The sequence below is a fragment of the Sipha flava genome, unplaced genomic scaffold (genome assembly GCF_003268045.1).
Source record: "Sipha flava isolate LNK unplaced genomic scaffold, YSA_version1 45_pilon_pilon, whole genome shotgun sequence".
Classification (NCBI taxonomy): domain Eukaryota; kingdom Metazoa; phylum Arthropoda; class Insecta; order Hemiptera; family Aphididae; genus Sipha; species Sipha flava.
Genome location: NW_020273227.1, coordinates 1472001 through 1527789, shown reverse-complemented (window position 1 = coordinate 1527789; position 55789 = coordinate 1472001). Strand labels below are relative to the sequence as shown.

Here is a 55789-nt window from a genome sequence, read left to right as displayed (position 1 = left end):
GAGCGGTCCGTCACGTCGATGCCCTGCTACCCGCCCGCCGACCCACCCATCCCCACCGCGACGACGTGTGTCCGCCGTTTGACTTTCCTTTGTCCTTTATTATGTACGTGTGCGTGCTGCTGCTGCGATGGCGGCGCGTACGTGTCGGTGCGTGCACGCGGCGGTGGAACGGTACGGCGGTCGGTGGCGGCGTCCGAACAGCGCCTCGCTGTCTGCCCTTTCGGCCCCCCTTGCTCCTCCTCCCAAGCGGCGCTTCCCGCACTCGCGTCGTACCACGCGCGCGCACACGCTTGGTTGGTCGGTCGCCGGTAAACCAGAAAGGTCGCATATTTTCAGGTACACGGCGGCGGCCCGGGATCCGTACAGTGCCGGCGGGACGACCGTGTCGAGAAACCGGCAAGGAAATTTCGTCTTGCCCCCGATATAAATATTTTACGACGAGGAAAAAAAAATAACGAAATACCTATACGCACGCATTGGAACCGGTTGCCGTCGAATATTATAATATTATAATATTATGGCGACGACGGCGTGCGTGCTTGCTCCCGTTTTCGGGAGAGATTTTTTTTTTGAAAAAACAGATATCGTAATGATATCATTATTTTTCGGCCAAACTACAAACACGGAATTGTAAAACGTAAATCGTACACCGTTGTTGGACCGGTGAAAATCTGCAAACAATTCGGTTTCGTAAAACGCGTAGCGGACGTTATACGTTTGGTCGATTGCACGCACAACATTAAAACATTCGTATACGTGTACGTGCACGTGCGACACGGCGGCGAAATATTACGACGTCGTCGATGTGTCTCTCGGAACAAGGCTGAGCGCGCGCGGCGAACGTTGCCGCCGCCTCCGCCGCTGCTCAAAACAACAACACAAACAGTCCAACAAACAGCGTTTCCGTTATTGCGTAAAATGGAAAATATTACGCGCGAAAAATACAATAATTATTGCGTGCACGCGGGCGTCGCGTCACTGTATTGTGTACGAATCACGTCGAAATTATTTTGTTTCTTTTTCCGCGCGCCCGTTCGACATTTGTTATCGTCTCGTATTCAGACCCGACTCGAACGTTTACTTACACCTAGGCACGCTTAAGTTTTGCCGCCCCTTACACGTGAATACTACATCAAATATTATTTTCACATGAACAATACTAAAACGGTCTTAATTCCGAGTTCATTATATTTATTTATCTAAAGTTAACAATTGATTGGATTAATGCATTTGCAGACAAGTAAACCATTACTTATTTAAATAGTACAAAACAGTTTTATGAGACTTATTTTTTACTACACATAATTGGATACGAGTAAGTACTAGGAAATGTAATATTTTTTTTAAAAATTATCAATGGTTTAAATGCCGCCCTAAGCGTGGGTTTATGTCGCCTACCCCTTGAGCCGGTACTGGTCGTATTATTGTACGGACGGTCGTAACGACATCGCGTTGTACCAGCCGGTAACAGCGACACGGCGGTTTGCTTCCGCGGACTGTTCAATTAGACGTCGGTGCATGTATTCCGTACGTTTCCCGGAAAACGTCTCCGCATTTGTTCGTCCGTGCAACGCGCGTGTTGCGACGATATTTGTCAACATTGTACGATTCGGAAAACATTCGTTCCCGGAGTATACACGAGTCTTATTGCGTAAACACGCACGTCTCCGATTATTGCCTTACCCAGCGTATTCGGTAGTCGCAGTGAAAATTGGAAATATTATACATCACGGTCGTGTGTACACGAGAGTACGACGAACTGGACCGGACGGTCGAGAACCTTGTCCCGAATTTCACGTTTAGAATAATAAAATTATTTTTCGTTACATCGAGGATTTATTTATTGAATTTCGTTAACTTCGACCCGTTCAGTACCGAGAAAGAAGCTTTAAATGTGTAAGATTTAAAAAATGTCTACAAAAAAACTAGGCGGATCGTTCAGAATCACTTTGAAAAGAAGCAGAAGAAGTAGGAGTTCTCACTACATCAGCTAAATAATGCGATAAACCGTTCCCAATATAATGGAAAAAACATTTTTCACTTTCTTACGTCTTATAACAAATACATATAGGCATATATACTACATTCGAGTAGTCTAGAAAATACGAAGGAAAGTTATCGGGACAAATATTTAGGAAGGGGTAGTACTAAGGAATGTGTTCAGCGCCGAACAGGGAAGGTTATATTAAAAGATTTTGATCGATCCCCTCGTCGTTGTATATAGACGAACATTTTACAAAAATGTTAAAGAAGCTCCATTAAATTCTTCCGATCGCTACACTCGTAGTGTGCTCATCAACATAGCATTATTCTAAAAGGGCCACCTAGTTTTTTCGATAATTCGCCCGGTCCAAACACGATTCGACTGTATTCAATTCGATGTTGAACATATGAACCGAAACATGAACCGATGGTTTATTCTAATACGTTATTAGTTCGAAATCAATCAACACGCATAAAAATATTACGGTGCAGTGTTACGTCCGTATAGGATGTTGTGAAGTAAATTTTTTCTCAATTTCCCATCGAGATCTATAATTCCGTATGGGAAAAACGTACCACACGGGAAATATAAACACGTACAATACGGTTCGTACAATATACGCCGTGCACGGTGACACGCGATAATTCACGTAAGCACACACGTTGAACGCGCGGCCCGGGAGAGAACAAAACGAAACGCGTTTCTTTGGATTTCTTAAGACGCCGGACAGTTAGATCAACGGTCGGCGGCGGCGCGGGGAACGTCGTTTTCCTCGGGTACGGCGCGGCGGCGGTGGCGGCGGTCTCCGTCCCGAGACATTTCGACGCCTTTTCAATAGGCGGGAGGCGGGCGACGCGTGCACGTCTCGCGTACGTGCGGGCGACACGTCGTCGTTTCGGTTCCACCGGTGGAGGATGCGTTCCCGCACGTTGGATAGGTACGACCGAACGGACAGACGAAGAAGAATACGACGGCGGTGTGCCGCGACGGATCGTTATTATTACGCCGGGGCTGGTGAATGAAAAAGAAGAATTCATTATAGGCGCGCGCACACGCACGCGCACACGCGCCCCGTCCGTCCATTATTATTATTATTATTATTATTTTTACACGGCCCAAACGTGCGTGCCGTGGCAGTGCGTTTGTCGAGTAACGTCGGCGGCGGCGCGCAACAAACCTGTTCCAGAGAAAAATTCTTCTGAAAAATCTCGACGACCTCCCACCGGCGACTCCGAGCTCTTTTGTGCGCGTGAACGGAACGCGTCCATTCTATTGAAAACCATCTTCCGCCATTGTCACCTGGTACTTACATTATCACGGTTCCCATTCTTTGTCGGAATTTTATTATAACCGTTTTTTTTTTCATTTTCTTTTTCTTTTACTTCTCTTCCATGCACGCGCACGCACACGCACACCCGATCAAAGTTTAACGACACCTCCGACAACAATGTATCAATGGACATTTTTATTTTTTTTTTCGTTTTTTTTTTTTTTTTTAATTTTATCCGTAATCCGTTTTTTGCCATGTGTTTTTTTATCCCATATTCTTGGACACTTTCTACACGCGGAAAAAAAAAAAAAAACCGTACACAATACGAAACCATCGCCGCCGTTGCTGCTAGTGTTACGCGTGTAACAGTACGGCGGCGACGTCTGACGTACGCCTCTCTATGCGCATTCGAAATAATAGTATAATTATCTGCGGCGCATGTTAAGGACGCGGAGGTCCTGCCGATGTCGCGTGTGCTCGAAAAAGCTGTTGATCATTTGCGGCCTATCGACCGCGTGCGTACATGTTAAAATAAATGTCATGCCGCGCATTACGACGACCGAGCAGGACATTGCGTACACCCCCGATCGACTCTCGTCGTCAGCCATTCGCAGGCGTGTGCGTACATTACGTAAAGACGTACCTATTCACCCGGGGGCCGTCTATTTCCTGCACTATGAAATTATCGTGTGCATGTGCCGCGTATTTAAACGTGCACTGTGCGCATAGTTTTATGTTACAGGTGTCGCTAAAATTATACTCGCGCCCGACGCGATGCGCGCCAATACACGCGATACATCGTAAATAAAAATAAATAAAACACTGACCTTTAATTGCAGAACACATCTTATAACCGATTCGAAAAAAACTTGTTGCAGACTGGTCGTGCGTGGAACCTTCAATAGTGAATAGATTTATCTATCCACGTGTTTCCCGTTTAATTTCAATACATACATACATATAAAGGTAAAACGCGAACAATTGAAGACAATTCACACAAAAATCATCGTTTTGTACATCCAACCGACCAAAATCTGAATAGTTTAATAAATCTTTTTTTATCCTTTTATATCTGTCATGTATTTCCATGAATGTAACTTTTTCAATCTTAACTATATTTTCATGTTGAAACCCTATACTTATAAACACCTATTAAATTAAAAACAAATCATACGTAAATGTATGTAAACATGTATAGGTTAGGTATGACTGCATCAGTATTTATAGTGGAATGTTTCATCATGCGTGGTTACGGGTTGATCGTTGATGCTACATCGTACAACAACATATACATTATAATATTTATAATAGGAATTTAAGCCTCCTCGATATGCTGAATCACGTGCTTATAAGATCATGGACCGTATACAAATAAATAATAATTATAGAATAATATCTATATCTTATTTCAACAATATTTTAAGCAACTAAACGAAATTTAAAAAAGTATTTGAAATCGATTAATAAAAATGTAATCAATAATTTCAAAAATCTTAGGAGAACCTATAATATTTTCATTTTTTATACTTTTTATACAGAGTTCAAATAAAAAACAAATATCGTTTTAAAATTAGAATATTGATTTATTGACAAACACATGGATTTCGGAGATAAGAACCCAATATTATATAATTTCCGACTGCTAAATTGAAGCAAAAATTAAGACCACCAAAACATATTATTATAATTGACTTATCGTACGATTTCTAGCGTATTGAAAAATTATAGTCGATTAAAATCTCAAAACCATCGAGGTGCAGTGTAAAATCTAATAAAAAATATGTAGGTACACGACGTTGGCTTCAATGATACGATTCGAATGTAATAGACGTCATACGTTGACACCGTTCGAGCAACCGTCGAACTTTAACTTTATGACGAGGTCTACCTCCGGCACTCCTTGAATTCATGGGTAAATAATAAATCTGTCGTATTCGTTGTACGTCTATGCGCACGAACGGCGTAATCGCGTAAACATTTTTACCGCGTGCACACGTAGGTAAAAAAAAAAAAAAAAAAACAAACAAAAGCACTCGAAAGTGTTGCCGTGCACTCGTTGCATCGTCAACCGTTAGCCTAACCGTTGCAATAGCGTACGCGGACACTTAGAGGTTAGGTAGGTGCAGAGGCGGAACTAGGAATTTTCACGCCCGGGGAAAATGTTAAAATTACGCCCTATCATTGACCGACAATCAAATACTCTTCTCGAGAATTATTTTTCTAATTATAAAATTATACTTATCGAGTCTTAACCTAATACAAAGTTAAAAACATCAAATTAGTTGTTAACAATTACAAAAAACTATACAAATACAATTTTACGCCCGGGGATGAATCCCCGTCTTCCACACCCTTGTTCCGCCGCCGGGTAGGCGCACTTATCTCTAGCGCGCGAGCGTTTCCAACGACTCCCCCGCTGCTTTCCCGCCGAAGGCGTTTTTGAACGCGGCGGCGCGTTTCGTTTTTGCGTTTTTGCACGGTACTCGCCGCGCGCGCGATATACATAGGTACACTGTAACACGTACGTACGAAAAAAAAAAAATAAACGAACGTATGTGTTCTCGTACACGCACTCCGCTTTACGGTTTCACACGAATTAAACGAACGTTGACGTGAACGTTTTACCGATTTTCCCTTTAGCGCGGTCGTACTCGTTCGTTAACGCAACCGAGTCTTTTGCGCGCACAAACGCAAGCACGCGCGCGGCCGCGCACATTTGTACACGAGCACGACGCACGCACGTACGCGAATTGTTTTTACAAACGCGTTATGATAACACGCACACTCTACGACGGTTGTATGTAGGCCGTAAACCGTTACGCGCATTATCTTCGGGCCGCGAGGCGTCGGGCCGAAGAAAACCGTGATGAAATCGAGGACAATTTGCTCAGCTACTTACTTCCTAACCTCTATCGCAACGGTCGTTTTCATCCAACCGGTCAGACGTTGAGTAATACCATTCAAATCGGTCCCGCGCGAGGTACACGACCAGGAAAAATCTATATCGGACGGCAGGCGCGTGGCTATAGATATTTTTCAAAATGGGGTGGTGGGCGGGTGTTGTTCGAAATTATTCCTAATCAAATAATTACTTTACGTATACTTCATTGCACAAGCGTACGAAACACATTAGTACATTACGCATGGATATCTCTTCAAGCGTAATGTACTACTGTACGAGAAAGTATTTAAATATTTTTCGTATATGTTTAAAATTTCAAACGTACATTTTTGTCATACGTACTTATTTTAAATTGCGCATGATACGACACAAAACCACGGGTTTGGTTTATTAGACAGAACGGTGTGACGAGAAGCCGGATTATAATATTATTATTGCTATGAATATATTGCCTTATGATAAATATGTTTTCATTACGGTTTATGATGAATTTTTACTTTTACAAGACTTCAGTGTAACACGGTTATGTGTGATGAGGGGGTATTTCTACACCTGTAACACTCTCCCCCCACTGGCTTCGCGCCTGTCGGGTGGTGGGTTTATTCTCGGGAGATTACATCGTGTGAAAAGTACATACGTGTATAAAAGCCCGACGTTATTTTGAGTTGTTACGAATCTTGCCATTCCGTCCTAGATCATCTTTACCGAGCATTTATCGTAAAACATAACATTATGTAATTAGTTCTCATTATTTTAAAATCTTAATGTACGAAATATAATCGAACTATAATAACGATTAAATTATATTTCACCTTTACGTATTAATGTATTTTATTTATTTACAAGTACCGTAACAAACATGATGTATTAGACATTATTACTTTGGTTCGTCATCCAACGATTGACAAATATTTTCGTTTGATGTTTTCCGACTTTATGTTGATCAATATGGTTTGTCGATCGACGAAATATGTATTGAATCGAACCAGAGTATTACATAAACTCTGTACAGGGAAAATACTTTATTTTAAATTGTAATTCATTTTAGGTAACGCCTACTTATGATCTATGTCAGTATGTTTCTTGATATGATACGATAGTTCTTTAGTAAAGTGTTTAATTATTTCATAGAAAATAAAATTATGATAAATACTATTAAGAAGAGCATAAAATATAAGCCACTTACTAGAGGTAAAACAAATATTAGACGGCATTTTAACATCTAAAAGTTTTGATGGTTTATAGAAAAAAAAGTAAAAATAATCCATATTTTTTTATACAGTATTGTTGTAGCTTACAAAGAGTTATACGAACTTATTAAGGATTCTTTCGTAACAACAGAACATGGCGGAAACGTCAAATTTCGTGTAGTAATGGGAAATAAACACGAATTTTGTTTGTAATCTGTTATCGTCGCTATAGTTAATAAAACTTCGCGTGTAAATATTTTTATTCAAACTTACATTTCTGTTGGTTTTCTGTAGTTTATAATACGGAACCTTAAAGCTCTGTGTGTGTGTGTGTGTGTATTCATTTATGAGAAGTTTCGCTTTGACATGAATACAAGAATGTTTGTTTTGGATAGCCCGATTGGACGGATTCTACATATTTTAAGGGAAATCTCTCGAATCAATTTTAAGTTTGAGATTATGTATTTCAAAAATAAAAATTTAAGCAAAATACCAAATTAGTCAAATACTAAAAAAAATTAAGTATTTATCCGAAATTTTAGAATTTGAGAGAAACTTCTGTAATTTTATTGCTTTTCATAATACATTAATACATTTAAGTATGAACAATAAACAAAGAATTTGAAACAATGATATAAATTTAAAGAGCAATACCCAAAGGATGCAATTAGGTGAAGATAAAATATTTTAATTATATTGGTATCTTATAGTTTAATACTTATAGAGATAAAGTTATGTTTAAACAATTGGCATTGATAGCACTAAAAAAACAAAATGATAATTGGAATTCAAATTGAAAAATTGCTTGAACTAATATTAGTAGTCCAATTATGGAAGGAGATACATTATTAGAGGTTTAGCTTGGCAGCACATATGGCTCTGAATTTAATTCATAATTTAAATGTAATAAGGCAAAGAAGGTATTTCAAATAACAAATATTTATTTAAATACAACTGAATCATTTTTATATATCTACAATTAAGAATATTAAGAAGTATTACTTCTTAATAAATGAATCAAATTCATCTAAGTTTGAATTTGTGTATATAATATATAGATCATTGTTAAAATTTTAAAAACTTATTTTTATAGCACAAAAAATAGGTACAAATATTTAAAAATAAATGACATTTTTGTTCTGATAAGATAAAGCATTAGAGCACGAAGTATAAAAAAATATTTACATTTTATACGGTATTATACTATTGCAAAGAAACCAGAAAAATCACAAAATATAGGATATAAATAATTGAAAATTGACAATGTAAAGAGGATGGTCGAGTGAGTAATATTTTATATTACATTATGTTTTATAATTAAAAAAATATGACATACGAATTAATATGATTATATACCTGAGATTTAGAAGTTATACATTCCTACACGGAATCGTTATCTTGTGAAATATTAGTTTCTTGCAATTAAGGATAGTTAAGGAAATATAAATCTACATTTTCATTAAATAAATAAGTTGATGTTTTCAATATAAATTGTTTGTGCGCATTATTTCATGTAAAATACTATTAAACATTGGTTTTTTTTTGATCGTGACAAAAAAAAATATATTATTGTAGTTTTTATTATGGTTGTATATTATACTTAATTTGAATGAAAACGTGAAATAAAAAATTTTAGTTGTAAATACCTTCAATGTAAATTCATGATTCCGCTATGTATCAATATTAATTTTAGTAATTATATTGTTTTTTTTTAAGTTATAATTAAAAAAAAGTGACATACCAAGTATATCTTATTACTCACGAAAAACATGCTGTTGAAAAAAAAATTCTCGTGTTATACTACCATTTTAAAATTGTTATTTTTTAATACATAGTAAATAATTATTAATACTTTTTAAATTTTTTCTACTTGGCACTGTTTAATAAATATGTTTTTTCGTGATTAAAAATACTATTTTTTTTAGCTTTTTCATCGTATTTTAACTATTATATACTGTTCAAATTATGTTAAAAAACATATAGAAGTATAGATATAATAATAATAATAATGTTTTCAATATTTATTATTGATATTTGTTTTAACAAAGATGAAAACCGGATGGTAGTTTGTGTTTATCAATAAACCTTAATCAATTATTCACTTTTCATCATGCCGCCAAAGTCGGTCTAGATAAACGCAATATACAAGTTCGATTCGAATATCTGTCTTTTAATGTTTATTGATCAACCGGATGAATATAAACTAATGTGGTATAAAATTACAATATTTTACTTCCAATAACAAAATACCACATTCAAAAAAACTGCATTAATGAGTGCATAGGCGTAGGGTGATCAAATATATTGGGGGGGGGACTGCAAAAACAACAATAATAATAATAATAAAAAAACACTAAATTAAATGAAAATAAGACTACTAGATGAAATGAGCAAAAATAATACAAATAATTCTGGGGGGGCTAATATTCGCACTGGGGGGCTAAGCTCCCCCAAGCCCTCCTAGATACACCTATACATTGGTGACTAAGTGAATCTAATAGTTTAATATCAACACTTTTACTTTTCTTTACTCGTATTTACAAACTTTATATATTTTATTATGGTTTACAATTTTAATGTACGAATTTATTTTTCAAATGTTAATTTACCATTTATATATATAAAGGTAAATAAGTGAATACTATGAAAATATAAATTTTCCACCAGCTTCACATACATAAGATTGTAAGCATTTTATGTTTGTTAACATTGTACATTATTTTTTGGTCATTTATTTTTTGGTAAACCTATAGAAGTATTAAATATTGCATTCCTCTGTGTTATAATTATATCTTAATACCATTTATTAGAACTTTGGATATAGAAATGGACACTTTTAATTATTAGCCTTAAATTTTATTAACTGTAATGCCTGTTAAGTTCTCCTTCTCGCAGTCTACAGTAAGTTAATTATTAGTTATTATTAGACTATACGTCTGTAATATTGAGTTAGGGATTCAATGCATTTTAAATTGTTTTATCAATTGGCATATATATTAGTTTATGTACACTAACATAGTTATTATATTTTTTTTCAAAATCAGGTAAAATTTAAAAGGGATCAAGTTCCTAAAATTAATTTAGAAACAAATTACAGATTATAGTTGAGGTAGTCATAAATATATATCAATATATATATAGTACTATATATCTATAGTATCAAAAAGTAATTTTTACTATCAAAAATAGGAGTAAATTATGATCTTAAACCGTGAATTATTAATAAAACTTAAATATTCTCATAATACCATGAAATGAATGAAAAAAAATCTTACCAAAAAAGGGTATGTGTCTTCTATTTAAATAAAATAAACCATAACAAATCATTATGAACCGATTCTAACATATAATTGTATTTTAATATATTATAAAATGTCATATTAAAGATCAAAGCACAATATTCGAGCTTAAAATTAACAAGAAAGCAATAAAAAATCCTAGAGCCCAAGAAAACGTCACAATTTACAAGTTTCATAAGTTCAAACAGTATTTAGCCATTATTTTCATTTTCTAATTTTTAACATTTTATTAAACTATATATTTTCTTAATATTTAAGTAAGGTTTGATTTGTAGATTATACAAGTTAGAAGAAATACATTTTACATTGAAATCAAACCAAATTTGAGAGTATCACCAGCAGTTCCCGAGCTTCGAACTTTTGAGCATCGAGACGCCGTGCAAAAACATACAAGTATTCTTTTATATCATGTAGTTTTTTCATTTTAAATTAGCAACATATATTTATTGTTTAGATAATTAAACTGTAGAGTACCGAGAAAACATCCCAGTGCAACAACCCCTTACCCACCATCCTTGGCGTTAATTGAACCAACTATATATAATATTAACGTAAAACAAGTTTACGGGTATTGATATACATTTACGTGTTGTGGCCCTCACACGATAAGTAATACTGACAGTTTTTCAGAAATTTACAGTATTATTGATCTAGCTTACACAAATGTTGAAAGTAAAAAAAAAATACTGAATATTGACTACAATTTTTACTGGCCTTTTGAGGACTACACTGTCAGTGTTACTGATAGTGTGAGGGCCAATTATGGTATATCCATCATAAGACACCAACACCTGTGCGCACCACCTACGTCTTATACGCTATTATGGTACCCAGTGAAATAATATCAAGTATTTCCAATGTCGCATAACGTGTTAACCGATTCAAATACTAAACATCATTGCGTGCGTAGTTTGTACAGCACATAGGTTATTATTGCATATAATTAATAATAAATTCAAACAAATACAATTGACTGATCGTGAATATAGTTGTGTAGGTCGTGCAGGTAACTAAACGCGTAATAATATACGTTTAACATTTAACTGTAACTCGTAATAAACCACCAATTGACAATACTAATAATGATTACCAGATACCTAGTTCATTACTTTTTTTCAGAGAATTATTCACTAGACTATTATTGCACATGTTGATACGAATTACCAGTACTTACATTTATTTTCTTAAGTAAACATGAGTATTATATAATAATATTGGTTTAGTAAAAAAATGGTCGATAAAGGTTCATTTGATGATTTATTAAAAGTAGCATTAACGCAAGACTCGTCAAATTAAGCGTGGTAAATTCAAGCAATAATCCGTTTGCAAACGCATATGTACGAGTATATTATGTTTTTATTAATTTTTGCTTCAAGGATTTTTTTTTTACATTTGTTGAAGAGAGATAAAAGTTTTGCCTTTCTCCGTAAATATATTAGACAGGCCTTCAATTCTTGTTCACAGTCTACATATACTTGCTACAGTATACATCACATGGAATACATTATTGCAATTATTTAGCCTATAATTTCGTATTAAATATCAATAGAATTCTATCGGCGTACAACGTAACTAGTTATTCTATTGTTTTGCGCGCTTGTAATCTTGTCTTTGTTTTATTATCTCGGCGTGATGTGTCCTTATAGCTGCAATCTTCCTTTAGTGTGTTGTATGTGCGAGTGTGTGAGAGCGCGCGTGACATTAATATAGTTTTAAAACGCATTGCATAGGATTTTCATTTTTTTTTTTTTTTTACAGTCAACACATAAGTAAAGATTACGATTTAGCAAAAACTATGGTTTATTTTTATATCTAATGTATACTGTTAATATTTGAGCTTAATTATTTTTGTGGTGATATCGTGGGTTCATTATTTCAATAATATCATTAGTAAAAGATTCTACACAGTGATTTTTTTTTTTTTACGTTAAACATTGGAAAGTAGTAATTTCCAATCTCCATCAATCTGTGTTCATAAAAGTACAGTTTCTTATAAAATAATTTAAACATTTTTCTGAGCATTTTCGCAAAAGAAGTATAATTTTTATAATTAAAAATTGTATATATTTTTAAATTTTAAATTTCTTTAAATGGCAACATGTCTTTTCAATTTTATTTAAAAAATAACCGGATGAATGCAGACTGTATAAGTAATTATAAATTATTTAATATTGTTATATAATCTCGAGCAAAATGTGTGTATATGTGATGCAATTGGTAACAGTAACTCGTTCTTGTATTACATATGTCATATTACATACATTTTATATGGAGAAGTACGATATTTTCATTTTTAACGTAGGTAGGTATACTTTGAAATACATGGCTACTTTAACTTCACGTATATTGCTACATAGTGTCATGAAATGTACAGTATTCACTATACTAATAGGTGTAGGGCGCTATATCTATTAGTATTTATAATCATTAAAATTCAGACAAATATGCGCTAAAAAATCTTTAATATGCACAAGTGTATGTATTAATGTATTAAAATATGTATTGAAGAAAAAAAATACACTCGAAATTTAGCAAAAAAAAAAAAATAATTTTTGAATATTTAATTAAAATAATACAAAAAATTAAATTAAAATTATGTAATCCTACTGTAAATGCTTTTTTTTCTTCTTAATTTTTAAGGAACTTGCTAACCAAAATTATTTTGTAGGTAGTTTTCAATTATAAGAAAAAAAGAAGTAATAAGAATTAATATCAAAAATATATCCTAAATTGAATTTGCTTTCCTAAACGAACATTGCATTGTATGACAATTATTTTAGTTATATTTTCAAAAACCATTGATTGGCATTTGTCAATCAACAAATTTTTTTATTTTGAAAATTATCTTTCCACACCTACAAAAGTAATTGGTGCGTATTTAAAAAATATATAATTTAATTTAGAGATAAATCTTCGTCGGTTTAAATTGATTCACTTACACCATTTAAAAATTTTAAAATTTTAATATGCTGTCGTCTTTATTTTTTGATAATACTTTTCTAAATTTTTTATTAACAGATTTACCCTTTATATTATAATCCTACCTAATGAATATTTCAAAAATATCAAAAAAAAAATACAATAAAAAATATCGATATATGCACTAAAAGATAAAATATGCAGTTAAAACGTAAAATAAGCCATTAAAATACAAATAAATGGGTAAATATCGAAATATGAAAACATATGTTCTAAAAAAATGTAATTGTTTAAATCGTTATGATATAAAACAAATGTAGTGCTAACTTAGCATATCATACGATCAACCATAAAAAATATGCAAATGCATAGAAATCCGCATTCTACTAACAAGGAAAAATATGTTTGAAATAATGAAAACACATGATATTGTTGTTATAATAATTGTAGATACTTGATATTATAGTTAATCAATGATCATCATCATGGTTAATAACAGGTATACCTACCATCAGGCGAGTACATAAAAAAAATATTTTGGTGGGAGGTTTTAGGTTATATATTTTCATACTTGTATGATCTATATGCCACTTTTACTCTATAAAAACATATTTAATAATTTTCCTGAAATTTGGGGGGAGGAAGTTTAACCCCTAAAACCAACACTTGTGTACCCACCTGTCTACGATTCATCAATTTTTTACTGTGCTAATTATAAATAGGATAAACTAAAGTGAAACATTGCTATTGAATGGAAAAAGAAGTATTAGGAACGGGTGTATATCGATTCCGCCAATTTTGTATCGACCCTACCGGTTACTGTTTATAATATTTACGAATCGATTCCGCTGGCTACTGTTTATAATATCAAAACATTTTCATCAGATTTTTACTATACACATTTTCAAGGACGGACATTATATTTCATTCGTATACTTTTTACTACCAGACAAATGTAAAGACACATATGCACGACCGTTTGAATAAATTGTGGAAAAATGTTCAGAAAATAATTTATTATTCGCTCCACCAAAAATAGTTTCCGATTTCGAAGAGTCTATATATATTGGTGCAAAAACAATATGGCCTGAAATACAGATTCTTGAATGCAAATTTCATTTGACACAAAATTGGTGGAAACATATTCAGTCTTGGTTAATATATATTAAAATACACACACAATTATATTGTATTGAATTAAACAGTTACTATAATTTTATAAAATTTTGACATGTAATCAAATATTACAAGGGGAGGAGGGTGAAAAGCGTCCGGCGGAATCGATATGTAAATAATATAAACAGTAGCCGGTGGATAAACACAGTAAATCTCATTTAATTTACCAATTCAACGAATTTCTACAGGCAAAAAAAAAAATATCTTTAATAACGATGTACCATTAATCATAGGCGTTCTCACGGAGGAGGGGATATGGGGATAGATCCCCAATGTGCCTTTTTTTTTTTTTTTTAGGTAGAATGGATTTTGATGAATAACTATTAAGTGATATTGAATATTTTAATGAAAATTAAATAAATAAATATTTTTTTGACTCGTTACCATTTTCCAAGCGAATATGCAATTGGAATACAAATAACAGATTACAGACCACGGTAACAGATTAATATCTGTAATCTAATATTATATTAATGTAAAGTGTAAACAATAAATTAGTCTCACGATACCATAAACTATACAAGTGATAACATATTTGTGTTAATCAATTGTTTTTAGCTATTTGTATAGTGTATTGACGAGTTAAGACTAATGACTGTCTTGTATTTAAATTCATGATCAAAATGAAACGAAATAATTTAAGTACACTTAAGTTTTTTTTCAAAAAAAAAAGTTGGTTACTCCTACTAGAAATATTGATATAGAAAGGTGTAGGTAAATAGGCAAAGGTAAATTGTCTGAGCAGTCTAATGTAAATTATTGTATGTTGTTTTTATACAGGGGCTTGGCCCTTTTATTTTCGCCTTTTAATAAATTGCCATACCCCTCCCCCCTCCTAATAAAAAATAATAAGAATGCCTCTGCCGTTAGTAACCGTTTATATTGAAGATAAAAACAGAAGGTGAGTTTTTATAAGCATTTTTTGCGTGCTATTTTGATTTACCAATTTCAAGACTCGAATACTTTTGGTTTTAATCCGTTTTTCGACATTTTAAATTACGTTATTAGATCAATAGACGAAAATCGCCCAATAATTACTAACAGGAATTATATTTGTCACAACCAAGAATGGAGTTATCCTGTTCTCGCTTTGTACGTCAGATCAGTGGCGGAGCTACATATAGATAAAAGTGTGACTTCACACGGGCCTCGGCTTAAGAGGATCCTCAAACGATTTAACTAACTGGTAAGTAAACCATTGCATAATTAGTTATGGAGGTTCAGAATAATAGTAATCTAGCATGATTAATTGGTTATTAGATCTTAGTATAATATGAAGATAGGTAGGTATTTATGCATTTATTCGTTTTAAATAAAATATCATAGAAAAAAAATGAATTATAACTATATTAATGCAGAATAATAATTTTATCACTTAAATAAATTATCGGTTGTAACTTGTATCTTGCTGAAATTTAATTAGGTAGAATTAACCAATCAAATCCATTCTTTTAGAACATTATTTGCTTTTGAGCTCAAAATATTATCCAATGTTTTTGATATAATTGTTAGTCGTTGAAAATAACAATCTTATAACAAACTTCCCGAAATTACTAAAGGCATTTTATAAATTTCTCACTTTACCAGTAACTGTAGTCAATGCTGAGAGATCGTTTTCGAAGCTGAAGTCAATAAAAAGCTACCTCAGAAACACTATGTCTCAAACACGTCTAAGTGGTTTGGCCATGATATCAATTGAAAACGAACGTGCAAAAAAATCAAATATGTCGGCATTGATCAATATTTTGCATAAAACCAATGCAGAAAATAAATATTCACAACTTAATTTCAATGTTTACCTATTTATAAATATATTATTAATAATAATGTATAATATATAATATATGTATTAAAGAATAAAAATGTTACGTGAGAAAAACAACATGCTTAGTTTTTTTTTAAAATTCTGGCTTAGAAATTTGCCAAGAAAATTGTTTACATGGGCCTCCAAGAATCTAGTTCCGCCACCGCGTCAGACTGTTATTTTGTCTCGTCTGGAACAGTTGGCTGTATGACCAGTGCTGGCCCGACGGTTTTCGGGGCCCGATGCAGAATTTTGCGGGGCCCCATACAAATATATTAATTTATTAATTGTTTATAGAAATCTATGTTTTTTTTATATTATTATTAACTAAATATATACTATAACTGTATTTCGAACTGTCGTCGACGATAAACAATTTTTTCAAGTGCATACGAGTACAATACTTCAAAGCTATGCGTAATTGGTACCATTTTAATTTTCATCGATAACAACCCGTTTACTGAGAAGACCACACGACCACGTGGGTTGCGATTCGCGTATTGGGACTGTATTATTTTTATTTACAAATAAAATAATAATCGTAATATATAATTTGTGGGGCCCCAGGGGCGTATTTAGATATTTTTTTGGGGGGGGGGGGGGGCTGTGGTATTTTCTCCAACTGAAATTTCCCAATTCACAGCCTATTAAAAACAAAAGTTGGAAAATTAGTATACAACATTTACCTATAATAGCGAAAACAAGTAACTACTATACGACGTAAACCGATCACTGTGATCATCGGTCGTCGCCGTTACTTCTCGGAAATTTTTTAGCTCATAAGGGCTCTTATAAATATTGTACGGTGATTGAGACGCCACAATGCGTGTATATCAGTAAATCAATTCTAGGTAAAAGAAATCGAAATTACGATAATGCAGCAGTACCGTACGTAAAAATTAAGCAAATTGTACCGAACTCAATGGTATAATCGTTACGATCAAAATCGTCAGACATGAATAACTTGTTCGTTGTTACTAATAATTCTTTATAAAATTATATTGAACTTTTACGATTTACATCTGATAGGACACAATAAGCAAACTTAATAAACAATTCCTAGATTTCGGGGAAGGGGGCTGAAGCCCTCAGCCCCCCCCCATAAATATGCCCATGTGGGGCCTCAAACAAACGCGAGGCCCGGTGCGGTCGCACCGCTTACCCCTCCCCCCTAGGGCCGGCACTGTGTACAGCTTTCGCTGTACCTATAATACTAACAAGGTCGAGATGTGTTTGAAATAATGAAAACGCGTGATAATATTGTAGATTGTTATCAATCATTGATCGATGATTATCGTCAACGTGTGCGGTTATGATGGATTACGGATATATTACACGTATGATGAATACAGAACGACAGCGACGTGTCGTAGTCACAGAGTACAGCAAAAATACATCGAGAATAAATACGTAGTTATTGTATCAAGTTATTGGTCAAGAAATTAAGACGTAATTATATCATAAAATATAGTTTAACCTATTGTATGATTATAATTGTAGGTGTAGGTATACTGCAGAGAAACGCGTACGAATGCCAAAAGAAAAACATAGTAAACGCGTAATTAAATCGTGTGCCTACTGAGTACTTGCTGAGACAACGGCAAAACGGCTTTTGTTAAAGTCCGTACTTTGTACGCGTTTTATAAATCGATTGTGATAATAAAACAACTTCGTGGTGCGATTCAGTGAATATTGTAATCCGTTGGATTTTCTCGTTAATTTACATTATCAATGTACGTCCGTAGTAGTTATCGCGGAAAGTTGAACAGAGAACGAACGGGCGGAATTGTTTTCTTAATTTTCTCTCTCCATCTCATTCTTTTTACGCACTCGTATTATTTACGCCAATATGTATATGTGTATGTCAATATGTAGGGTCCACAGTGTTATCTATGCGATTCACATAACAATATCAGGTATTGTTTTTCTTCTCATTAAAAATCCGAGTGTTAATCCTACATGTTATGTATAATTAGTTCACTGAACAACACCGTATTATTACACCGTATTATGTATGTATATTTACACATTCATGTACCATGATGGTCGGTACCGTTTAATTGCTTTTAATTTGCACTTTGCACGTCTCCGGATGTGCGTACACACTAAAGCATTATGTATAAACAATACAATAATACATATATTAGTATGATATTATACGGCCGTAATGCCCGGTAGTGGTATACATTGAAATTTACAGCGATATACCGTCGAATATTATAATTACGTTCTACGTGGTTCAGGAGCTAATAAAAATAACTGATACTATAAAAGTGGATGTCTTTTAAAGTTTGAAGAACACTCATTTAAGATAACACGTTATCCGGTTTCTATTACGATTTAAAATATATTTTAATTATTTTAAATCAATTTTAAACCGTTGTTGGTAGGTATATGTAAAACGTCTAATAAGTCCTGAATTCTCATGGTTTTGTTATTAATAGGGATTTGGACAATCGCGTCCACCCTGGATCCTCTCTCGCTACATAAATTATGTTACAATAATTAATTTAACATATTCTGTGGTGCATGTACTACTATTATAAATTATTATATTATATTTAGGGCAGAGAACTTATAGCATTTGCATATTTTTTACTACAGTCACAAAAATAGCAGAGTACGAAACAAATACGTTTCATGTTTTCACAAAACTAGTTTTGAAATTTTATTTTGCATATAAATGCATATTTTAAGTTTTTTTACTTTTTAGGGCATATTTCTTCCATTTTATCCTTTTAGATGCATATTTTATCATATCGTATCATTTCATCAATATTTTTTCGTCAACATTTTTATTTATTTTTTTATACAACCAAAATAATGTTATTAAATTCTAATGTATTTTTTTTTTTTTTTTTAAGGGCCTTCTCGTGTAGTAATATTTAAAAATATAGCACCTCGCACCTGATCTTTCACTTCCTTCAGAACCTATAATTAAATGGTTAAAACACATAATCCCATAAATTAAAATAATTTAATACTTATTGTAACATGTAAGTTGTACTTAAACTTTAAATAAAACATATTCATTAAATTAATAAGTAATTACAGAAGAAAAAATCCATATTTTTCTTCCAGAGTATTAATTTTAAAATGTAAATTTTTAATGCATATTATTAATTTTAAAATGCATATTTTATGTTTATAACTGCATACTTGGTGATTTTTTAGAGTTATAAATCTTCTGCCCTAATTATAACTATTTCTACGTCCCTTTTGTATTCAGCCTCACTGATTGATTTTGTCGATCGACTAGTCCCATCATCATTAAAATCAAGCCGAAAAAATTGACTTAAATAATGTTTATTTTCAATATGAAAAATCTGGTACCTACTGTATTTAGGTTAGTTATAGTAACTGTGGTAAATGGATAGTAAGAAGTTACAATAGTACTTCTGATCAAATTTTTATTCGAGGATGACGCATTGAACTATTGCGGCATTTTTCGTAATCGTGAAAAAAAGAAAATATAATAATAAATTTATATTTTTTTATTCAAGAATAAGAATATGACATAAATGATATATAATATATTTTATATAAATACACCCTATATATAATGGTATAAAACACACTATACAAATAAGTTATTTATTTCATTTACTGATTACTGTTAATATGTATAAAATGTTCAATAATATATTTATTAATTATAGAGCATGTAATTATGATTTTTTTTTAACGCATATGTTAATTGAAATAAGTTTTAAAAAAATGATAAAATTCCAACCCGATTGGTTTGCCACACGGCTTTCTTTAATGTTTACCGACAACTATTGTAAACAGCAAAGCGTTCACATTGAAAATTGAAGGCCACTCAGCAATACTGATCGACAAAACTGAATCTGGTTGGGACGTGTCTAATTAATATTTTATCAGTCGTATAGCGTTCGCCGCTTTGATTGTAAAAAAGAAAAACATTTTTTATCAATATTATTTTACAAGTTATCAATAGGGCAGATGACTATTTTTGCACAGAAACATTTACGTAATTGTCTCACACAACTACAAAATCATACAAACAACTAAATAAGAAACAATTACGTTTATGAAAAGCTGGTTATGTAATAATTATAACGCACATCAATATAAATGCGTATTTCGGAGTTTTTTGATTCTGGGATATTTTTTTTTTTATATTTTTTGATGCATACTTTGTATTTAATAACAATAGAATTTAACTTTTTTTAATTCATTCATTAATAAATGAAATTATATATTCATATTTATTAACAATTAACTTTCCCGTATCATTTCATTGAGTTTTAATATATTTTTCATTTTCAATACAAGTTAATATTAATTATTATGGCATAGTAAGCACTGCGTACCTAAATAGAACATTCACCTTATGGTTGTAATTTTCGATCTGAGTAAATTAGACTTTTTTTAATTCAATGAAACAATTATTGTTATTTTCCTTCAATATAAGTGTTAATAGATATTTTATACATATTACCATTGATTATAAATACTATTATAGTATTTATAACCAACGACATTACATATTTATCTCATTAATATAATTAAAATGTGTGATTTATTAAATATGATTAGTGCAATATATAATTTTAAAGTTTGGATTCTACATTCTCATAAAGGCACAGGAGCAGCACTGCAGCAAGTGGTTTTGAAAATTTGAGACTTGATATCTAATGAATCTTTCTTATTTGGGAAAATCAACCGGTAGGATATTATTTAGTAGACTATCACCATCCGTCGGAACTTCGTAAATATGATTATTTGATAAAATATTTTTCGTTACTACTTATTATTTACAGTAACTACTATAATGTCACTATTTTTTAATATCTTACATAATTAATATTGTTACTACCTATAGGTGGTTGAAATAAACAATTTTTAAAAACAAATAATTTATAGAAAAAATTATGTTTTGCTCTGATTTTATAGATGTCTTACTTTACTACGACTTTATTAAAATTTGTGTCTTATTTTATTATTTGTAAAAATTAAAAATAACTAGTGACAACAAAAAGTTAAGATAAAATGGCTAAATGCACGTAAATCAGTAAAACCTCAACTACCCGGTCTACAGGTATTTAAGCTAAATTCCACAAAAACCATACTTATGTGATTAGGCAAACCAACTCATAAATTTGATGTTATATATACCAGACTTGGGATATATCTTCTGTACTTCCCAAATTGTTCAATTGTTTATTGTTCATTGTTAATCTAAAAAGATCCAGAATTTTGATACACATATTTAAAATTACCGCTAAAACAACAACGTAATCAATGAGGTTAGACTAACGAAAATTTGTTTAAGGTTAAGTGATAGTGATTTAATATATTTTATCACAGTCTTATCTTCTAAGTGATAACTATGGTGATGCGTGGTGATAATTGATAACCAAATTTAATTTTGAAAAACGTTGAATTTTCACGATAATTTCAACTTCATTTATTATATTTATTTATTTCATTATTAATATTGTATATTTTTTTATTAAATATATACTTAATTTCCGTTTGATTATTAGATTACTTATATATTTTAATAGCTAATTTAATAAAACTATTTTTTAAAGATAACTTGTTGCATTTGAAAATTTATTGGACGTGGATTGCCACATGTATTGCTAATAGTAACTATGTAAATTATAAATTTTAGTAAAATATTATTTTTAAATATTTTTATTGTAATATTATTATATAAATTTGATAAAATATTTTAGAAGAAATAAAAATGAGGGATGCAACTCAAAATAAATTAATTGAACTTCAACATAAGCCTGATTCAATACGTAATATTTGTATTTTGGCTCATGTTGATCATGGTAAAACGACATTAGCAGACTCTTTGGTTGCTAGTAATGGTGTTATATCTCAAAAGATGGTCGGTAAACTAAGATATATGGACAGTAGGCGAGATGAACAACAACGTGGAATCACTATGAAAAGCTCATCTATAGCTTTATATCACTGCAAAGGTAAAATTTAATTTAGTTCTGAATAATACTTTTTTATTAAATATAATACAAACGTTAACTTGTTTTTAGGTGAATCTGAGTATCTTATCAATGTCATTGATTGTCCAGGACATATAGATTTTTTTTCTGAAGTGTCTACTGCCCTTAGGATATGTGATGGAACCATTATTCTTGTTGATGTTGTAGAAGGTGTTTGTCCTCAAACACAGGTTAAATATATATATTATATTATTTCTGTTTTTTTAATTTTTAATTTTGATCTTTGAGTTTAGATATCCCATGGTTATAACGTTTTATTTTATTTAGGCATGTTTAAAGCAGATTTGGTCAGAAAATATAAAACCTGTATTGGTGTTAAACAAAATTGATAGATTGATATTAGAATTAAATTTAACACCACTAGATGCCTATATTCATTTAACTCAAGTTCTAGAACAAGTACATTTATTACTTTAAAATTATTTTTTTCTATTATTAGTTTAAAATATTTAAATGAAAAATTAAAAATATAGATTAATGCTGTAGTTGGAGAACTTTTCAAAAAAGATGTTTTTGAAAAAGAAGCTGATGCTAAAGAAAATGTTGATATTGGTGTTCAGTCTGGTGAAGAATTGTATAATGATTGGAGTACAGCTATAGAAGCAGCTGATGATTCAGATTTATATTTTTCTCCACAACAAGGAAATGTGGTTTTCGCATCTGCTGCTGATGGATGGGCATTTAGGTATATCCATTATAAAGAAATGTAGTTAGCAATTTTGCAAGACATGTTCTAAGATAGATGATTTAAATATTCAAAGAAAGTAATATAATTTATTTATTTTTAAAGAATATGTTATTCATTTTAAAGTTAATAATAGAATATGTTTGATATGAGATTTGAGTTAGTTTAAAGTATTATTGATTTTACTCTTAGGTGCTTATATAATTTTAAACAAGATGTATTTCTATTTTTATTAAAATAATTATTTCAGAAATTTTAGTTAAATGAAAATATTTTTTTTATTTATTAATATAGAAAATTGTCTTTGAATTGATACTTACTACAATGTTTTTAGTATAGAAACATTTGCAAATTTACTGTCAAACAAACTTGGTGTTAATGTGGATGTTTTAAAGAAGACTCTATGGGGAGATTTTTATTTACATTCCAAGACCAAAAGAATTATGAAAGGTGCACAAGAAAAAGCCAAGAAACCTATTTTTGTTCAAATGATACTTGAAAACATTTGGCTTATATATGATGTCATTATAAATCAAAAAGTAAATGATAGTTGTCACTTATATTATCTATTTACATTATGTAAATTATCTTCAAATAAGAAATGAAATATTAATTTTTCAGGATAAAGAACGTTTATTAAAGATTTCAGAAAACATGAATGTAACACTTTTAGCCAGAGATTTGCGTCAAACAGATACAAGAATTCTATTGCAATCATTTTTATCTCAATGGATTCCTTTATCTGTATCAGTTTTAGGTTAATGCATTTAATTAGTCTCTAGTTTGAATATAATAGTTTTTATTTCTTATACAAATAATTGATTTTTAGTTTTACTTTTATAAAACTAAAATATGTATTGAAAATGTTGATTCATAGGTATGGTATGTGATAAGTGTCCTGCACCAAATCAACTTACAGATGTTAAAATTGAAAATTTACTCTGTCCTCCTATGAAAGAATTTAAAGTTATGCCAAAAGAAACAGTTGCATTGAAAAACGATTTTTCAAAATGTTGTCATGATGATTCAGTATCAGTTATAGCATTTGTTTCTAAAATGTTTCCGGTTTGTAAATTTATTTTATAAGGTTTAATATAAATGTGTTTATTATCATTAATATATATATATATATATATATATATATATGTGATTATAATCTGTTAGATAATATTTATTACATATTTATATGATTTTTTTATTCAACCAAACATTTTGATACTAAAATAATTTTGCCATTATTTTTGTAAATGATTTTTGTAAATTTTTTTAAATGGTTTTTTATATTTTAATTTTATATATATTAAAGCAGAAAAAAGTTGTTTTTTAGATGTTATTTCTTAATGAACAAAATAAAAATAGATTTTATTATTTAAAAGTTTAAAGAAATAAAGCAGTGTAGTTCAATTTTAGATGGTATTTACTTTTATTTCACTTTCCATGTCAAGTGATTATTGAATTCTTAAATTTATAAATTGTAAAATTGATTCAATGATCAATTTTTTCAAAAAATAATTCTACTTCAATATATAAAGAAGAAAAAATGTATTTTTGGTTTTATTTTACTAAAATATAATATGTATAGTTTTATACATATTTAAGTTAAATATTAATTTTTTCGAAAGAATAAAAATTTGACCGAAAATTACTATAAATTGAATGAAACAGTATTTATACAAAATTTAAAACAAAAATAATTATATTTTTTGTTATTTAATTTCAGATAAAAAGAAAATATTTACCCCAAAATAAACCAAAAGTTCTAACTGCTGAAGAAATAGCTAAACGAAGAGAGTTAGCTAGAATTAAACATATGTTAAAAAATAGTGAATTAAAAACAGAAGACTCTTCTGTAACAGAGATTAATAGTAATGTAATTATTACTGAAGAAAATAAGCTCAAAGTTGTGGAACGTACTGAAAATGAGAATGATATCATGTTTATTGCATTTGGAAGAATTTATAGTGGAACGATTCGACGTGGCCAAGAAGTGTATGTCTTAGGACCAAAACATGATCCATCAAAATTGTCTTTTAAAGTATGTTTTTTTTTACAGTTTATTCTTTAAAATGTAACAAAGTCAACAATTCTTAAAACAGATTTATTGCATTATAAAAGAAAAAAACTGGATCAATATTATGTCTTATTTGTCTCAATGAGCTAAATAAACTATTTATCTACAAAATAATAATAATTAATAAAATAATTAAAAAAAAAACTTATCTGTATGTCAATTAAACATTTTTAATTAATTAGTAATTATAAAATTGAATATTTGTAGTGTAAAATGTAAAGAAAAATATAAAATGTTTATAATTTAAAATAGTTTATACATTTATAGTACGTTAACCTTTTAAAGATTCATTCAATGTTATTTGTATGTTATAAATATTTTTTATTATCTGTTTGACTGTTAGTTTTTATAGTGGGTTAAATGTAGTTAATGTGTACTATTAAAATATATAACAAAGCAAAATTCAAAATGTAAAAATTATAAAACTATTATTGATAGGCGTCCCATTGACCCTTTTCTAAAGTGTGCACCTACTTGTAAATAAATAAATAAATAAGACAAAAGTATTTAAATTATTTTAAATAGCTTGATAAAACTTTTTAATATGATCAAATATAGTAATTATTAGAGACATATTTGTTAATGAAATATAATATGTAGCCATAGAGTACAATTAAAAATAATAATTACTAATTTTGAATTTAAGATTTGTGTTGAGGCAGTGTGGTACTGTGTCATATTTGTTTAAAATATATAATTCAAATAAAAAAAAATATTGATGTTTAGGATTTTTGTGTTGATGAAAAATGCACTTTGGCCACATTAAAATCAGATGAGCATGTTATGAAAACCACCATAACAGAGCTTTACATGTTAATGGGTAGAGATTTGGAACCAGTAGATGAAGTTCCTGCTGGCAATATATTTGGTATAATATTTTTTTAATTGAAATTTATACTTTGCATATATTAATGATTCTTTATTAGGTGCCGGTAACTTAGAACAATATATTTTAAAGAGTGCTACATTATCTACAACTTTAGCTTGTCCACCATTTACTGAAATTAAAGCAATGGCCACTCCAATTATGAGAGTTGCAGTAGAACCAAAACATTCATCAGATTTGCAAGAATTAATCAAAGGCCTTAAACTACTTAATCAAGCTGATGCATGTGTTCAGGTATTCTGTGATCATAATATTTTTTAGTTTTATTTACAAATATTAGCCGATTTATATCTAATTATATTTATAATTAAGTGTACCATTTTTTTAATCTGTTTTAATGTTAATATTTATTATTTTTTAATTAAATAATAGAAATATTGAAGTTATTAATTATTTAGATTTTTGAATGAGAATGAAAATCATAAAAAAAATATCCAGTAAATTTATGTATAAATTAACAAATTTCGTCTCTATTCAAAATTTTATAATATAATATATTTTTAATTATTATACTAATTTTGATATTATTTTCTGTAGGTAATTATGCAAGAAACTGGTGAGCACGTAATTGTCACTGCTGGAGAAGTGCATCTTCAAAAATGTTTGGATGATCTGCGCGAAAGGTAAAAGTAAAAAAATAATTTAAGACTGCCATTTGTAGGCTATGAGAATAATGGTACTATGGTAGTGTATAGAAACTTGTGCACATTATTCGCAATATTATTTTAATAGCTTTCTACCGAGACTGTGTATTATAAACAAATAACCAATGAATACAAGTTTTGTATATTTGGCATTTTTCATTTATTATTTTTTAAATTGTTTTTTCAATTATGATTAACTATATCATAAATATAATATGATTATATGAGTATGTTTATTTTGTTACATTACATTCAAATGTGTCATTTGCAGGATTCAAGGGTGTACAATTTGCATCCCATTCATTTTTTTTAACATACTTTTTTGTAAATGTAGATTGTTTCATAAAATTAAGTATTCCATTAATTTTGATTGCAGAGAACTGAAATATACTATCATTGGGATCACTGATTTTTTTCTACAAATTTTAGAAATATGAAAATTAAAAAAAAAAGATGGATTTAATTATTTAAAGTTAGATTTTTCAATAGAAATAAATAAAAGATCTATCTATCTAGGCTGCTATCACATGAAAATTTCAGATGAAAAAACCCTTGCTAAAGAAATTATCATTATTACATGTTACCAAAAACTAAATATTTAAAACAGATTTCTCAATATTATGATGGTGTAGTAGTCATGGATGGCAAACTCTTTGGTGTTCAATCTAGAATTAAAGAAATTTTATTCCATGATATTTACTTATATTATTTTACTCATTGATTAAAATTTATGTTTAGTAATTACTTTTTAAGATAATCCTAAAATAGTTAATTCTTTTGATATAATTCTCATATTTATAAATTTATAATGGAGACAAGTCAGATAAGATATGAGTTATTTGTAAAATTTAAAAAATAAAAAATAAAAATAATGTAGATGTACTTAATTTAGAAAAATTAGGGAATACAAAGTGATATTACTGATTGACATTTAAATAAAAGTAAAACTTAGATTTACAGAAGTACTTGTAATATTAGCTTACATATCTACTGATGATAGTGAATAAGCTTCAAAAGTATATCATGTGGACATGTATGGCAAATATCCACCATTGAATTCATCACATAACTATGTGTAATCAAATTATACTTCAAAAATGCACTATGTTTCATGTGAATTACAATTAGATAAAAATTGTTCTACCAAATGCAATTGAACTTATAAAATTAACCAAAAATGACTTCAATGTTATAAATGAAGACGGTTAGACTTTACTCTAAGAGAAAGGAATAAATATTGCACATAAAAATAACATTTTTTTTTTTTTTAAATAAAAGAAATATTAGAAGAAGTATAGTTAACAATAAGTTGGATGATTACTTTGTAATAATAGTAGGTAAGAAACTGGGATTATTTAAGATTTTTAATATTGGCTGTGCATTTTATGAAAATATGTCAAATGAGTCCTTTGATTACATTAATAATGCTTTCTTATTGTATATTTCATTATATTTTATAAATTACTATATTGAAAGCTAAACCAAGATGTGTGCAATAATATTTAAAGGTTTTCATATTTTTATTAGGTATGCAAAAGTCGATGTAGTTGCTTCTGCTCCGATAGTGCCTTTTCGAGAGACAATTGTAGAACCACCCAAAATAGACATGGCTCACGAAATTGTTGATAACCATAATCAAGTAAGTATTTTATTTAATAAAATTGAATAATGCTTGATTTTAAAAATGATGTTTATATTGTTCTAAAAATAATAGGTAATAATATTGAAAAACTAAAACATTGTATAATTTTTTAGAACATATAATTCAACTATCTTTTTATGTTTCAGAAAAATGAGATGGAAGAAAATTCAAATGGTCTTCTGAATGTTTATACATCAAATCATTTATGTTGTATTAAGCTTCGTGCAGAGCCTTTACCAACAGCTACAACTGTTCTTTTGGAGAAATCTACTGATATTTTAAAAGCACTGTCTGAGCAGCAAACGGAAAACATTGCTGATGTATTAGAACGATTAAAAATTGAAGATAATGTTTCTAAAAATACAAAAGTAGCCATTGATACATTTCGGTCACAATTACAAGAAACTCTTGGTTCTAGCTTAGATGTTTCTCAAATCTGGGCATTTGGACCTAGAAAATGTGGTCCAAATATTTTATTAAATAAAATACCAAGTAATGACCTACATCATATTTAATCTGAAATAATTTCAGAGTTCAAATAGCTTATTTTTAATTGGTTTCAGATTATTCAAGATCAGTTTGGGGCCCAAAAGATAATGTGAATGAAATGTTGACCAAGTATGAAAATAGTTTTGTTAATGGTTTTCAAATTGCTACTCTTGCTGGTCCTTTATGTGAAGAACCAATGACAGGTGTATGTTTTGTTGTTGAAGATTGGACTATTGATGTTTCAAAACAAATAAGTTCGTAAGTAATTTAATGACAATTTTTCAATAATTCTACTATGTGATTAATTGATATATTAATTAAAATAGAGATCCTTATGGTCCGATGTCAGGACAAATTATGTCCTCCGTGAAAGATGGATGTCGAAAAGCTTTTCAAGCTCAACCTCAAAGACTTATGGCGGCTATGTATACCTGTTCAATTCAAGCAAATGCTGAAATTTTAGGTAAATTTTTAATGCATTTAATTGATTTCAAGTTTAACATTTTATTGTTCAGGTAAAATGTATGCGGTTTTGGGTAGACGTCATGGACGAGTGATCAGTTCTGATATGACCCATGGGTCTGCATCCACTTTCAATATAACGGCTTTATTACCAGTTGTTGAAAGTTTTTCGTTTGCTGCAGAAATCCGTAAGCAGACTTCTGGTTTAGCAAGTCCACAATTAGTTTTTAGTCACTGGGAGGTAATTATTAATTGTGTAAATTATTGTAATTATAAAATTTAATTTAAATTGTTTTTTTTCTATAGGTGATTGATATTGATCCATTCTGGGTACCAAATACTGAAGAAGAATTAGAACTGTTTGGAGAGAAAGCAGATTCTGGTAATAGAGCTTTAAATTATATGAATGCTGTTCGCAGACGCAAAGGTTTATCAGTGGAAGAAAAGATTGTGGAGTTTGCTGAAAAACAACGTACTTTATCAAAAAATAAATAACTTTTATTATTATAATGTTTTTTAAAATTTTTAGGACAGTTTTCTTAATTTTTCTAAATACAAAAATTGTTACGTTTCTATTTTTTTTTTTCGGATTTTTTGGCAGCTTTCTTTTTCATCATTTGAACCCTTTTTTCCACAACAGACAGCACAGGAGTAGTTAGGTAATGTTTAGGACTACTATTGGCAGAAGATGATTTTGACTTGTTTTGACTTCCTTTAACACCTAATAAAAAACATGTAATTAATGACATATTGTAATTAAAATTGTCATTAATTAAAAAATAACTTACCATGAGAACTTTTACTACTAGATGATTTTTCTGTTTTCGTTCCAGAAGTGTTTTTAGAAGAGCTTTTCTTACTTTCTTTTCCTGATGAGCGTTCCTTCGAAAAGAAAAACTATTTAAGAAAACTAAAACGCAGGGTCCCAAATTAATTAAACGTACTACTTTTTGTGAGTCTCTCTGTCTGCAATTGCTACAGTACCAAACAATTCGTGGGTCATTTAAGTTAATGTCTGTTATTGGTGGAGTATGACAATTTTGGTGATACATAGAATGACAATCCAAACATTCTACCAGACTGTTTCCAATGTTTACAAAACTGTCTCTATAAAAAAATAGAATAAAATATTTAATATTTATTCAATGCATAACAATTTGTATTATTTACATACTTGCAAACACAACAGGAATAAGACTCTATGTTTTCAGTTTCCATTTCGGAATCTGAATCAATATTTATGACTGGATCTGATTTAGCCTGTTCCAATGTAATGGTAGGTGGTGGAGATGAACACACTTCTACAATGGATTTAGACGTGTTTGGTAATAGACTTGATGAAGAACTCGAACTGCTAGACTCATCATCAACAATCATCTACAGAATTTTAAAAACATTTTAAACTAAATATTTTTTACTAAATTTTCATCATAAGTAATCACATACTTCCGTTTGTTCAATACCCAATTCTTTTGATAAAAGGATGGTAGGTACAGCTAATTTTTTTGCAGCATTTGTTGGTTGTCGTTTTCCACCGTACTGTTCTTGTACGACTTCTTCCAAATGTTTTAACATTGTTTTAATGGAACTTGGATCTTTAGTGCGACGTAACAGTTTTAAACCATTTTTGATGAATGGTTCCAACTCTACGGGGGTATCCATGATGATCAATCGATGATATGCACAGTAAAATATGAACAACCTATTGTTACGATAAAATAGCTAACTCAAAAAGATTAATCTGAAATCACAATAATCAAAAAAATTATAACGATACAATCTACATTGATGTACAATACGAATATTAATAAGTGCACAAATATAGATGAGAAAATATAAACAATAATAACAATAATAATTGATTTCTAACCGTTGGGCGAATTAAGTTATATCATAATTCGTGGATTTGGAAAATTTTTCTATTGAAACTACGATATTTTCAAACATAAATTGTGTTGAAAATCCGTACGGATATTAAGTGATTATAATATTATAGTAATAACATAACCTAGTTTTTTGTTATCAATTACTATTCACTTTTTGGTGTTTCTCGACTAAGGGAACGGTTGAGTACTTAACTTTTACCTATATTACTTATATTATATACGTATAAGGTTTGTAATTTTCAACGAGCGATAAGCGATTGGGCGAAAAATGCTCTCTATTGAAAAATGTAGACGCTCACAAAATAAACTTGAAAGAAGCACTAAATTAATTATCTTAAACATGAAGTAGAAGTTATTAATTTAAACCCTTAACCTATGGGCAATATTTTTCATGATTTCTTAGTTGGTTATTTTGGTGCTTTCACATATAAATCGTACATGCATTGTATTAATGACAATTACAAAGGAAAAACAATTGGAAACTATAGGTAAAACTAGAGGGATGCTTAGTCTCCCTAAATATTTTCGTAGACCACCAGATTAAAAATAGCGTATCTCAGAATTTTGTGTTTGAGATTGAGATAAAATCTATTCATCTAAGTACACATAATATTCATTAAGTTGTTACTTTGTGTATTATGGTTTTCGTTTTACTTAGGGATATATAAAATCAAAATTTGGTCACAAAATCTCGCTTTTTCATCTTCATGCTAAAATTGTGTCTATAGGCATGTTAATTAGGTAGTAGATGAGGATAATTTGTCAATTAAACTAATGCGATCAAAAGTTATTAATTTTTTTAATTATTTCTATTTAACATTGAAACGATGGAGTATTGGACAGTAGACTTGCCTTTAAAGTTAAAATCATAGTAACTGACTCATAGACATAGTTTATAATCTCTATGTAGATACTATTACATTGGATTTAGTGTTTTTTTTTTTAAAGTTAGGGTTTTTCCAAAACACTATTTTATTTTTTATATTGCCAACCGATTTTAAACATAGTATAATTAATAACTACTGTATAGATAATATATTCTTTATGTATTTAATCTTTACTAGGTACCAATGAATGTAATCTAACGAGTTATTTTGCGTTGTGTGTGATTTAAAAAAAACATTATGCAGGTTCGAATTGTTAAATAAAATTTAAAAAATGTAACTGATTGTTAATCAGTATGTAAATCGTATGTAAAATATAATAATTCCATTTTGCTACACAAACGAATTGACATCGAAAGTGGCGAATAAACGCAAGTGAAGTCATTATCAGGTATAAATACCAAACGACAATGAAACGCAACTGACGAGGTTAAAATAACATTACATGGGACACAACTCGTTTTCAGCATAATTTTAAAGTGTAGTATTTAATGTCTAGCAATCTGGTCGTGTGACGGCGTACTGCAAGTAGTGACTGCAGCGGACGAAAACAGATCGATGTGAACGCAGAGCATTCAGGAAGTGCCAGAGGAAAAATTAATAAGGTAAATTTATTTTTATCCTTTTTTCATTTGATTAGAAAAAAAAATAACTTTTATAATAATAACAAAAACTCACACGTTGAAGTCGATTTCTCTGTGACTGTTTAGTATATCAATTATATTTTTTGTCTAATCGATATTCTCTTATTAGGTAATAATTTTTTTCCTTAGCCATGGATGTTTATACTTATATATTATGGTTAATAAAAGTAAAATGCCAATGTTTCAACAATAATTTATAACAAATTTAATAATGTATATTTACACTAGCAGTCTCCGCCTAACCAGATACAACATGGCAAATTTGCATTCAGTAGTTCAAATACAGTGATGTTAACTTTAATATTAAGCCGGTCCTACACTACCCGTACTACACTTTCCGATCAATAAACGCGATTATTTCGGTCGGGACATGGATTACTTCTCTTGTGGCACGGAGTATAATAATTTCTTTGACTAGTGTCACATTTACCGACAACCGATGGGAATCCACGAGTGACTCGACGAGTAAAAATAATCGCCATACTTGACGATTATTCACCGATTACACGATTCGTATGGGACCGACTTTTAACTTACCTACTACCAAACTTAAAGGTACGGTTTCCAAGGCGCGATTTGTCGCGGCGACATGTCCGTTGGTAACTGCTTGTAGGAAAATCATATGGATTGGTTTGCAACGCGCGACAAACCACAATGACCGAACTTTGGGTCGCAGCGATCGACGATATTACTGCTTCGGGAGCAGTACCGCGGGACATTTCACAGCGATCGTTGTAAATTTTCAACATAATGGCTTCCATTTTGGTTTTTTTTTGCATCCGAAGACGAAATTTAAATTTTTTATGAGAGGTACGAAAGAATTCGATTCTTTGCATTGAATAAAATTGAAATTGAATAAAAATCATTGCATAAAATCCTACATTTTTCCGATGTTTAAATATTTCTTGTATAGGTTTTCTATTTTTTGTTAATGAAGTAGGACCTATAATTTGGTCTTCGTTTTCTTCTAATAATAAAAGTGTTAGAAGAATATTATTATTATTATAAATATAACTATTCATCGTAGAATTTAATTAAAAAAACATTAGTACTGTGACAAGTTCGAAAATAAACGAAAACCGTATGTTAAGTATGAATTTTGATTGAAAAACATTTGTGCCGCTGCGACATTTCGCGTCTTGGAAATCACTCTATACGAAATAGGTCGCACCTTGGAATCCTTGGATACGGTTTGTATCTTAAATGGAAAAACATTATTTTTGCAATGACATAGGTTTTGTACGATATTATAGTTTTCAAGTGAGTTATGGTTATGTATATTATAATTTAAAAAAAAAGCTCATACATCGCTCAAAAATTAAAATGTCTCACAAAAGCTATGTCATCGCACAGATAGTGTTCTTCCCTTAAAAGGTAATATTTGGCACGCAGCGTTCAAATAATTTACCACCCTTGATGTATACGAACCACTATTCTACAGTGTCGACGGTTTGCCATTTATTGATTCCGGTCATTTTTTATTTAAATTAAAATTAAAAATGAGGAATATGGTGTATGATTTTTAATTTTCTATAACATTGATGAATTATGTTTTGTATAGAATTAGTTTGATTTTTTTTTTAAATGACTGATAATTTATTGTTATACTTATTATATTATGATAGATCGTAGCCAACATGCATGCCGGTACTACAAACTGTGCAGATTGTCAAATGTTGTTATATCTTAATGTAAATAGATTTAATTAAACATTTTATCTCTACTTTGTGGTTTTTCTTTGAAAAATATCTTGGACCCATATGAATGACCTCGAATAAATCAGTAAAAGGTTATTGTAGATCACAAAGAATTAATTATATTGGAGGCAGTCTGAAGTCAGTGCCTCGCTCTATGGAATTTCCGGTTACGCGACCAGAAATTGTGGTCGGTCATTGGCACGTATAGGTACCGAGTTCTTAGTCCGATTGACGTAAGATCTGTTTGACGCGACAAATCACTCAATATAATTTAACGAGGAGACATGACCATAATTGATTTTCCTTCGATCGTACTTGATGTATCGATGACGTAATAAATTATTATGTATGCCATCAGACATTTTGTTGAAACGGTAATTTTGATTTCGGTACACCCGTCGTTTCAACACAGTTAAAAATATTTTTTAAATAATCTAGAGTTCAATGATATTAATGTGACATAGATAGTGCAACCCACTCAGGACAAGTATGTTAACCGTTTGTTTTGATACCGAGAACTAAAATAATTATTTAATGAGGAATAAACGTACTTGGATAAAATTAAGAATTTTAAATTAAAATATTTTTTTAAATTCATTTAAGTTATTTATCCTAGCCGATATGAAAAAATTGGTTAAGAACAGGGGATTTATTGCACAATAAATATATTAAATATACTATTAGATAAGTTTTTGTTTGCCCCCTCCTCGTGAATAATACGTAACACGCTTTGGATTCGTGGCCATTCTCGTATACGCGCGTGACGCGAATATTAATTCTTGTAGCGTTACCGATAACAGCCAGCGGCGGCTGGTGAGGTTCACATAAGGTGATTCACAAAAAATTTGTAAGATACCTATATTAATGGGTAAAAAAATATTAGTTTTATAATAGATATGGGTTCATATAACGTAATTATCAACATATAATTTTCTCAAGATCCCTAAGCTTTTCCTCGCGGTAAGATAAAAATAAATTGGAAAAAAATAACTTATTATGTATCAGACATAAACAAAAAATCTTGTTTCCACGATCGACATGATACGCAAACGATAAAAACTGTCCGGTGCACACTCGATTGTGTTCCAAACGACCGTGTATTATTAACCGACGTGTCTATACATGTAGTTAACTTCTGTCACCCGGAGCACAACGAAAGAGTACTTCGTTAATTATTTAATCACTAATATACACACTTTTTAACACGAAAAGCTGGTAAAAATTTTTTTTAACAAATATTTTGTTAATTACAGACTATGGACATAACAATCTATTATAATATACTATAATCTAATAATTTTTTATATAATTTTTTTGGTTTGGTTCACGTGGTCCTGTGCATAAGAGATGAGCAAAAAGTTTGAAACATCGATGTTCCGATGTATCGATATATCTACATTTGAAACATCGATGTTGGTGACCGATATATTCGATAAAAAAATCTATGTTTACCTTAATAAGTTTTAAGAAAATTTGTATCTATGTTACATGTATGTATATTATGCAGGGGCGGATCCAGAGTCGGGGAACTGTGGGTCCAGCCATTTCAAGAGGCCATTTATTAGGGATGAAACTGAATTAGAAATGAATACCTTGTAAAAAAAAAAAAACACAATATGCTCATAAAAATGTATAAGTATATTTATATTACATTTTAGAATTAGTGATACGACCGATAATGACTTATTTACGATTAATAAATATAATCTAATTTTATCAGTGCAACAAACGTACGGAATAAAATATGATTTTCTTAATTTTCTACTAAAACGATATAATTTAAAATATAAATTATGAATTGAAAAATTTTAAATTTTGAATATACATGGCATTCATTTTTCAAGTAATTCCAATGGGCCAACTGTCCAAGAGTCCAAATCAAGGTCTAAAAAAGAGAAATTTTGTCTACAAATATTAACTGTATGTCAGCTGACCTCCTGAACCCTCCCTAAATCTGCCCCTGATGTTATGTATAAATTGTAAAATGTTTAAATAACTACGTTATTTAAACATCGGACTTCGGTAAGGAAAAATTTGATTTTTTTTCATTACATCGCAATAAAAACATCGATGTATTTTGCCCATCTCAACTGTGCATCATAGCAAGAGTCGCCACTGATAACAGCACTTGCATATAAATAGGTTGGGGGATGTTTGCGACGCAATTAAATGAAATTTACGATTGTACTATGCTCCTTAATTTATCATAATAATAGTAACTACAATCAATTCATATTTCTTCTCAATATTGTTAAAATGCAGAACTTGTCTGCATGAATTGAATGTCTGAATTGAAAAGAACAAAATATTGTTAAGAGATGAAAATGACGACAAAAATGTAACATTATATATTATATTACTTTGCTTTGTGAAACGTATAAAATATGTTTCAAAATAAATGTATTTACTTTAATTATAAAGATAATTTATTATTCATAAACAGGCAAAATATGCCAACCAAATTAGGTATAAATAATAAAATGTTTTGTTTTGTACAAATGTTGGGATTTTATTATTTATAATTTAATAAACAAGTTATGAAATATAATCGATTTTTCAATGTCTAAAATCACAACTTAATTAGTTGAACTGAACAAATTATTCTAAGGGTAGACCCGATAAATTATAAGTTATTATTGACATATTATGGTTAATCAGAGGAAAATTGAATATTAAATTTAAAAATTAAATATATTTAATAAACATTATGTAACAAATAACATTAATATTATGATTTCTTTTGTATTTTTATTTTAATCAAAAGAAATAATTTTATAATCCAACATTTTAAATCATTTTAAGATGACTTATACTTATAAATAAATGCCATCAAACAAAATGATTTCTTATAAATTAACCCAATATTAAAATATTTTTTTTATAAACAAAGAAATAAATAAATGATAATAAATATTTAATTTCTTAAGATTAAACTTAGAAAATAATTAATCTTGTACAGTGATTTATGGATGTGACAGTTGGCACAAAAGTGCAATTTTATTTGGCTAGTTCATTGGATAGCCAATCTAATCCTTCATATAATCCATTTCCTTGTGTAGCACAAGTAGATTGAATGTACCACTTTCGCTGGTGCAACTGATTCAGTCCAAGTTTGTTGGTAAGATCTGATACATTCATTGCATTGGGAAGGTCTTGTTTATTGGCAAATACTAATAGTACAGCATCTCGGAGATCGTCCTCTTGTAACATGTTGTGTAATTCTCGTTCTGCTTCAGCTATTCTTTCTCGATCATTGGAATCTACCACAAATATTAATCCTTGAGTGTTCTGGAAGTAGTGCCGCCACAAGGGCCGGATTTTGTCTTGGCCGCCCACATCCCAAACTGTGAACGCAATGTTTTTGTACTCTACGGTCTCGACATTAAAGCCAATTGTTGGTATAGTAGTAATAATTTCGCCTAGCTTAAGCTTGTAGAGTATGGTAGTTTTGCCAGCAGCATCCAAGCCTACCATCAGTATACGCATTTGCTTCTTACCAAACAAACGGGTGAAAACAGTAGATAATGTTAAGCCCATTTTAAATGAGTTTTAGAAACTATATACCTGAATAACGAATAAATATAAATATTAGTTTGAATTATGTTGGGTTTGATAATAAAAGGCGTAAATTCAAAGACAGGACAACTAGCAAAATTGATATTAAAATAAACCTAAATGTAAATAAATAATTGCCCTTACCCATTTAATGTGAAACTTCAGTGGTTATCTTTAACAATGCTGATCAGAAAATGGTGTTCAACGGAAGTAGATGAATAACTTCTTAAACAGTCAATAGCCACATTTATGTATAATTGTCTTTGTTTTTTCATCTTCCGTTATCATTCGTGTACGTGTATTATCATCGGTGTGTAGGTGATAAGACGTTCAAGGCCAGGTTGGCACCATTGATCGATGGTATCGATTTTTTTGTTCGTCAAACATTGGTTCTACTGTGTAGACTTGTCAAGGGTCCATGATAAGAATACCATTGATGGATGATTTCGCTGCCAATGAAAATAATATAAAATTTAATAATAATTGATAAATTTTCCCCAAAACGGTGTGTATTAATAAGTGTTTCAAATTTTTACTGTTTGTAGTTGCCTACCATGAGCTCTATTGTGTGTTGTATGTCGACGGTGATTTGAGAATATTTGTTACGACAACGCGTTTTGCCAAATCCGCCAAAAATGACCACTTCACTTTTAGAGAACAAAATTTTGAATCTACAAGCTAAACTGAAGGCAGATAATGATGCTACAGAAGATATGCCATCACTTTCCAGTCCCAGACAGGGATCGGGAAGACGACCTAAACAACGTAAGTAAATGACGCCCTGTTTGATATTTTTGTCCATAGTAGTGCAACAAATCAAATTGTTGATTATTGATCAGATGACCTTGGTCACTTGAATTATATTTTATTTTTGCACTTGTTTTAGTTGGTGATATGGGAACACCAACCAGGACTCGTAAGCATATCGATTTACCAGTTAGTGTATTGATGCAGCCACGGGTTGAAGACACTTCTGAAGTTGAAGTAAAGATGAAACAAATCATGAGAATGAGTGGTCTGTTGACTATTAATGGGATTGTGAGTATAGTATTTTAGATGATGTATTGTAATTGCTTAATTTATTTATTTTCTTCAGAAATACAAAACTGAATTGAAGGATTTAGAACATCTCGGAGAATTAGGAAGTGGTACTTGTGGTCATGTTGTAAGAATGTTGCACAAGCCCAGTAATACTGAAATAGCAGTTAAAGTGAGCTGAATTTGTATTACTTTATTAAAATTACCTTTGTGATTAATGTATTTCTTTCTTATATTAGCAAATGAGAAGGTCTGGAAACAGTGAAGAAAATAAACGTATCACTACTGATCTTGAGGTGGTGCTTAAGTCTCATGACTGTCCTTACATTGTTAAATGTTTGGGTGCATTTATTACTGAATCAGATGTATGCATATGCATGGAATTGATGGCTACATGTTTTGATCGTCTTCTAAGAAGACTTAAGACACCTATCCCAGAAGATGTACTGGGCAAAGTTGCTTTAAATGTTAGTATGAAAAACTAAAATAAAATTGAATGACTTAACTCATTGTTATATTTTGTTTTAGACTGTACAAGCTTTGAGTTATTTAAAAGAATCTCATGATGTTATACATAGAGATGTTAAACCATCAAATATTTTGTTAGATGAAAGAGGAAATGTAAAATTATGTGATTTTGGTATATCAGGTAGATTGGTAGATTCTAAAGCTCGCACTAAAAATGCTGGATGTGCTGCTTACATGGCTGTATGTATATATTTATAATAAAGTAAAAATTATTGTATATTACTACTAAGATGTTAAAATTTCAGCCTGAAAGAATTGAGCCTAGGCAACTTGACTATGATATACGATCTGATATTTGGAGTTTGGGTATTACATTAGTTGAATTGGCTACCGGTGTATTTCCATATCGTGACTGTAAATGTGATTTTGAAGTGTTGAGTCGGGTTTTAAATGATGACCCACCTTCACTTCCTCATGATCAAGAATTCAGTTTAGAATTTAGAAATTTTGTATCTAGCTGGTATGTTATATTAAGAGTTAATTAATCATAAAATTACGTTTTAAACTTATTTTATGTTCATACATTTTTTTAGCTTGATTAAAGATTACAAAGTACGACCAAAATACAAACAATTATTGGAACATCCTTTTTTACATAGGTATATGTTGAAAACTGTTAATGTTGCTGATTGGTATGCTGAAGCCATAAGTCAAAATAATTTATTCAAGTAATTTTCTTGATTTTTCGGCTAATTTTATATTTTATGATTTTTAAAATGTTATTTTACAGATCAGTGAAACCAGTTGTAGAAAACGTTCCTATTAGTGTCCGTAAGATGTCAGATCATGAATTTCCATCGTTGAGTATAAATGATAAAAATAAAATGAATGGGTTAGTTTTAATATTTATTTAATATTTAAATAACACTTATATATTTATTTGTTAATGATTTTAGAAATTCAGTTCTTGATTCACCAAAACCTGTTAAGCGTTTTCCAAGTACTGAAATGCCTCCTTCAGTGTTGTTATCACCATATAAACAATTGACAAATGGTGGAAATGTATCTGCTAATACTAGTCCATTAGTATTACAGCGATTCTATCATCAACAAAATCAACATCATTCAAGGTCTGAATCTTAGTTTTAATAATCTGTTGAGGCTAACTTAATACTCTATTTTATTTAATAATGGTTTTTATTATTATTATTTTTTTTAATTATTTTAAATTGCAATTTATTTATTTTTAGGTCATCTTCAGTGTCTCCTAGTCGGTTTGAACGTAATATACCTAGAGAATTCAATACCCCAGATTCACCAAAACCTAGTCCAAGGAAAAGTCTGATATCTGCCTACCTCAAGTTTGCTCCATGGAGCAAAACTCCTCCTAGTCCTCCACCACGAAATCAAAATACACCTATAATTGCATCCCCTTTAGTTACAAGGCGTGAAGTGTGCCCTCCCTCTCCATCTCCTGCCCGCAAAAATTTTGACGGTTCTCCAGCTTTATCTAGACGATATGTATCACCAGTTCCACCAACTCCTCCTCCACGACGTTTGTCAGAGAGTGGATCATCGCCTCTACATACATTTTACCAACAACGATTATTTGGTCAACCAAAATTGGAAGAAAAAGATCGAAGGTATACACCTCAACCACGTAGACGTGTTGTTTGCCAATTTAATGATATATGACAACTACTGTGTGGACAGAGACGTAAAGAATCTGTTCTTAAAAACAGTGAGTAAATTACATAGCTTCAATTAGAGCATTTTAACATTATTAAGTAATTTTGGATTTAATTTAGCAATTAAAAAAGACAATTTATTTATAAAATAATAATATTAATTTATGAAAAGCAATGTTAAACATATACATAAATAACTGTTTGTTAGATCTAGTTACTATTTATGCCGCTAAAAGTTATTTTAAATTTTTTTCTGTTATTTTTTTTTTATCTAATACACAGTACATTATTGTTTTATATTTTGAAAAGTTGTAAGATTGTATCTAACAATGTTGAGATTCAATTATAATATTTTATGTCAGTGTTTATCTAACATGAACATGAAACTTAACTGGTAACCAGTTCCTTATTTGTCTATTAACTGGTGAATTTACTCACTGAATCTTATTATTAAGAATGTGAGTTGAAATATTTATATATACATTTTATATACAATATAATAAAAAAAAATATTGTACAACACTTTGATTCGAGCAAACCTTTAGTTAAAAAATCAAAATGTTGACTGCCTTTTATTTATTTATTATTATTTTTATTATTATTTTTTCGCTGCTTACATTTGTGTATTAATTATTTTTGTGTTCTGTTTTAAATTGTTTGCTCAATTTATTTTTTTTTTTTTTGTGACTAGTCACGGTGTCACAACCGAAATGTCTCGGGTTATTATTTTACCCATATGTCATGTATCTTACTGTGATTTTTTGAACATTTTCATTTGCTTTATTACATACCAAGTTTTATAGTTAAATAAGCTTACATACAATACCTATCGATGTAAACTTATACACAATATATTATAAGTAATATATAATTTTATAAAGTGTATATAAATATTTATATTTATATACTGCATTCTAGTCATGATATATAAATATTGTTGTTTTAGAATGATATTTTGTATAAAATTAAGAAATTACGTTATTTGATCAAAACAATATAACAAATATATTATATTAAAAAAGCATTTATTTTTTTGGCAAGTTTGTATTATGTATAAATATGCTGTCATCAAAAACAAAATGCATTGTACAAAATATCTTTGGTTCATGTTGAGAAATTGTGTTGTCGATCAACGTCTGTATCCAATTTTCCGTAATGCTTTTAGGTCAACATCTCCATAGTAGTCTTCACTATAAATGTAAAATAAATATTTTAATATTCACTATATGTATTTAATTATTGATCTAAAATAATGTTAAAAACTTTCATATTGCTGTATAAAATTGTAGTGTTAATATTTGTTTACGCTTGTTAGTATTTATTCTATTATTAGGCTGTTACTGATGCGTAGTAACTATTGTTACTGATATGTGTATGATCTAAGATTCCAATTGCAAAATATAGTTGCACAATAATTACATCAAGTGGTTAGTACATGCTATGATAAATATATCTAACTCGTATTCTTTATGAAAATAATGAGTTATTTTTGATATATTTGAGTAGGAGATGGCAGCATAATCAGTGATTTCTTATACCTTTATGTCTATTAAATAAAACATCATATTGACCATAATAATATGTTATCAACTAATTAAAAAATAGGCAAGTTCTTTTTCTATGACTTGAAAGTTGAAACAAACTAAGTAAAATTTATCTATATTTTAAGTTTTTAGTCATCAAAATGTAAGTTTATTGTACATTATACATATATAATATATTATAATGTAAAATTATTATTTTTTTTAAACTATCCAATCCTTAGAAATCTTAATTTCACTTTTTGAAATATTTTAAGAATATAATTATAGTATATAAAGTAGGAGTTGAGTGAAAAAAAAATTATTCTTAATATATTTTAAATTAAATTTCTTATGAGTTTGCTTACAAAATTAAAATATCTTTGATTTTATTACTGGTTTCAAGTAATTTAATATATGGACGAAGCCATATGTTAATATTCATTGGTGTTATGCTCATTTTTTTAAAAACGTCCATGAGTCGAATGAGTTTTTGTTTTTAACATTATGCTGCTTGAAAGATAAAATCTTTATGATCGCGAAATTCGAATTTGATAATGTTTGTTAGTTAAAACATAAATTTTATGATTTATGTGGCTAATGTTTGTATACCACTTTTTTAAAAAATGTAGATCGAACCTTAATTTCTGACTAATAAAAATAAAGAATTACTGAATTAGACAATAGTTTTCATTGATCTAAAAACTCTAATTAATAGGTAAGTGTTTTTCTCGTTTCTTGTACATAAAGATCGGGAATTTCATATAATTTCAGTGAAGATTGATAAAAATGATGAAAAATGAAAGTTACATGTGAAATATTAAGCACAGACATTGGAAACTTCCAACAGTAATTATATCAAGTACCTACGTATTCTGGTTTGACATTGTGAAATTTGTGTTGTAGTGTTTGTGAATATAATGGTATAAGTTTAAGTAGGAACATTATAGAAATGCGCAGTATCTCGTTTTTTATCATAAACAGCCAAATTTTTAATAACTATTATTTCGAACGAGACAAAAAAAAAAACTAGTACTGAACAAATTAATTTAGTATTAAAGACAAATACTTCACCATTATCATTATTAGACAATAGCTATCCAATTATCCAAATAGATAAAAAAATGTTTTCCTTCATCAACATTTTTATTTATTTTAAAGATCGAAATTATATTTAAAATAAGTAAATTAACATTTTTTTTTTTTTTTTTTTTAATGTTCTCTTCATTGAAGAGAGAAGAAGTGAAATAATGAAAGTATTAAAATTTATGTGGTTCTCTGAAATAACAAGTCTGTAACTGAATCAAGAACGAAATAGGAATAATTGCTTAAAGTCATCTGTCCAAATATTCGGAAATAATTCATATGTATTTAAATACTATTTGATAAAATGTCCAAGTATCAAGGAAAATCTTATAGATGTATATCAGATTGGGTATTATATTATTTTTACTCAATATTTTCTTCGTGTTATCGTATTTTACGGATTTGTGTAATGAATGAATGGTTATTCATACAGGGTCTGTCAAATTGTTTGTAAATTAGAAAAATAATCAAAGTGAAAACATTACGAGTCGTAAATCTGAATTGATTAGCAGTTCCATTAGAACGCAATATTCTGAATTATATTTGAGGGACATGGGTGAAAGTTTACTTTTGCAGATCAGCGGTCACAACTAATGAGTAAAAATAATAATTGAATAAATTGCATTTATCTTCTTTTGGTATATTTCCTGTAAAAGACTAACATGCGACATGGGCTAAAATAGGACTTAATAATGTATACAACACAATATTAAATTGAATCGTGTGTGTATCCGTAATAGTGCGATATAGAGATTTAACCGGATGCAATTACGGTGAAATACATTTTTTTTACATATTTGATATCATATTATTCCATTATCATACAGATGTCTAGTTCATCACTACTGCCTTACCGAGTTCTAGAATTTTTACTTGCCAAAAAAAATAAATAAATAAATATTCCAAAATATTTTATGTATTATATTACCAATAATAGAAATAGATTTTTCGCGAGCCCCGAGTTCAATTTGTAGGGCCTGACTGTTACTATTCGTTTACCCAATTATACAAATGGCATGTCGTGTGGTAACCAAGGTTTTAACGAAATTCTATAATATGTACTTCTATAGACCTTAGTGGCTATAATGTGGTCAATATTAAATATTACTTGATCGGTCGCTACCTGCAAACATTAACTTTTGTTATTTTGTACTGTTAAACAACATGCAAAGTTATGTGAGGTACTTAATGAACGTACACCCTATTGCAGTATAGGTACATTTATCTGTGATTGCCTTCGCATCAATTGTTAACGATAATATTATGTTATTTGTGCTAAACGCTACAACTGGTAAACGGGTTTCGATAATACCTTTGTTGTGACCAGTTTCATAATAATAGTTGTTGTATGTGTAGTATTAGGCAATTTAGATTCATGTCGAATGAAATATTAAAATAACTAAAATAAACGTGTATTCATGTCGCAATAGAAATATAGGACTGAAAATAGGGTGAATAACAACTGTCAGGCGCGTACACAAAAAAATATTTTGCGAATGGTTTTAGGTTGTAAAATTTCATAATAATATAATCTATATACCACTTTTACTAAACAAAACATATTTAATAATTTTCCTGAATTTCGGGAGAGGTTTGAACCCCTAAAACCTTCACTTGTGTACGCGTCTGACAATCGTAGAGTATAGTATATGACGAGGACGACGAACAATAATACAAAATGCGTATATAATAACTATGTTTTTAATTCTAGTCAATAAAATATATTTTTATTATCTTAAAATAGAAAAAAAAAAATGTAATTATTATAAAGGTTATAAGTACACGTCCTAAATTTAAAGAGCGTAATTTGTACACAATATTTATATATTATATATGTATAATAATAGTATAAATCGATTTTATTGTTTTTTATATTTATACTAAAAAAAATCAATATATATTATAGTCAAGACAGTGATTTATATATATAAATTTAACAGTTTGGTACATATGAATAGTAGGTGTCTAAATAATACGCATGTGCATTCGTTGTACAAACGCATGCGTACATTGATCGCGTTACAATATAATATATTCGGTCAGTTTTGAGTTTTGATTTTTGCGCTTAAATACGAAAATAATTAAGTGTATTAATAATAATAAAAAAAAAAAAAAATTGTGTATAAGGCCCTATGCAACGAGTATACGCTGCTACATTACTGTGCGCATTTCGCAATATTGTATCAATATCAGTTATAATATATCAATTACATAGGGGTCAGTACACAGGGGATATGATGGAAAAACCGATCGAACTCAAGTACATCGGTGAATGACGTCGGTCTTAAAAGAAAATTCGTAAAAAAAAATAAAACAAAATAATAATAATAAAAAAACGTATTAAATTGTGTGAACACCCCCAAATGCATACACGTATACGCAATCGTCTTTAATAACACTGTACAATACGTGTTGAAATTAGCGACGATGAGATTAGACGCCGGATGGATTGTATTAAGGCGGGGGGGGGGGGGAGTAGGGCTTCAGAAGATTCGGTGCTCACACGATTCAAAAAACCGTAAATTTCGGAGTAAAAAAAAAAAGTTATAAAAACTTTCGAAAAGTCCTCGTATTGTTTTTGCGCACGATTGTGTGTGTGTGTGTGTGTGTGGTGTGTGTATGAGTGTGTGTGTGTGGGTCACCATTTAAGCGTCTTCGTAGTCTTTGGACGGTTGCGAGGAGACCGGAAGCGGTTGAGGTTGCGGCCTCTGTTGCTGTTGCGACTGCGGCCTGCTGGACTGCTGCTGTTGCCTCTGGGGTTGTTGTTTGGGCGCCGCCGGGGCCGCCTTGGATTCCGTCGACGACGACTGCTTGGACTTGTTTTCCAGACCGGACAACAGTTCGCTCTTCCTGATCGCCTTCAGGTCCAGGTCGCCGTAGTAGTCCTCACTGCGCACACACATAGGTAGGGTTTTTTTTTTCATTTCGTTTTTCTCTCGCCCCGATCACGGCCGTTGCCGCGTTATCATTTCTACTGTTCACTTAAACTATAGGACTATGACCGACAGTTATGCGCGCACAATGTACGCGAACGAGTACGTACAATATCATCGTTATTATTATTATTATTATTATTGCGAATTCGCGCCGTTTTGCGCGTGAAATAGGCGTACACTTGTACGTATCATCATCATGTTTACCCGTAACGCGGACAAACAGCTTTGTCGCGTTCGTTCGTTTATATATTCGTATGTTGATGCGCGGTGCAGTAGGGAAGCGTAACGAAAACCTGATGCCGTCAGAGGAGACGGGTGAAAAAAAACCGTATACGCGAGGAATGTTGAAAAAAAAAAAAAACAAAACCATTACACGTACCCGGTCGCGTCTACCTGATTCGTAGTCGTCGAACGCGTTGCATTTCGAGCCCAAGGTAGCGACGGCGGCGACGGTTTAAGCCGACCGTAGTCGTGCGCGCGCGTTTCGAAACCACGTCGAACCGTCTTCGGCCAACTACACGTCGTACGTGCAACACAAGCGCATCGCAAACGATCGGAGGCAAACCGTCGGAATGCTAATCGCGACGATTGTTTTTTTTTTTTTAGACGTTTCAGCGTCGCATCGGCCGTCGAGGACAAAACGTTAACGATGTTACCGCGCGCGGGCTGTTGCCGAACGCGCACTGTTGTCGTGTTAACGCGCGTCGATTGTCAACCGCGCCGTAACAAGCGGTCGCAACGCGTACTTTGAACAACACGTTCACGGAAACGCACATTTCGCGACGGCTGCGCATCGCCCGATCGGTCACCGCGAGCGCGCGCCGAAAGGTCTGTTTCGCACAGTGTCTGCGCAAGTACATACTCCGAACCGATTTCAAATCGATGACCGTAAAAAGATATTTGACGAAACGTTACGGGTTTTTAATGGCGCAACGGCCGAGGCGGTTACGTTCTGTCCGCTCCGAAACGGTACCAACACCCGTAGAGTTCGTTAAAATATTTTGATTTTCGAATGTCTGTAGGAAGTCGCGGGGTCTTACGAAAAAACGACAACACTCGTCATTGCTGTCGACTGTTCTGTTCACGTAGGTACGCGCGCGAGCGGATCGATTGCGATACCATTATGTTATTGTACATACGACGGGGAACTTTTTCCTCGACCGCCGCCGCGGGTAACTGTGTGATGTTAAATATTCGTGTACCCCGTATCACTTTCACTTTTGCGGTCCAAACGATTCGTATTAATTTGTTTTCGGGTGATAATTGTTTATGCAAACATACGCGTGTACGTGCCACGTGGTGTACACCACTGGGCGTACGGTTTACGCAGATGTACGATATGCACGTGGTCATTAGTTATGCCAAGTGTACACGATTACGGTATAAAGTCGCGAACGACGTGTACGTGTATTTCGAGATTGTACCGATTTTTCGTTCTCACCGCATTTGGAAACCAATCGGCCCGTGAAAAACTAAGCGCGCGCGTTCACCGAGTATAACGTATTTAGCTGGTGTAGGTATAACTACGCGTTTTCACACTAGACGATCGCGATAATAATAATAATAATAATAATAATAATAATAATATATACGTATATGTTTGTAATTACAATCGTACCGTATTGTCGTAATAATGAGATTGTTTTGGATAACTTTCGTAGCGAAATAAACCACTAACACTTTCTTCGTGTTCCGAGTCGCCGGTTTTTAAATATCGATACACTTATTAGCTTCTAGACATGTTTACCTTGCATACAGTTTTATTATCGTTTCGTTTTTAAAGATGCGGAGATTTATAAAAAAATATTTGAAAACGCTATCGACGCTCATAAAAATATCCGAGAAACTTAATCATAATACGAGTGCTAGATTATGTCCGTCTATATCGTGATGTAACACGTGCGCATGCAGCACTCGCGCGTTTGTACTTTTCACCCTTACGGTGACCGCATGCAGCCACATGCACGCCGATGTGTTAATAATTGTATAGCAATTATTATCAACGAGTTATTACTTATTTTTCTACGAGCACCTGAACATTCACCATCGCAGTTCGTACGACGAGAGGGTAGGGTGGAGTAAGATTTTCATCGATACGCGGAGACAATATTGTTTGTTTTATTTGCTTTCTGGTTTGGACGCAGTGTAAAATGTTTAAAAATAATACATTATGTTATATGATATGTGAAATAATAGTATTCGTGTGGGCGGTTGGAGAAATTAGTGATACCAAATTGGGACGAAAAAGTACAGAATCGAGAAGAGTGGAAAGAGATTTCGGCGAAAACTCTCGAAGAGTTGTGGTGCCAGAGAGAGGACTGTGTGGTTTGATCAGAAAACAGGCAGCATGTTAACTGACGATAATTATCGTTTTTATGTGCGTGTGAAACGGAGAGTATCGAAGAAAATAAATAATAAAAAAGTAAAATTCATTATTTTTCAAAACTGTGAATCGTAAAATGTAAATCTCTGCACGGGATTGTGTTCAGGATCGGTATAATATGTTAGAGAGTTTGAATTTGAAGTTGCGTAGAAAAAAAATACGTAATAACCGCTGTTATGTAACATGTTTTAATGTTGCGTTTGCTTACCATCCGGGAACGTCCTCGGGGTTCTCGCAGTTTCCGGTACCGTCGGTGTCACCGATCTTGAAAACGGTGCCGATCGGGCAACCGTATTCCCTGGCGGTACCTTCCATGCAGATGTAGTATTTCCTGCAGTCTTCCGGGTGAGCGTGTCTGCTGAAAGATCCTATGGAAGCCAAAAGTTCGCCGGCGGCCGGGCAGCTGAATCCGTTCGCTACTTCTGCGCAACAGGATAGGGCATGAGATCTCGTTATTATCAAACGCAAGACCATATTTGTATAATCAGTGGTGTTCCCATTGGCTATACTACTTAGTATACTCTCAACATTATTTTGAAAACCACGTATACTCTCAAGCCGCGAGCACTTCACGGAGAAGCATTAAAGGTAATTAATTTTACAAGTTTTATTTTGTAATAGACGTTTTCAGTTTTTCCTCAGACGACCAATAATTATTTCGAAGCATTACACTATAATTAATTATTGGCTGTGCGTTTACGATGGTATGAATTTATTTAAATAATTTTAATTTAATTTGGTGTAAAAAATAAAAATGTAAGCATTTCAATTTTTCATTAGTATTTTCAACCCTTTCCCATCATGACCACTAACTAGATAAAAAAAATGTCCAAATTCAGACACTCGACAGCGTAGTATACTCTGGACGAAATCGATGGGAACATCATTGTGATAATATATATGCTCTACTAACCTTCGATCTTGCACTCCGGTACTTGGTCAGCCCACATACACACTCTTGACTCCCGGTCGTAAGCTAGACCGGGTGAACATTGGTATCTGCTAGCCTCTCCTCCCCAACAGTTCCAGAAGGTGTCGCACTTGACGTCGTCCGGAAAGATTCCGTACAATCTAGGACAGTGCAACGATCCGATGGCCGGTTCTATACGGAAAATGAGACGAACGTTGTACATTTGACGTAATATTATTATAATAATCATGTACGGATCGCGGGAAAGGATTTTTGATTTTACCCAATTGTGTCCTGGAGCCGCAGTCTACGTTGTGCAGATAGTCGCAGTTCTCCTTCAAATACTTGGGGTCGGTGTCGTCGAACGCCAGCCCGTTACCGCAAGTCTTCAGCTCGGCTACGTTGTTGTCGCATTTCCAGTATTTGTCGCACGACACGCTGTGCGGGTAAAAACCGTAGTCGTCCGGACACTTGAACTCTTCCCTCTGGCCGTGAACTGCGTAGAAAAGAAGAAGAGAAAAAAAAATTAAACACATTGTTGTGTACACACGCACGTGTACTGACGACATGCGTATTTAATATAACCACCGGGCAAGAGCGCGCGTATGTTATTATTCGTTGTTTCCCAGGACCTTGGGGCTGCGCCCATTGTGTCCACGGTATACTCGTTGTGTAACGACGAACGCATTCAAAACGTAGTAGCCGGCAACGGTTTAGGCGGTAGTATTCAAAACGTGGTAGCCGACGATGACGACGACGTTATTACATAATAATAATAATAATAATAATTATTATTAATTTTCGTGTGGTACACAAACACGCTGCTCGTATGTTATGCGCAGGCACGCGTTATCGGAATGCACGTATGATTGTATTCAGGATGTATATTAATCGGGACCAGACTTGACCGTACGAATAGCGCCTGCGGAGTAGTCGGGGCAGCGCGGTCCGTCGTACATCATATAGTCGGTTGGCGTTCGGCCCGGAGACGTGGGATCCGATCGTTCCAATATGACCTTTACGCGCTCAAAACCCGAGCGGCGGAATTTTCTTTCTCTCCCCCTCGCCGCCGCCGTTATTATATCATTGTCCGCCGTACGCAATCGGCGCACGAAACCAATTGTCACCCTACCTTGCCCACGAGCCCGTTTATGTGTAACGCGCGCGTCACGTAGACGATAATAATCACCGGCGATTACGCAAAAGTCATAACCCATTCGTCTGCGTACGCGGCGGACGCCGGGAATGGAACTCGCCCTGGGTTTCTGGGTCAGAAATAATAATAATAGCAATAACAATAATTATGACATACGTCGCTTGTAATAGGCAATACGTATGCGTATCCGGTTTTGACTTTATTGGCGGCTACGACACCGGCGGTCGTTCGAACGGGTCACACACGACGCCCCCTCGGCGACGTCGGATCGCGTAAGCGAAGTTACGAGCCGGTTTTCTCTCTACCGCCGCGCGTGCGTGTACGAGTAAATCGACGAATTCGGTTGATTATTACTACTACTTACTTCCCCCTACACTACGAGTATTACGAGTCTACCTGTTATCGTCATATTCGTATTACGTCTTGACCGAAAAAATAATAAAATAAATAAATAAAAAATAACGCATAAACCAACATCTATTGAGCATTTCATTAATGCGGTGTGGGCTGTTAAATATTACGAAACGTCTTTCATCCATCATTATTTAACACACATCCGATGTTCCCGAGTACAGTATAAACGTAAAATTAATGTGACTTGAGGAAGAATGCATTTTGTAATATTCCAAATAGGCAATACCGAACTACGGTTCCCGTATCCCCTATATAAAGGTTAGGTCTACCCTTGATTTAAAAACTTAAAGCTCATTCCTTAATTCTTATTGATTCCTCGTAATTTTTTTTTCGAAATTTTAATTACATCACCTTTTCTGATTCATAAAAGTTTAAGGATAACTGTTCGATTACGGTTCTAGGTATATTTCCCTCAAACACGCATTTCATTATTATTTGACGCAAATCTTCTGAGTCTAATTCCATGTCATATCATTTTTCAGCATGTTGTTTTCATCTCATTATTGTTATCTCATTGTTCTTCGATAACGATGTCCTCCGCTGATCCTGATATCACTTGCCCTTTATATATTCTATACCATGTCTCAAACATCACATATCTCTGCACAGGGGTTTCGTTAAAACAGCAAACTGATGACGAAAAAGATGTCTGAAAATGTTTACGTGTGCGCGTGGAATATTGTTGTTTTATCCTTTCTGATGCGCGGGTGTTGCAACACTACTTCATGTGTGTGTGTGTACAGGACGCAACTGTAATCGTCACATTACACAATACCGGGTGACCTGTACGCGTTGATCTATGCCCTTTCCTGTTGCTCACGGGTGTAAGAGTATTTACACGCCATAAATACCAGTTACATGGTCCATTGATCAGATTTACTGGTATTTATATACGATCGGCTGTGCACCGGGGGTATGTCACCGTTTTGTAATACGCTCATCGTATACGACGGCCATTCGACCGGAGTTCACGCGACGGAAAACAAAAACCGGACTGCGGTCCGCGGACCAAGCCCGAACGCGCCGGATACGGTAGCAGTAGAAAGCGAACTCGTTTTTACGGCCCTACGGACCATGGGTGCGAAATATACCGAACACACGAGCGCGCGTAATCTGGTCACACGACATTCTTCGGCAGAGAAAACGGAATTATTATATCACTATCGAGACCTCTCTACGCGTGTTATGCGCCTGATTTGTGTGCTATGCGTTCGTCTACATTTATTATTATTTTATACGCATATGTAGGTTATCGGTGTTGTTGGACGTGCTCAAAAGTCGACAGAAGTCTTCAGCCGTGCGCGTTTACTCTAGGCATACACCGTATGTATATATTCCAAATGTAGATATCTATAGAACCGTGTTCCTTAACGTGTATAAACACGGTGGCCTGTGCGCGTTGCGTAATCGCATACATTATTATTATTATTAAAAGCGTTTTCCGTGAGCTCACCGATCGTGCTTTGACTCGTTATTATCGACTATCCATTATTCATTAAGCGCCGTCACATTTCGGAGTGGTTTAGAGGTGAGTGGCCGTCACTGCCCACAGTGCAGTTATAAAAGAAGAAGAATAGGAAGAAATGACGAAGAAATAACGAAGAAGAAAAAAAGGGTTTGGTGGCGTTACGTATCCTCCGTCTTAACCGTCGAAAACGTCTGCGATGCGGTTGCGTAACACACACACACACACGTCTTCCGGTTAATAAAATCGAGTTCAATCGCATTTATTACATTTAAATCTCTCCTTCTTTCTTTCTCTCTCTTTCACACACACACACACACACACATTCTCTCCATCACTCCGTCACTCTCATTCGAAGGTTACTTCAGACTCACACACACGCATAATATGTACAACACCTCGTGTTATGTGGGAACTTAATAATGGTATCGCTGTTATTACGTTTTACCTGTACATATATAATATGTGTTATAAATTGTATTCACTCTCGTTCTCGACCGCACCCTATTTTTTTTTTAAATTATCTATTTAATAACGTGTTTGTTGTTCCATTCATGTATATGTAATATTACGTATAGGAAGTAATAACGAGTCTGGACCGCGGTGGCGGTCGGCAACTGGAGCAGACCCGTTTGCGACTCATCGTGGTCGGTCCTACGAATATCGGAAGGCCGTGCGTTAAACTGCATCAGTATTGCCGCCGGCTTCGCTTCCTCCGCCAGAAACTCATGAATTAGAACGATATTAATTCGTGGACGACCACGCGGAAGGATTAGGATCGTCGGTAGGTGAAATAGAAGGGTGTGCTATGCACCATTATGACAATGAGCCTTATAGTATAGTAATTATAATATTCTCACAGAAACGTAAAATGAAATAATTACAACTATTTTACTCCACACAAGAAAAAAATTGTGTGTTATCGCCTCCCATTCCGGACGTCCTTGACTCATCGTACGCTTTTGCATTACGTGTGTATTTGTGTATAAATGTGGAAACGCGTTTCCCGGGTCAGGGAATTTCCTATCCACTAGCAAGTAGGAAACGTATCAAAATTTCACTTTTCCCACACTGTCGCTGCGCAGTCGTCGTCAACCAGCCACAATGGTGTCGGACTGCAATTTTTTCTCTTTCTTTCACTTGTTCGCTGCATATACTATTATGTGTATAGTCTAAATCTTATTATTATTATCATTATTTACTATACGTATGTATACAATTGCTATCCCCGTGAGTAATATACCAACACACACACAGACATACGCACGCGTGCACTGTACGAATATAGATACGAGGTATAGACGACAACGCATGTAATATTGCTCCACACACAGACCCGCGTGTTCCGATACATAATGATATATTGTGATGATGTAATAAAACGTAAACAGTATAATTTTTGTGTTTATGTCGTTGCACTGACGAATTTTTAGAAATACTTTTGACCAGTTACATAAGTTGACGAAATCGTAACGCTAAACCACTAATATCGAACAAAGCGTATTCATATCGTCTCGCAGATTTTATGCATAATATATTGTACATAAATATTTTTTACATTGTACTTATCGATGTACGATAATCATACATGTATGTATGTATATAATATTATAACGGAATTGCGCGCGATTTTTTTTTTTTTTTTTTTTTTTTTTTTTTATGGATAAACTGCGAATAATGTTATTATGACAATTTATACGGACAAATATGACGTAAATCGTGACTGCATAACACACGCGTATAATCTATAGGGATTATCGATGTTTTAATTTTCGTTTTATTTTCTCGAAAAGTATCTACGGTCCTCCGAAAGCATTCGTATGCATATTACACCTTAGGTATGTAAATAAATATTATCGCGCAAATGCATAGACAAAACGCGATGCAAACGCAATGTGCTGCAGTTGTTGTTGTTACCTTGGTATACAGCGAGGAGCAGGACGGACGCGAGTAGATAAACCATCATCTTGTGAGCTTCGTTTGATGGTGAACCGTGAAAATGTTTTGGAAATAATGGGCGAGAATCACTGGAGAGGTAAAAAAAAAAAAAATGTAAAAATATATCAACTATTTTTTATTTTTATTGTGTGTGTATGTGTGTTATGTTATGAAATCGAGTTCACTTTCGCGGGCGATAACATGAAGATCGGTACTGGTGAGAGGCCGGTGCTCGCCTCTTGTTTTATATGCACACGTCCTACCCAGCGCCGCGACCTCAGCCCCACTTAAGTATTCCAGTCGTGTGAGATTCGATATCCGAAAAGAAAAAGAAAAAAACGCACGCACGCACACGTGTGTACACGCAACACACACGGGCACGCGCATACACGAGCACCAATAGTCGAGACTCGCGTATTGTTATACGTGATTTTTTCTAAATCTGGACTACGCCCAGCAGGACCGCCGTCGCCGAGCCGAGCTTTGTGCGCATTGTGCGCGCTACACGCCTTTATGCATTGTAATACCCGTTCGCTCGTGTACGAATCATATGACCGGGTGGGGAGGGGGAGGGAAAAAAAAGGATGGAAAAAAAACGGAAACAAATATACTAAAGTGCACCGTAATACGTATAATGCTGCAGTCGTCGTCGTCGTATATGGGGTGGTCGCGCCACGAACCGCTGCAGCCGGGGCGTTA

The 55789-nt window shown here is 32.2% G+C and overlaps 5 protein-coding genes across 8 annotated transcripts; 2 read left to right on the top strand and 3 right to left on the bottom strand.

Moving 5' to 3' along the window:
- Positions 1-22053: 22053 nt before the first annotated feature.
- LOC112689633 (elongation factor-like GTPase 1) lies at positions 22054-29963 on the top strand. 2 transcript variants are annotated; one of them, XM_025563434.1, is made up of 18 exons: positions 22054-22167; positions 22250-22504; positions 22574-22713; positions 22811-22942; positions 23017-23228; positions 23563-23767; positions 23850-23985; positions 24106-24293; positions 24949-25263; positions 26026-26167; positions 26226-26419; positions 26723-26808; positions 28357-28468; positions 28618-28963; positions 29035-29218; positions 29287-29423; positions 29476-29663; positions 29729-29917. In XM_025563434.1, exons 2-18 carry the CDS (start codon positions 22261-22263, stop codon positions 29915-29917), a joined length of 3150 nt encoding a protein of 1049 aa, XP_025419219.1. In that variant the 5' UTR covers positions 22054-22167; positions 22250-22260. The 2 variants fall into 2 exon arrangements, with proteins under 2 accessions (XP_025419219.1, XP_025419220.1); XM_025563435.1 differs by lacking the exon at positions 22054-22167 and having other exon boundaries at positions 22261-22504; positions 29729-29963.
- Positions 29956-31403, bottom strand: LOC112689634 (integrator complex subunit 12-like). The gene is made up of 6 exons (XM_025563436.1): positions 31293-31403; positions 30869-31163; positions 30597-30799; positions 30367-30529; positions 30211-30304; positions 29956-30143 (listed from the first exon to the last, which is right to left on the bottom strand). Exons 2-6 carry the CDS (start codon positions 31082-31084, stop codon positions 29995-29997), a joined length of 825 nt encoding a protein of 274 aa, XP_025419221.1. The 5' UTR covers positions 31085-31163; positions 31293-31403; the 3' UTR covers positions 29956-29994.
- Positions 31404-32686: 1283 nt separating this feature from the next.
- Positions 32687-42198, top strand: LOC112689630 (dual specificity mitogen-activated protein kinase kinase 7-like). Of its 2 annotated transcripts, XM_025563426.1 has the most exons (11): positions 32687-32797; positions 38634-38853; positions 38975-39126; positions 39185-39298; positions 39366-39593; positions 39655-39834; positions 39900-40114; positions 40188-40322; positions 40385-40486; positions 40551-40724; positions 40845-42198. In XM_025563426.1, the coding sequence occupies exons 2-11, from the start codon at positions 38724-38726 to the stop codon at positions 41287-41289; spliced, it is 1875 nt and encodes a 624-aa protein (XP_025419211.1). In that variant the 5' UTR covers positions 32687-32797; positions 38634-38723; the 3' UTR covers positions 41290-42198. The 2 variants fall into 2 exon arrangements, with proteins under 2 accessions (XP_025419211.1, XP_025419210.1); XM_025563425.1 differs by lacking the exon at positions 32687-32797 and having other exon boundaries at positions 38518-38853.
- Positions 37431-38367, bottom strand: LOC112689631 (ADP-ribosylation factor 2). The gene is made up of 2 exons (XM_025563428.1): positions 38233-38367; positions 37431-38097 (listed from the first exon to the last, which is right to left on the bottom strand). Exon 2 carries the CDS (start codon positions 38068-38070, stop codon positions 37531-37533), a length of 540 nt encoding a protein of 179 aa, XP_025419213.1. The 5' UTR covers positions 38071-38097; positions 38233-38367; the 3' UTR covers positions 37431-37530.
- Positions 42199-42288: 90 nt separating the features above from the next.
- LOC112689598 (protein obstructor-E) lies at positions 42289-55324 on the bottom strand. Of its 2 annotated transcripts, none has more exons than XM_025563381.1 (5): positions 55070-55324; positions 50401-50613; positions 50121-50309; positions 49416-49629; positions 42289-42472 (listed from the first exon to the last, which is right to left on the bottom strand). In XM_025563381.1, the coding sequence occupies exons 1-5, from the start codon at positions 55116-55118 to the stop codon at positions 42412-42414; spliced, it is 726 nt and encodes a 241-aa protein (XP_025419166.1). In that variant the 5' UTR covers positions 55119-55324; the 3' UTR covers positions 42289-42411. The 2 variants fall into 2 exon arrangements, with proteins under 2 accessions (XP_025419166.1, XP_025419165.1); XM_025563380.1 differs by lacking the exon at positions 42289-42472 and adding an exon at positions 46232-46777.
- Positions 55325-55789: the final 465 nt, after the last annotated feature.

Coding starts and splice junctions, on each gene's coding strand:
- LOC112689633 (XM_025563435.1), top strand. CDS start 22,261: ATGAGGGATGCAACTCAAAATAAATTAATTGAACTTCAACATAAGCCT. Junction 23,229..23,562: donor GCTGATGGATGGGCATTTAG/GTATATCCATTA, acceptor CAATGTTTTTAG/TATAGAAACATTTGCAAATT. Junction 23,768..23,849: donor ATGTCATTATAAATCAAAAA/GTAAATGATAGT, acceptor TTAATTTTTCAG/GATAAAGAACGTTTATTAAA.
- LOC112689634 (XM_025563436.1), bottom strand. CDS start 31,084: ATGGATACCCCCGTAGAGTTGGAACCATTCATCAAAAATGGTTTAAAA. Junction 30,305..30,366: donor AGAGAGACTCACAAAAAGTA/GTACGTTTAATT, acceptor TTCTTTTCGAAG/GAACGCTCATCAGGAAAAGA. Junction 30,144..30,210: donor TAGTAGTAAAAGTTCTCATG/GTAAGTTATTTT, acceptor GTTTTTTATTAG/GTGTTAAAGGAAGTCAAAAC.
- LOC112689631 (XM_025563428.1), bottom strand. CDS start 38,070: ATGGGCTTAACATTATCTACTGTTTTCACCCGTTTGTTTGGTAAGAAG.
- LOC112689630 (XM_025563426.1), top strand. CDS start 38,724: ATGACCACTTCACTTTTAGAGAACAAAATTTTGAATCTACAAGCTAAA. Junction 39,299..39,365: donor ATACTGAAATAGCAGTTAAA/GTGAGCTGAATT, acceptor TTCTTATATTAG/CAAATGAGAAGGTCTGGAAA. Junction 39,835..39,899: donor GATGTGCTGCTTACATGGCT/GTATGTATATAT, acceptor TTAAAATTTCAG/CCTGAAAGAATTGAGCCTAG.
- LOC112689598 (XM_025563380.1), bottom strand. CDS start 55,118: ATGATGGTTTATCTACTCGCGTCCGTCCTGCTCCTCGCTGTATACCAA. Junction 50,614..55,069: donor GCTCCTCGCTGTATACCAAG/GTAACAACAACA, acceptor TTTTCTACGCAG/TTCACGGCCAGAGGGAAGAG. Junction 46,778..49,415: donor CCCGAGGACGTTCCCGGATG/GTAAGCAAACGC, acceptor GTGTGTGCGCAG/TGAGGACTACTACGGCGACC.